Genomic DNA, 72,089 nt, shown 5'->3' on the forward strand with positions numbered 1-72,089 from the left:
ATTATAAAAAAATTATTATAATCAATTCTTTTATTAATTTCCTTGCATCCCTAAGAATTTAACTTACAAATTGAACATAAACATCAAAATTATTACCAATATAATATTCCATAAAAAAGTCTTAATATAATTCGTACAGTAACTTATAGAATTTATGTTAAAAAATAGTGATTACTTGGTATGATACTTAAAAAAAACTTGTCTTTGTAAAATAAAGAATTAATAATAAAATGTATAATTTAAAAATGTTCTATAATTTCATGGAAAATTAAAACTACACAAATTTTGATACTAATAAAAATTTAATTTAATAACATAACTATCAAAAATAATAATTTCAATCATCACTTGAAATTAAACTAAAAATGATTGAGGTAATAAATATAATAAAAATATACTATAATATATACATATATAATAATAAATAAATAAATATATATAATAAAATAAATAAAAATAACTATAATAAAAACTTCTATATTTAAAATTACGTTGATTGTATAAATATAACTTCAGAAAAATTATAGAATTTAACTTCTACGTTAAAATTGAACTAATCACAACATATAAATATATATTTTACTATTTGTCCTGTAATAATACAAATTTTTAAATAAAATTAAACTAAAAACAGATAAAAAATTCATGGAGTTAACATTAATTTGATCGTAAAATAATAACTTTCCTATCGCCGTTACCAAAACCACTGATGATACGCCGAAAAAGAAACTATGATGATTAATACCAAATATGAATAACTAAAGTGTTTAATATATTGCAAAGTGTCAACTTCTAATTCAATATAAACATACTGAATATAGTAGAGAGTTTCATTCCTTTGTATTTTTCTTTATAAATTTTACAGTATGAGAAATATGTGGTAATTATGTCATAATGAAGATGAAATGATATGATTAATTAGGAACCTCAAAGTATGTAGCGAAAAGAGGAGATTTATATATTGACTATATTACGGTATAGTAAAGTAGCTCTCTCGATTGTACCTTGTATCAAAGAATAAAAGATAAAAGAGGAAACTTATAGGAAACTGTAAAGAATCTTGGTTCGAACTGACAATTCGAATAAATATTAAAGTATAATTTAGATAAATAAAAATCATCATTAAACGCTAAATTTTTTAATTTATTGACAGCATTTACTTTATTTATTATGTTATAGTTCATTTAGAAAAATTTGTATTTTTTTGTAAGTTTTATGAAAAAAAAACATTGGAAGATAAGATATTTATTAAGTTCATTCATTTTTTTCTTGACAGTAATTATATAAAAATTAATGTCATTTTAGTCAATATTAAATAAGGTTAATATTTCTAGATTGGAATTTGTAGATTTTACTTAATATACTTAAAAAATATTACCATAACTTAAGTACTAATCTAAGTAATTTAAGGCTTAATACACTTAAAAGGTGCTTGAATAGTGGCCATAATATTTCATGTAATGCGTAGTAACAATTCATTGTTAATTTAACTAAATTTTCGTTATAAAATGCGTTTGTGTTAGCTATACTAAAAAAAAACTAATCGTTATTATATGAAAAGAGTTAGCAAAAATAATGTCTATGTTTCCACCAGTATTTTGATTTATGTACTGATTCACTATATAGTTCATTCATTCAAATAAACATAAAATTCATTAAAAATATAAAAATTTTAAATATGAATGTTTAAATTTACAATAATAACTTTCATATTTAATACAAAATATAAATGTAATTTTATACTTTATTAAAATTATATAAAAAGACCATAGTATAAATAAGTATTTTTCAAAGTAGTAATAGAAATAATATTAATATTTATAGTAATAAGCTTATCTGTAATAATAAAAACACTATGTTAATATCTTGTATAAACTTGTAATATGTTAACGCTTAGTTTGGATAGTTATTCATTTTAATTACTCTTATCAAATTTTGAAATATGCATAGCCTATTTTTAATTAATTCAGAGATTTTTTTGATAATACCTTTCTACTAATATTTACCTTTTTCATTTAAGTATTTAAATTAGCGGCTATATGAACTACTAAATTAAAATTAGCTTCTCTTATTAGGTAACTTTTGAGAAGACTACGATTTCTAAATTCGGGAAATGAAGCTGAATTAGTTGATTAAACATAGTGTGAATTAAGATAAATAAAATATAATATTATACAATATAAAATATAATAATATACAATAGAATATATCGTTACAAAAATAATAGAATGTATTTATAATTTAATATAACAACATATTAAATTTCAAAGAAAATACATGATATGAAATTATGAAATTTGAATGTAAGCCGATTAATTTACGCTGTATGAAATACATATAAATTGTTTATATATCATAGAAAACTTTATTCTAAAAATTAATGTCTCTAAGTAGTAATTGGATAATACTAATTAAATAGATAATAGATATAACTTTTATAAAATGTAGCATATATCTTATTTAATTAACAAAATTATATTACTACATTTTATATGATCATCTTTAATAAGTATTTTTTACTTATTGATATAAACAATTCGAAATAAATGTAATAATCTTTTAAACTTGATATATAAAAATAAATATATGAATAATACCAAAACCTCATAAGAATCAATATAAATAATAAATCATGCATATAATAGAGGAAAATAAAATAAAGTGTAGAATTATATAATCTAATATAAATTTCAAACAAAAAAATATAAGGAAGCAAGTTATTTCAAACAATATATCATATGTTAGACCATTCATTAATAAATTAAACTATAAATAAATTAATAATTTATAAATTAACATGGCCCTCTAATCGGCATAATCTAAATTTTTCAATTATATAATTGGACAAGCCAACAAGTTAGATGTAATTGAGAATTCTGTTAAAAATGTTGTAAAATTAATTATATTTTACTAATATTATAAAATCTTCCATAAAGGAACATAAATGTTGTTTCTTTATTAATGGATTTTATTTATATATTTTTATTTCACATAGATACGTTTTAGTAAAAGAATATTACTTATTAATTATTAATTTCTGTTTTCCTTTTAATAATATATTTATCCAAACTTTTTACGTGGATATCTTCAATATCTTCATTAATAACTTTAAAATTGTTAGATATAAAAATACTTGACAATGTTCTATCAACTATTGAAACTGTAAATTCTTTTAAAAATATATATTATATATATATTTATATAACATATTGAACAAAAAATAAAAACTAACTGTCGATGTATAGTATGACAATTTAATGCTAAAAAACTGCTAAGCCTTTTTATTTTCTCTTCACCGCTGATTTTATATATTTTTCATAACTTCATGGAATTTATGTATTTCTTCCATGACTCCTACATAATCTTTTATCAGATATTTTATTACTAATTGAATTACTTCTGCAATCATAATTAGAATTATTGTACGAGTTAATCTATGATGATAGTTTAAATTTAATCAAATGCCTTAATTTCTTAGATGTATTCTTCTATTATTTCTTAGATGAAATAAATTTAATGTATACGGCAAGTATTCGTACCACTTATTTTCAAAAATTCAATGTTTTAGATATGTTTATTATACATAATTTTAAATTTATATCCTCTTTATATTGCAATGTAGAACTAAATTTTAACTATAATAGCTTATTTGTTGATAATAAATTCATGCAGGCTAGTTTATATTATTTTTCTTTTTAAATACATTTTCGTGCATACTATATACTTTATGAAAGTACATACAATTATAAATTTAAAATTAGCGCCGTTTGACATACTATTATAGTATTTATAAAATTGGTTGTTTTATTTATATAAACAAATTTTATAAAAATGAAAGCAATTTATAAGTTTTCTATTACGAATAAAAATCTTGACTACAAATTTTTATTCTATATTTATAATAGACCAAATGATACAAGATTCAAATGTAAATTTGAGGAACGAACGAAATATATTTTTAAATTTGAACCAGAAGGCATTTTAGATCCTACTAGAAATTTCATGTCCAAAATCTGAACATATATAATACAGATTAAATTTTGAATAAATAAAGAGATAATATTTTATTCATTAATAATGTCGGATGCCAAAAACTCTCTTATATGTTATAATCGAGGTTGTGGTCAAACATTTAATGAAAATAATAACAAAGAAGGTATTTTTAAATTAATTTTACAATATATTATTTTATTTTTCTATATTTACTTAATTTATTATATTTTGCTATTGAATAGATTACTTTAAATTTAATATTAGTCATTATTTTAAAAATATATTTGGAATTTTAGATAGTTGTCAACATCATCCTGGTCATCCAGTTTTTCATGATGCCTATAAAGGATGGTCTTGTTGTAAAAAAAAATCTACAGATTTTAGTGAATTTCTAAACATTAAAGGATGTACAAAATCACAGCATTCTAATGTCAAACCTCCAGAGGTACCAAAATCAATAAATAATACATTGAAAACTAATGAAGTTGTACAATATAGTTGTAAACCTTTAAATAATTCAATACAACGACCTTCATTTGATTCTCCACAACTTACATTAAAACCAACTGTTACCCCAATACTTCTGGAACAGATAAAAAATTTAACAGTTTCCAATGATATTAAAAAAGATGAAGATCTAATAATTATAGGTCAAAGCTGTAAACATAACTGTTGTAAAGGTATTTATGAAGGTTCAAAGTCTAATGATGAAGTTTGTATATATCATCCTGGTGTGCCAGTTTTTCATGAAGGTATAAAGTATTGGTCGTGTTGCAAAAAAAAAACAACAGATTTTACTGTCTTTTTGGAACAACCTGGCTGTCTGAATGGTAATCATATGTGGATTCAAAAGGTAAGATAAATCATTGTTTATAAATAAATGTATTGTCAGTATTTTATAATTTTATATTATAATTATTATTTAGGATGAGGAAAAAACAGCAAAATGTAGAATTGATTGGTACCAGACATCAAGTGATGTAATTGTTTCCATTTTTGCAAAAAAATATGATCCAAATACATCTTGTGTAAAATTAAATCCTATACATTTGACGGTAGACATACATTTCCCAGAAAATAATTCAATGTACAACTTGGACATAGAGTTAAAAGAGGTATATAAAATTGATTATAAATGATTTATTAAATCTGTTATATTTCTATTTTCAATATTTTATAGATTGTCAATATAGAAGGTAGTAGTGTAAATATGTTACCTACAAAAGTAGAAATCAAATTGAAAAAAGAAGAACCTGGTTTTTGGCATACATTAGAAATTAATAAAAAAACTATGACAGAGAAATCAGATGAATTAGATTCTGAATATAATAATGTGTCTCAAATAGATGCTGACATTGGTGATATTTAAATGTCTATTAATATTAATAATGCTATAGATACAATAATAAAATATGAAATATTTTATAAAAGATATAATTTACTTTGCTTATTATTATAACATTAATATAATGTAATATATATTTCAAAGTAAATATAAATGGTAAATAATAGTAAAAATTTTGTTTTGTGAAATTAGTTTTTTACTGATTTAGCACTAATACATTTTAGTTCATAATACAATTCACAATTCGATTGATCATTACGTATATAATAATTGAAAGAATGTTCTTATAAAAAATTTAATTTCTTTTAAAGATAATATTTATGAAATGAAATTTGAAACTAAATTTCGACTGTTTACAATACTACACTTGTATAGTAGATTGAATTTTTTCATATCTAAGTTTTAAATTTTTCATTTAAGTTGTATTTTCTATTTTCTGTTCAACTTGTCTCTCATTTATTAATTATGTACAGAAATTTAAAAAGAAAAATAAATATGTATATGACATTATTTAATAGTGAATAAAGTCTGTAAACTGATAAAAATGTTGGAAATAGTTGTATAATTTGAAACTAATGTTAACTAAAAGTTCTTAGTTATTACAGTAAGGAAGAAACTTAAAACCAGCTGTAATGGATTTTGCTGAACAATGCAAGCATTAAGAAATTTTATATATATAGAAAAAAGAATTCACTTTTCTATATAATTTTCAAACTGAATATAAATGTAAATATCTATCACCAAAGATTACCTCATAAATAATATTCTTTATGTCATGTCACTACGATATTTTCCATCACTTAAAATGGTCATATGAGAGTTCTAAGTAGTATTATTATAGAAATTATTATTATTATATATATATATATTAAATATATAAGGAAACAATTAAAACAGAAAAATAGTTGAACAAATTGCAACAAAGACACCAAAAAACTGACTGCAACTAAAAATAGAATTCAGTTGAAAGAGAATGTAATAAAAAATTGTGTATATAATAAATAACTAAAAAAATTAAATATAATAAAACAAGTTCTAGTAGCTGGTATACTTTATTCGGAAAAACCTGTCGTGCATGCAATGTATCTGAACTATGTAATTAGTAATTGTGGATAGATTTTATTAATTTTATTTAGATTATTTTGACAAGCTATAAACAATTAAAAATGTAATATAGAATTTTTAAAAGTAAATTAGATTCAAAAGCACCAAAAAAGTAGTAATCATGAATTACTTTTTCTTATTTTAAAGATGTAAACATGAAGATGAAGTCTATTTGTATTATTTCTTAATGTATACATAAAGTTTTCAAAGTATCCTTTATCCAGTATTCAAAGTATGATTTATAAATTGATACATAAGGAAATAATAGATTTAAGAAAAATAAAACAAAACATTAGTATAGACCTAAAGAAAGAAAACAGTAATAAAAACGATACAAGATGTGACAAATAAATAAAGTACACCTGAAAATAAAATACATAACAAATTATGCCATAAAGAAAGCTTCAAAAGCCAACTACGATTGTGCAGAGAGACAAGGAAGACAAATAAGCTTGAAAAAATAATTAAAAAATATTAAATTAGTAAATAAAATGAAAAATGTATTATAAGATAATAAAAGTTAAACTTATTATCAGTAATAAAATAAATAAAAATATATATTGTGAGAAATTTCTAATACAAAATAACTATTATTACTATTGTAAATGGTTACATATTATGTCTGATTAACTTGAAAAAAAACTGTAAGCAATAGAAACAAAGTAAAGATAACAAAATATTTATAAATAAATAAATGTGATTGTTAAAAAAGATGCACATGAGAAAGGATGAATAAGGTGAAACAAAAAACTATTTTAACTTCCATAGCAAACAAATGAAAAATATGAAATTGTAATTGAATTAGAATGTTGTTTTTATAAATATCTTGTAAAAAATACTGATACCACAATTTCTTGTTAACATTTTTGTTATAAATTGTAATTTTTTACATTAAATTTGAACACACCAATATTTACTACGTAAAATGATATCATTAACTGGGAACATTCTGATAATGCGATAGTAACTTATAATATATATATATATATATATAATCTAACAGTAGTAAATCTTATTACAAAAAAGAATATATAATACAATTATAAAATTAGTTTATCTCGTTAAGAAGTCGCTTATATACAACATAATGTTAAACTAAAATAACCTGAAATTACTTAAATACATATTGTTTGACTTCTATAAATATGTTAATTTGTATTAAAAAAAAATAATGTATTCTATAAATAAATAAATAATTGTTAAATAAATAATGAGTTCTGAACTAAAATTAAAGGTATTTAAATTAGATAATAAATTTGATTGAATATTAAATATTAAATTTGATTAATATTAAATATTAATTATATTAAAAATATTTATATAAATATCTAATTGCATGTAGGTTTTAGCAATACACGGCTACCGTCAATCAGATAAAATATTTAGCGCTAAAATAGGATCTATGAGAAAAAATTTTAAAAAAGAACTAGATTTCACATTTATAAGAGCACCACATAAAATTTCATACACAGAAAAATATAGTAATGAACAAACAGAAGTTAATTTGAAATTTGAAGATACCAATGGTAATAATTATTACAATTTAAAATTATAGTATCAATTTAAATTTGTTTTATTTTAGAGTACGGATGGTGGTTCAATACACAAAATAAAACATTTAAAGCTGTAAATTCAAGTGATTTATGTGTCGGTTTTGATGAAAGCTTACAATTAATTGAGCAGATATTTAAGGAACAAGGTCCATTTGATGGATTAATTGGTTTTTCACAAGGAGGATCATTTGTGTCCATACTTTGTGCAATGCAACAACTCAAAAGTAAAAAATTCAAATTATTTAAAATTATGCCCACTTTTAAAAATCATAATTCTTTTTAGTTATTCCAATTGAATTTCAATTTGCTATAATTATTTCTGGTTTTATATCTCTTTGTAAACCACATGAAGTATTTTATAAGCAGAAAATAAACTTACCTACACTTCATGTATATGGTAATAGTGACCAAGTTATTCCAACATGTTAGTGATTTTTATATTTTTAATATTTTTATGAAATAATATTGTAAATGAATTATTGACAGTTTTTCTTTTCAGACAAAGCTAAAGAATTATGCGATCTATTTATTGATAAAGAAGTTGTATTACATGAAGGAGGACATTATGTACCAGGAAGTAAACATATTTATAATAACTTTATTAAAAAAATGATTACAAAAAAATTAAACTCACTACAATGTAATTAAATTAAATTAATTATACAAATTATCTTTTATATTTGTAGTAAATAAAAAATTAATTCTCATATAAAAAAAAAAAAAAAATTATACAAGACAATAACCGAAATGTTAGAAAAATATTTTATTTGATAATAATTCTTTAATCTATAAAAATATTAATCAAATTGATCAACAATGTTACTTTATTTTTAGTCAGATGTAAAAATTAAAAATTTTTTATGAATCTTACTTTGTATAAATTGTTTTACTACATACAAATTAAAAGTTATAATTGAATAATTATATACTTAATGGAAGTATTAATGGTAGCAGTTTATTTAGATTTACAATAAGAAAGTAAATATTTAAAAATAAGTATAAATAAATATTATTTGATAAAAAATATGCTCACATTTTTTTTCATTGTATAATTAAAAAAGTTGTAGAAAGTATAAAAATATATCATATTATTTAAAATTAAATTTTAAATAATCGCTCATTAGGACAATAGATACAATTAAAAAATACAAGTGCAAGAAAAATCTTTAATTACATAAAAGGCACCATTTATTGTTTATTTATAAAATTTAAATATATTTTAATCTAATTGTTTTCATAAAATGTTTTATTTGGTGCCTAATAATACATTACATGTTTCTTTATGAAAATGCTTCTAAAATTATACAATTTTCACAACTTTGAAAATTTTTATAATTTAGGTATGAAATACTATAGTACATTCATTAAATGGCATAATTTAATATTAAAAATATACCATTTAAGACTTCGGGTAACTTATACAATTCTAAATTTCTTATTTATGCCATGTACAATACATTTTAATAAAGATAAATAGTTATAATTATTAATTGCTTACCTAAATTTACAATATCACATGAAGCTTGAAATGTTTTATGAAATATCATTGCAAATTAATTAAAAATGAATATTACAAAAATTAATTTCAAGCTTAAATAAGCAGTTAATGAGAAAATTTAAATTTCTCCAATTCTATCAGTGTAACAGTTATTAATTATATAAGATTCTTATTTCAAATTATGAAATCTAATGTTAGTTTAGACACTTTTCAAGAAGTGTAATGTACAATTCTTGTATATTAATGTAAGTTTTTATGTATTTGTAAACAAAAATCTATATAAAATCTTTATTTATACTCTAACAATTTATAGAGCAAAGTGGGTTATTTTGCACCAAAAATGTTTTTAAAGTTTACTTTTTTCTGTAAAAATTCATGGTATTTGTTCTTGTCCATTAGTTTCTTGAGTTTTCATTACTTCAGGAAGATCTGGAGGTAACGAAAATGGTGTCATTTCTAATTGTTCAAATTGACCACTTTCTAGACGAACGGCTAAACCAATTAATGCTGGACATTGAGCCTTAGCTGTTGTCGACGATAGTCCATAATCTGATAGAAATTTATTATCTGACATAAGGATATTATCCTTATTAAATAACTGTTGATTTAAAGGAGGGATCTTTAATATTCCTTAAAAATTAAATATAATATTATTAAATTTATTAATTATTGTATTATTGAATTTATGATTACATTTTCCGTTCTTAAAAAGAAACTACATGATTAAATTACCTTCAATAATTTTTTTTAATTCTAAAACTGTTGTATTTTCTTTAGCATCTGTAAAAATCGTCATTTTCTTCCGCCGGATCATTAAAAAAACATCCTGAAAAGACTTAGAAAAGTAAAGGTTAGGTTCTCATTAAGATCCTCCTAATAATAAGGAGTATTAATAAAAAATCATTGAAAATTTACAAAAAAAACTCACCATGATTATTAAATAAAAATAATTCTAAAATTACAGTAAGCTCAATTATAATATTCTATTTTGAAAACAGTAGATTCAGGTTATACAAAAAAGCTGAAAAGCATAAATTTTATAAATCACGTTCATAGAATATAAAACGATAATAGCTTTCGAAACGAGTGCCAAATTAAAAATAAATATATCTTCATATCTAAAAAATTCGATTATTATAATATAAACAATTTTCATCAGTTTAATGCAATCAAATTTATTGTGCACTTTTCGAATATAATATTTTACTTCAATATTCGAATTATAAAAAGAAAAATGTAACAGAATGCAATATATTATTCATTTTTATAAATACAATTATAAATTTAGTTAATCATTATATAAATTAAAGTTTATCTTATTTTTATAACATTGAATGTGTACGACATAAATATATAAATAAATTAGAATCGATTATTCCTATAATATAATTGATTTTGTAAAAATCTTAACATTTAATTTTTATATCAAATATACATTATTAATCAGATGTATATATAAAGCGTACTGGGATTTACAGTTTACCAAACAGAACGTTAAATACTAGGAAACACGTGAGCTAGTGCCACGATACGGAGGTTGAATAAATCAGTCTCTTTTCCATAATTGATGAATATGATTCGTGATTCACTCTTCAATACAAGCATTCAAAGAAAAATAAATTATTTCATTATTATTCTTACAAAATTTAGAATATTATTTATGAAAGTTTATGCATTTATATATGTTTTCATAATTATATTTTATATTTTATAATATTTATATATAAATTTATATATAATATTTATAATATAATATTTTATATTTTATATATATATGTTTTTATATGCCTATAATTCAATGTAGATACAATTACACAAAAGTCAGGACATAAATTAAACGTCGATATGTAATTGAAAATGTAGTATAAATTATTAAAGTAAATAATGGAAAATATTATGAGATCACGTTTTCATTTTTCATTCGTAATTCTTAAAATATATTAAAATAAAAATGTAAAGAACATTATTCAAAATTTACATACAGTTAAAATACAAATTACAATACAGTTAAAAATTAAATTAATCGATGGGGATCATTTGGAAAGATTCATAAATAAGAAATCAATTTTTTTGATACTTTAAATTTTATAATTTTCATATATTTAAAAAATTTACAAGTTTGGTTATTTCGCATTACGCGTTGAGTCGGATTGTACATGTAGATATAATTTATTGGGCAGCGTATATACTTACAAAAGAGGGTAGAATTAGAAAATAAATAATGTCGACGGATAAAAAATAATAATTATATCTGTTCTTTATAATATCTATGGTGCAATTGTTAATAAATTAACAAATTTAATAAAACATAATAAATTGATTGTATAAAAAATATATAAATTAAAAAATATAGTATGTGTATTATTGTGGTCAAAATATTAATAATAAATATAAATAAATACACAAGTTATTTAATTAAATATTCCTTGATATTATCCAAAAATATAAATAAATGAATTATGGGGTTCGACTGTTATTTTATTTTTTAGAACACAAGTCAATCTCTATGTAACTTCTAATGAATTATAAAAATTATATTTTGTTTCATCGTTATATATATATATATATATTTACAATATTTAATATATATGAATTATATATATATATATATATATATATATATATATATATATATATATATTAAATATTGTTTATAATAATATTGTAATAAATATTTAGTAAATATGGACAAATTCAGGTAAGGAACCAAACTTTGATTTAGCTCTGATTGCACTAAACAGCGATATCAAGAAGATTGAAATGTTACGCAGCCATTGACTAAGTTTTGCAGATAGATACAAAATGTGTAATAGATACAAAAAATGTAATAGCTCAAAATATCAATAAATTCTTCAAAAACATAGTTAGTAACTACCAATATACGTAAAGCATTCGTGGCAATTGTATATCGGCAAACCTATTAATATTTAAATCTTAATTTAAAATGATAAGATTTCATATGATTTGCTAAGGGACAAATTAATTTATAATTTTTTAGACATCACATTGATATTAATGTGTCGAGTCAATATTTCATTTGTATTTAAAATATTTAGATTTATTAGATCTTTTTATTATACGCACTATATAATTTATTTATTTATTATAATTTTTTTAATGGATTTTTTATTATTTACTCTGAAACAACTTTTAAAAAATGTGAATTAATTAGATTCATTCTTGAATTATTAAATGAAAGTTTGTAGCTTCAATTAAAAAATGTTTAAACTAAAAACTACAATATTTTATAAAGTCATTTGCTAAATTTGTACACTCCCGTTTCTACTTTAATAATAGAAGGTCATATCATTATACAGAATTAAAAATTTTTTGTTGTCTTTATGTTAATTTCAATCATTGAAAATAAAAGAATTTATTTCAACAATAATTGCATACTTATTATTAGCTGAATTTTTTTTATTATTTATAACCGTGAAATGACAAAAATAAAAAATGGAGTCAAATAACCAAATCACAATACTTAATATATAATATAGTACAATTCCAAAAAAAAAAAAAAAAAAAAAATATATATATATATATATTGACGTATACAATCTTGTTCAGTAAACATAAACGTAAGTTATAAAAATCCATTTATCTTTCACTTTAATACAATTTGATATAATATAGCATACATATTAAAGTATTTTCGTATAGAGTACAATAAGCTTAGAAATAAATTAGTTATTCTATTAAACTGTGATTGTCGATTAAGTTGCAAATAAAATATAAGCGCAATATTAAATAATTCTATATAATGTCATAATACTTATTATTGTATCATATATTATTATTCTTTTTTTTCTAATTTCTCGATTCAACTAATTATTACTATGAAGGGGCATATGTTTTACTATTAACAAATATTCGACCGCTGGTAGCTATTATCATATATTTTATTTTGATTAAGTAAAACTCAAATAATAGTGCTGTGGCAATATAGCATATAGGGTTTGCCGTCTTATATTTCTTGAATGCGATTATTCGGTTGATTTTTTTTATTTGTTTCTATTTTTACGTATATTAATACTGTTTTAAGCAATTCAATATTATCAATATATTATTCGTGTGTCATTGAGCCCATAAAAATATATTGGCAATAAATTTCATTTGTTTAATCGTATTTTTTATTTAAAAAAATAATATAATCAATATTTTTATATGGAAAGAAATCGATTTTAATCATAGTTTGTTATATAGTAATAAATTTTTCAAACAAAATATCAAATTGTTTGCATAGCTATTTATGGAATTTATTGAATACGTTTATGGAAATAGCTCGGATTTCATATTGAGAACAAATAAGGTAAACTTTAATTGCGCATGCTTCAAGTAGATACGCTCTAATTTAGTTCAGACGAAACTTGTGATGTACAAGTGTTGCATTTGAATTATTAGATATTTAGCATTGTGTTTGAAAAAATTTTAAATATTAAAAAAAAATTGATTAATACACTTATAAAATAAACAATAAATAAAAAATGTATTGGTTATTTTATTCTTGAACTAATTTCTTATGTATAATTATATTTGAATTCATCTAAAAAAATGACAGAATGTCGACCAATTTGAGTACTGGACTTGAGTAAAGATCAGTTCATTACTTTTCAATATATGCTGAATCTGATTGATTTGAACTGTCAATTAATTAATTAAAGAATATTAACTGTAAAAACAGATTAAAAATAAAATACAAAAATTATAATAAAACATAATATTTCAGTAAAAATACAGTCTTGGCAGGAATTGATTTCTTAATTGAAATTAAGTAATCACAGAATACAAATTTAAGATTTACATTGTACAGATACTGTCAAGAAATTATTCAATATTTATTATTATTCAACAATACAGGTCTATTAATAACAATAAGAAATCACTCAACAATATGTTCAGTAATAATATACTTTCTTAATTAAAACTAAATTAAAAATAATCAAGAATAAATTCAAAGTTATTTTTAGGTTGCTGTTGGTGTTGTTCTGCATTACGACCAAGATATAAACGATTGGTAGATAATATTTTTCCTGTGAATCCTCAGGTTGTAATATATTATCTTTTCTTTATTTTTTATTTAAAAATACTTGTTATTAAATATATAAATTTTTTATTTATATACAGGTAATATGCAGAAGTACATTGATTAAATTATTTTTTATCTTATGATAAACAAAAATAGTATGATATTTATTTATATAAAACGTGGCAACATATAATTTATATATTTTTGTGCAAATGATGTTCAGTTACATGCTTATTTTTAAGTAATTAAAAAATATATAGAATAATTATGGGAATATTTAGTTACTAAAGCTTGTACAAATTTAATAATACTTTTAAATTAATTGGCATTATTATATTATTAATTTTTGTATATTTTTAGGATGGATTAATTAAAAATAATATGGAAAAATTGATGTTTTACTCCTTAAGTAGCCCAGAAAAGCTTGATCGAATAGGAGAATATTTATTTCAACGAGCATCTCGAGATATATCTAGGTAAATTTAAAAACTTACTTATTCATTTATTTGATATATAATTTTCAATATAAAAAACAATATAATTACAGACGTAGAAATGGTTTTGTAATTATTGCTATGGAAGCTATGGATCAATTATTAGCTGCTTGTCATGCTCAAACATTAAATTTATTTGTAGAAAGTTTTTTAAAAATGGTACAAAAATTATTGGAATCAACAGATCCTCAGTTACAGATTTTAGCAACTCAGTCTGTAGGTATAATTTTATTTAAGCAAATAATTACACATAATTTATGACACGATTATTTCTGTATCATTACAAATTTTTTTCGATTTAATACAAACATACTTTTTACTAATATTTTTAAATGCGAAATTGCTTAATAAGTTTTGCTATGTAGCAATTTGTTTTCGTCAAGAAACATTTTTCAAACACTTATGTAGTTGAACAAATTGCTTGTGTCTTCCAGTTTGTTAGGTTTGCCAACATCGAGGAGGATACGCCTTCTTATCACACACGTTATGATTTCTTTGTATCAAAATATTCTTCAATGTGCCACTCCAACAATGATAACATCACAGTTAGAAAACAGATTCGCCTTGCAGGAATTCAAGGATTGCAAGTAATACTAAATTTTATTATAGATTATTATATAATTTAAAGGAAAAAACAAAATTTCATATCTTATATTAATGTAGGGTGTTGTAAGAAAAACTGTATCTGATGATTTAGTAGAAAACATTTGGAATATGGTGCATATGGATAAAATTGTTCCATCTTTATTGTATAATATGCAAAATGCTAGGTATAGTATAGACAGATTTTAGATTTCTTATTTTATTGGTAGGTAAAAATTGGTTAATTTCTTTATTAGATACTCTAATAAAGAAAATGCTACACCTGAAAGCCCTACTGAAGAAAGATCAGATCCACCACAGTTTGCAGAAACTTGTATGAGAGAATTAGTAGGTCGAGCATCATTTGGTCATATTCGATGTGTGATTAAACCGGTTCTCAAACATCTTGATAATCATTTATTATGGGTTCCAAACTATTTTGCTATTCATTCATTTAGAATAATTATGTTTTCTATTCAGGTAATTTTTTTTACATTATTTTTAAAATATTTTCTATATATTAAATTAATATTATTTATATATTGAATAGTCTCAGTATTTATATACTGTTGTCGAAGCTTTAATGACACATTTGGATGAGCATTCACAATCACCTCTAAAGATTCGTACTAGCATAGCAGATACTTTATCAAAAATTATTTCTATTGCAGCTGGTGAAAGTGTAGGCATGTATAATATTATTTACTAATTGTTAAAATAATAATATTATAATTTAATTGTTCAAGGGTTGCATAATATACTAATACAAATATTCAGTACAAAAAGATTTATATAAAATTTTGTTTTATAGGACCTTCCGTTTTAGAAATTATAAGTTCTTTATTAACTCATTTAAGAGTTAGTGTATCCAGAAATTTATCCTCTACTAATGATGAACAGTTGTATCAAGAAGCTCTTATAAATGCACTTGGTGAATTTGCAAATCATCTTCCTGATTATCAAAAAATTGAAATAATGAAATTCATCATGAGTAAAGTTCCCTATAGTAAATTGGATTCCATTACAACTGCTGGTAAAGGAGATGTTTTACTTCAAAGTATTTTACTAAAATCACTCTTAAAGGTATTATTTTATAATATTATTTTATAATATAAAGATATTATTTTATAATATGTTTTAATCGCTTATAGGTTGGAACAAAATATCAAACAATTCATTTAAATACAACATTTCGACCAAGTTTTCTACAACCATTGTTGAGAATGTCTTTAGCTTCAGATGCTGAAATGAGACTTCTAGTGCAACAAATTTTTCATACTTTAATAGATAGACATAAGAATATTAATAAGTTAACCAAACCAACGTAAGAAACACACATTACCAAATATTTTAATAATTTGTTTTAATGTTTTTTAATTAAAAAATATTGTTTTAGAGTCAACATTATAGATTTAAATCTTGAAATTGAAAAAGCATCTAGACCTGATATTATATTTATCAAGAAACATGGCCCTGAAATATACATGGCTCTTTATGAATCGTTAGAACTGACAAGTAATAATGTTGATAATGTTCAGTCCATTTATACAACACTGGCTTTGCTTACAGTGGAATTGGGTTCTGAAGAAACAGTTCTTGAATTATTGCAGTTAATTATGAGCTTGCAAGATCTTGCTCTAACTAGTATTGAAATTAATACAGCAATTAAGTTTAATTTACATGCCATAGTTATTAGTTTATTAGTTTTAATTGCTAATGTTTGTAACATATCTAATCTTATGGATTATGGAAATAAAGTAAAATTTTATTTTATCAAATATATTTAATTTCATCTTTACAAATTATTTAATTACTAACAGTTTGAATAATTTTTACAAGATTGTGAGAAATAGATATAAAGAAGCACCACATTTATTACCTGATCTTTGCTCGGAATATGGACACTTATCATCTGGAATATCATCCTCACTCTTAGTAGATCAAGCTATTGTTTCAGAATGTCTTAAAGAAGTTGGTTTAGAAACTAATGAATTGCAAGGAACTAATTACAGTAATAATTCCTTACAACACAGGTAACTAATTAAATAAATAAATAAATCTTATTTAATTATAGAATTATTATCAACATTATAATTAAATTTATAATAGAAACTGAATTTTGTATGTATTATAAGACTGAATTAAATCATTTAGTTACCAATTTATACACACTTATTAAAAAACTTTTTTAACAATTTTACTTATTAGATTTTATTTTTTTGAATATTACATATTATTGAATAAACTATTTTACTAGATATTCATGGGTTGACAATACAGGATGTAATTCTTCAGGTGATATTAATGATGGAACAATTGAATTAGATAGTGCAGGATCATCTCCTAGTGTGCAAAAGGTACAATATTTTAATTTAATCTTTCAAATTTAATCTTTAGTATCATTTAATGCCAAAACTTATTTACAATAGTATATTTTGACTACGTAATTATTATACTATTGGATAGAATTAAAAAAACTTTTTTTTACTATTTTTAACAGAAATTACCTGGAGAAGAATTAACATTTGATAGTATAAAACGAATTTTAACAGAAAATAGTAACGTTCAAATGATGGAAGAAGAAAAAAGAATGCAATTTTCTCATTTATTTCGAAATACGCCATTTCCTGATCTTATTAAAAAAACACAACCAAAAGTAAACTATTAATTAAATAATATATTTTGAGAAATATTTATATTTATTAAATATATACTTTTTATAGCATGATGTTCTACAAAGTAAATTATCTGAAATTTTTAATGTTTTAAATATTGAACCTCGAAGTCAATCAATACAAGGAAGTACTCCATCAGATATCAAACCAAGTCAAACGCCAGCATATGAAATACATTTTCCCGAATTATTTGTATACTAATATATTTATATACTATAAATTAATTCTTAATATTACACTTCACATTAAAAACAATTTGTGAATTGTAAATAATAATTATACATAAAAAGGTAATTAGGAATTGAATTGTAAATCAATGTTGTATTTGTTATTTAATTTTTAAATTATAATTTAAAAAGAAGTTATGCTTTTATAAATGCATTGTTTAAGCAGTATATATTATATGAAGATTTGTATAGAAATTGAATATAAATTATTCATTGTATTAGTTATCTATTAATTGTTAACTGACCTTTTGTAAATAAATATTAATTACATATATAAAAATATAAATATACAAAATATAAGTATATAGTGAGTTTTTCAAAGTATGTAGATTTAACAGTAGTTTTGTAGTGCTTTTGAATGCACGTAATTTTGATGCGAAGTCAATTATGAAGTTTTCAAGTAATTGGCGTATTTTTTGCAGAAAAATCAGGGATCATATAGGGTTTCTACTATATCAAATGAAGTATCAGAATGATAATTATATCAATTAATAGTCTAATGTTTTTTTCACTTCAATGCATTTCCATTAATATATATAACGATTTTACTTAAAATTATGTATGAATATTATATATTCAACCAAATATAAAAATCAGTTGTGATTTAGAAAAGTCTAAAAATTGGCTCTAACAATTTCAAAACCTACTGAATACTTCAAAAATAGACTTCCATCATTTTAAATTATAAAACAAGTGAAATTCTGGGTCGGACTTATAGAGTAATTAAACAAAATTTTTCCTTGGTTAAAGAAAAAATATGGTTCCAGATTTCAAAGAATATGTAAAATCAAAACAACAGTATTTAAATTGATTCTGAGTTTCCATATATTTATGCACCATTCTCAAGATTACTTCAAAAGAATGGCTAGACTAAATTTCATAGCATAAAGTTACAAAATCGTCTGTATATTTATTGTAGAATGTAAGAAGCATCAGAATCTTTGTAAACAGAACAAACTGAAGCTCAGTAGCAGTAAAAATGAGTGTCCAACAACGTGGGTACCGATGTACTAAATCGAATTAGTGTAAAAATTTTGTTTTTTATGTGATAAAGTTAGAACACCGACAAAGAGTGACTACATTTTGATGAAAGGAACAAAAATAAATTTTTTCTAGATGAATGAGTTACGTAGAAACACTATATATTTTAATTCGTTGCTTTTAATATAGTAGTTACATGATTTTAATGCAAAAAATGGTCATTACACATTTAAAATTTCTAATTCTGAGGTTTTAAGCAATTGTATGAATTATTGTGAAGATACAAAAACGCTTCAAAATGATTAAAAATTTTGGTTACCTCTAATATGAGTTCAAATAATTTCAAAAATTAAGCGCCAGTCAAATAGCTTTCTAAATTCATATTATATCGATTATTTGTGATAAATCAAATATCTTTCCACTGTAGATTTTAAGAGTGGATATTAGAATTTTCAGTTAATTGAGAAGAAACAATCATTTAGAGCATTCATGTTATGAACTGAAATTTAATAGTTGTTCATCTCAGTTCTAGGCTCTGTTTGTAGAAATTGACATAAAAAACGTTCAGACGACAGTAATTTATATATCTAAGATATGAAATTATAATGAACGAAATATTGACTCTAAAAAAATCATGACCATTCTGATCCTAACTTTATATTAAAATTTTAAAGAACTACAATGGCTTGAAACCATCATATCTATACATAAATGTTTTGTCTGCAATGTTATGATTAGTATTCTTGTAAATGAAATTATATATAAATATATGAAGTATAAATTGAGAAATTATGTATAATACTTTTGTTAATCGAATTGGATCAATGACATGGATAGTTATAAATAGAAGACTAAAAATTGTGTAGTTGGGCATTGTATGTCCACTGAACATGTCAAATGGAATCCACAAATCTGTACTGAATTAAATAAAGTATGTCGGAATTAATTCAATTATTTATAATTGTATTCAATGCTTTTACAAGTAATTATAATTTCCGATTTCTTTGCATATATGGCTAGAATATAAAACCATTTAAGCGACTATAAGTTTTCATTATATGGGTCATTAAATAAATTCTCGGGCCAATGAAAAGGTAGTTTTATATGTATTGTACAGCAATTGAAAGTCAGGCCAAAGAATTACTTGAACTAGAATCTCCATATCTACATCATTTTCATCTTCCTTCTATACTCTAAAAAAATATGTCTATACTGACCTATACAATCAGCATTTTTCTCTTTTGTTATACAATCAAATTTCTATTAGATTATTTGAAAGGAAAGTCAAACACATGGTATTATTGAAACCATGTGGATTTCTTATTGTCTCCTCTGATATCTTTGTATTGGCATCAGACTGTGATCTCTATTGATCTCTCAAAAGTTCATGATATGCCATGATACTGATTGTTGATTAGAAACGTTGAAAGGATTTCTTGTAATATGTATTCAATATTTGAGTCAATTAATGGGGTAAATTTGATGTTTATCAAAAATTTGAATGTTCAAAGAAAAGATAGAAGCTGATAATATTTATGACTTGTATATGAAAGTTTCTCTTTCAAGTTTTCGATATTTTGAAGTAATTGTCTCATTTTGGGAATATTGATACTATCATTAGTTTCATATACGTATGGTCCAGATACCTCATAAAATAAATACAAGGAATTTAATTCTAAAATGATGTATCATAAATGAGCTATTAAAGTTTATAGTTATATATAAAAATAACTGTATTTAATGAAAGCTGAATTAACTCCTAATTTTGGTATGATTACTGGGTTATTCTATTTAACTGATATGCAAAATACTATTTAAATAATATTATTGTATACTATTAATTTCTGTACATGTATAAGTGTTATAAGTGTTCTGTACATGCATAAGTATTATACATGTTATGTTATAAGGGCGTAGCTTCATTAACATAAAAGTAATGTTTTATAAAAAAATAAAAACTATAATTGACAGATAAAGTATTTATTAATTTTTTTACACAAGTATTAATGATTACATTAATATATAATTATAAATTATAATGTATTTGAAATTGTATAAAATGTTGAGAAAACTGTATTATGTGAAACTAAATAAATGAATGAAGAAAAAACTAAAATATCAAAATCCTAATTTATTCAAATTCAATCACTTTAATAAACATTTTTTAAATTATTTATTTTTATAAAAAAAAACGATAAAAAATATTTAAATAGTACTAACTATACAAATAACAGAATATTTTTTGCAAAATTAAAAATATTCTATAGTTAGATCATTCATTTTACAAATTGTTATAAATAAAGTAATTGAACAAATTTCTAGTATATTAATTGGTTATTTAGACTGCTTCATAGTCACTTAATAAAATTTTAACTTTTTTAAATTATCAGGTGCCAAGATGAAATAATTTAATCAGTTCTGTGCATTGTAATTATTGCTTCAAGGCTCCACTTTCAGCAATTCAACATCAAAGATAAGAGTAGCATTTGATGGAATAGTGCACTGCTGTCAAGGATAAATAATTGTAAAAATATGAATGCATTAAATAAAATTAATTTTATATTTAACTAATAGAAACTTAAAAGAGTTGAATTTATAGTTTTATTAAATAAAAAAAAAACAAATCTAGGCAGAATTTTATAAAAGTAAAAAATAGTTATGTTCTTCACTTTTATAAATTGATTTAAGGATTTCATTACAAAAAAATATTGTAATAAGTTATAATTTAAAGTTGCTAAAAAATCTTAATGTAATAGTAAGCTATTTATATTCAATATAAAAAAAACAGCAAAATCATATAGAAATGTATTTTAATCAGGATTTTTTTTAATAGCTTGTATTAATTAAATTAAAAATTGTATAAAAAAAATATATAATCTGAGCATTATTCCAAGCATACTAAATATCTATAATAAAATTAATTGAAATGACAAATAAATATTGATAGTAAAGGATATACGCCAGGATGTCCTCTCTCTCCATATGCTACTTCAGGCGAGCATGTTAATCGAGCCCGTTCTCCTACACACATTTGAGCAACTCCTTGATCCCAACCTTTAATTACCTCACCTCTACCAATTTTGAATTTAAAAGGCACTCCACGATCTCTACTTGAATCAAACTTCTTTCCATTTTTAAGAGTACCTTTTGACAAATTTTTAATAAAAAACACAAGAAACTTATATCGTTAAAAATTAAAAATGAACCTACCTATGTAATGAACAACCACAGTTTGTCCAGTTTTAGGATAAGTTTGCCCTATAAAAATACATATCAATAAATATTTACTTGGGATACTTCTATACAAATTTAAATAATGAAACTATTCGGAAAAAATGTGCATTTCAACGTTCAAATATCAAATATTAAATTAATTTGAATTTTAAATAAAAGATTAAGTTTTTTTTTTAACATATAATTCGCTTAAAAATCTTAAAAATTGAGGACTCAATGTAATTATTTTGATATTAAATATGTATGCATTAGAATTTAAGTAAATTAATAAAATAGAAATAATCGGCATTGGATGTAATAAATAAAAATAACACGCTACTACAAATAGACTTATCTATCTGCAATAATATATAATATTTAAAATTATTGAAAAGAATGGATAATTACCATCTCCAGGGGACAGAACTTCAACACTTACGCCCATGACTGTGATTTACTAAAAAAAGAAAAGTATATCTCAATTTCGATACTCACTTATACACATAGAATATAGCATTTACAGCTGATTATAAAATTGCTATAAAATTTAAGAAAAATATAAGATTACACTTTATTTTATAAGTATTCTTTATAATATAAATCTCACCAAAAGGCACGTGTTTCTAAATAGAATAATTCTTTCTCTAAAGAATAGAAGTATATTAAATACGAATGAAAAAGCTACCACTAGGATCGCTGCTCACTTAGTTCCTCCCAATAGATAGAAAGCTATAGGCCATTTCAACATGATTGGCTTCCGCTTGGAAAATCCGCTCAATACATCCATTTCCGATTTATTTGAAGCGGTTAATTTAAAGAATTTAATAATTTTTTCAAATAAATCAAATTTAAATTTAAATTCAACGAATTTATAAAATCAAAACTAAATCAGTGTCGCTTTTTATCTATCATTTCATTCATAACTATATTTGTACAATATTCAAATAATAAATCGATTGGTAATTATTTGAGTTTTTAAAAATCAATCAATTTATTACTTAATACTTATTACACAAGTCTAATAAAAAATATTAATCAAATTTTGTTGAAACAAAAATAACACTTAAAATTGGAACTATAGTTCAATTTATATGTTCATATAATATATAACAAACACTTAACTTATAAAATAATATACTTCATAATTAATATATTTATTCATAAAATGTTTATTAATCATATTAATACAAAAAATTCTAACCTAACAAATATTAGTTAAGTACATAGTTTGTATGCATAACATGGAATACAAAATATCTTTAATGTTATAAATATAAATAAAAATATACGAGCAGTTTTTAAGAAATGCACCTAAATGTATAACAAACTCGATAAATGCCATTTTAAACTCTATATTAAAATATCATTTTATTCTATTCCTGTTTTAAAAGTAACATTTTTTAAATTGCATGAGGTCTTGTTTATGTCATAAAATCTATTAACTAACGCACATAAAATACTTCCTGGTATTTTTTGATGTTGAATTATTAAATCGTCAAGTGCTGCAGCTATCTATAATGTAAAAATTTTAAGAAACAAGTAATAAAATTTAAATAATTAATCATTTTTTATGCAAATACCTTTATTTGAAGTTGTTCTGGTGTAAGATTTTCATCATATGGTATTGGTTTACCAATAAAAGTTTTCAGCTTCACTGGAAAACCTCCATAAATTGGAACAAAAGGAAATCTAGTTGCAGCATATAACTTTAACCACCATCTTCTTCCCCAATTTATTGTTCGAAATGCTTCTCTAACATTTCTGGTAAATAGTGGAATTATTGACTATACAAATAAGAAAATAATAAGTATTTTAATATAGAATTTAAATAAATCTGCATATTTCTACTTACTACTTTTGCATCTAAAGCTACTTTTGCAAATCCTAATCTTTTTTTCCACATAAGTTGGTAATATGAATCTCCGAATTGAGCTTCGTATACACCACCCGGTGATATAGCTAACATATTACCTTCTTTCAAAATTGTTGAACATGTTTGAATTGTACCAGGTACAACTTTCAAGACATCAGAAATAATAGACCAACCAGGACATTTAAAGAGAAATCTATCGGCCACAGTATGGATAAGTTTTGAATTAAATAAGAATACTTTGGATATGAAATAGTAAAGATCAATTGGAATTGCTCCATGATAGTAGATGAATAAAACTGGTTCATTTGTTGGGATATTCTCTAGACCCACAACTTCATAACCTAGTGAAAAAAATTATATTATTAAATGATATCATAAATATAATAAAAATAAAATATTAAAATAATAAAGACCGACAAATAAGAAGAAATACAAAAAGAAAACTAACGGAATTAGAAAAACTTCTTGATACATTTTGGAGTTCTTCCTACCATGCCAAATCCATCCATGTGCGTCCCAAACAGCGGCAACTACATTACGTGATGCATTTCTCCAGTCAGTTCCATAGGCACTTCTCAATCGATGTCTTAAACATAATGATAAATGTGATAGTTATCTACACAGATTTTATTGTCTTATAATTTATTATAATATTAAAGCATCACTTACCTATGTAATCGATAAACATATAAAATTAAAGCCGTTATATATAAAAGTAGGACAATCACCAATGGAAGTAAAAATGTTATTAATAATGGCATTAATAACCATAAAGTGATATCAATGTCAAGATAATCATCTAAAAATTAAAATATTTTATTGCAATAAAAATTTACTTAGTTTCAAGCAGTTCTGTCTTAAATATACACTAAAATAATTTTGTAAATTAAAATTGAATAAAATAATGTTACCTATCATATCTTCTATAAAATTCCAAATGCCAGATAGTGCAGAATACATATTGATATTAAAAAAATTAAAGATTGTAAAAACTTAAAAGAATAACGGTAAATAAAATCGAAAATAATTTGAAGTCTATGTTTATCACATTATTAACCTCAAACACGGATGGAATTTAACACGTATTAAAATATTTAAATAGAATTATAAATTGTATAAGATGTATCTCATTCAATCTGTTTAATTTTTTATTTTTATGCATTTAAATTAAAAATATATTTATATACTTTGTATAAGTTATAAATTTTCCAAACTAGTAAAATCATGGTTTGAACGCCCTCAAGTAAAAAATTTATGAAGCCTCGTTAAACTTTTATATTAGGATGTATACTTATATACAAGATTTGTTACAAATATACATAGTTACGTTTTCGATTTATAATTAAATTCCTTTTATAAATTAATAGTATTTAACTATTCTAATTTTCCAAAAAATTTAATCGGTACTGTATAATTGCTTAATATAGTATTTTATAGTTATCTTATAACTGTGGTGGAATACATTGCATATATATATTACTAAAAAATTAACATATGCAGTAAATTCTATGCATTTAATAATAAGAGTATTTTATATAATCATAAAATCAAGAATGATTTTGTAAATATTTTAAATGGAATCTGCAAATATATGTAAAAGATATAGAAAATTAAAAAAATAATATATATTGTTTAATTCTTCTTCAAATATGATGTAAAGGCATGAAAATGTAAATATGACATAAAAGGTATCTTTTACAAGATTATGATTATAACCTGCGTCTAAAAAAAATTGCTAACGAGGTCATTTAAAACATGCGCAAAATAGATCAAAGCTCATTGGCTGTTGTTATATGTCAAGTAAAATATTTACTAAAATACTTTAGTTATATTCATATATGAATAATAAAGATAATAAATTTTTTTAAAAATCAACACAATAGAATCATTTTATTTTCCTGTTTTTATTTGTTTGAATTTATTACAATATGAAAGATAATTAAAATTTATTTAATCACAAGTAAAATAGTCACAAATATTGATTATTTTAATTTTAAGTGAAAGACAAAATGAAATATCGAAACATATACTAATTATGTAGCCATATTATAAATAAATAAATTAACAAATAATTAAACTAATAAATAGACTTTTCGATAAAATAATATATAAAATATATAATTTCAAAATGTGCGTTTTATATATTATTTAAATTAATCTAATATATATTATAAAATTATATTTTTTTAAATATTAATTCAAATGTAAAACTTACGATAACAAATTAATTACTTACAAATAAATACATATTTTACAATTTTTCTTTGACCAACACACCGCTATTATTAGTATTTGTTTGAACATCATATAGAAATGCCATATTAAAATTACATGCGTTGGTAAAAGCCAATAAGCTTATTTCTTCGCGCATGTTTAAAATGAATATACTCTACTTTTTTTTATTTATAATGCTGAACAGACTTGATTGTAGATGCATTATACACACCGTGCCTAAACCGAGTTGTAGTATAGGTTAGGGTAATCGAAAGTCAGCTATTCTTGCATTGCTTGCATTCCAAGCTGCAAGTTGCCATTGACGAGTGACTAGAAAATTATTTATGCAGTTTTAGTATGTGGGTTGCAACTGCTAGAGTTGGTGGGTCAGCGCGCGTGCGACAACCGTTTACCATAAAAGTAAGGCAGGAACGAAAATTAAGTGTAAATCAGTAGAAGTTTTGTGTTTGTCGCGTCTTTGTAAGTTTAGAATGGTAGTTACTCATCTATATACATATATGCATATATATATACATATATCTATGCATATGCATATATAAAGAAAGTGTAAGTGGGAAAAAGTTCTAAATCTGCATAATATAGAGGCTTAAAGAGGGCTCTAGTCGATATTGTGTTAATCTAAAAAGGTGTTTAGTTTAGATTCTAAAAATCTGGGAGGTTGTAGGTCAAATGCATCGAACCGTGTAAAAGGGTAGTACAATCGATAAAGAAAATAATATAACGGTAAGATTTAGAACGCACGAAGATTTGAGTTATAATCAACACTCGATAGTCGTACAGAAGTTATTTGAGTGCTGCATTGTATGCGCTTTGTGGGCGCGTATGACAGGAGACGAGTGTATTGTTCGAGTTACATTTACTAAACTTAAGTGGACAAAACAGACAAACAGATGAAGGTAAAAGGTCATAATTACAATACAAATTGTGGATTAACAATTTTTAAAAATTTATGTTGACCGTATATTTTAATATCGATTCGATTGAAAATCGATTACTTTGAATTAAAATGGATTGATGGGTGCTTGCATTTAAATGTTTACTTTATATTTTTCTATACTACAATAATGTAGCTGTTAATAATCTAGATAATATGATCGTAATAATAAATTCATAATAAAATTCTTATATAAAAGTTTTCTAATTATTAAATATTTGCGTCTATGCAGGTTATTAGCAAAACTAGTTTTAAAATTTATTTCAAACTGGTTTCTGTTTTAAATCTTCTAATAATTATGTTATATATCTCTTCAATAAGTTATTCTTATCCAATGATAAACATATATTTTCAATAACATCAATGATTTTACTTACCTTGATAAGATGATAATTTATATACTTTATATCTAAGCTATACCATGTAATTCCTTTAATTTAAAATGTAAGTTTGTTTTTCTAAAACCCTAAAAATTTTTTTTCTATATTTTAAATATAAGACTTATTTATGTATACGTAAATCTTTGTAATATGTATAATAATAGTACAAATTTAATTACAATTGATTACAATATGTTAATATTTTATAAAATGTTTATAAATTTATTTTGTTATAAAAATTTGGTTGATTTTAAAAAAGAAATGGTTATATAATTTAATATTTACTAGATAAGTATATCCTTACATCAAAACTTAATTTTTCATTTGGAAATAAAATATATAATAATTTTTTACTTAACTAAAATAAAAAGTAGGTTATCTACCGTAATTGAGTAATTGAATATATTATTGTATTTTATTTAAAAATTTAAATTAAAATATCAATGCAGAATGTATACTTAAGACATTTATAGATCTTTTAAAAATTAGAAAAACAATTAATATATATAATTTCAATTACTTTTGAATACATATTTATACACATTTTTACACAAATCGATTAAAAATAATTTATTGTTTCAAATTGTATTTATAGATCATGTCGGATGACGATGCTTTGGATTCTGTGGACACAGAGGACACAGAAGAAGACATTTTTAATCCTCACAGTTTAAAAGGTCTAAGAACATTAAGATCTCAAACTAATTCCAACCAGGACTTGGATCAAAATAGTTCAATTGTTCGTCGTAGTACAAGAAATAAATCACAAACATATGATAATCTTAATACTAGTTGGATTTTTGGTAATATTTAAAAATTTTATTTTTATCATCTAAAAGATTTGAGAAAAGACGTATATTTGATGTATGGGTCTGTGTGATTAATATATATATATATAGATAGATACCTATAATTAAAACTTTGTAATAGTATTACAAATTTTATTTAACATTATATTCAATAATAATATCAATAAGAAGGTTATTTTTACATCTTTAATAAAAGTTTCAATCATTTGAAATAATAAGTGTTTATTTAGTTCTTAAAAATTATATTTGAATAATTAAAATATATTAATATATTTTATTAAAGTTTTACTTATAGTATTAGAAACAATTTTATATTTAATATCATGTTTTTTGTTTCCAGGCACACAAACTTTGAAGGGATATCCAATGTATAAACAAAATGGTTCTTCCTCGGATAAAGAGATGGTTGATGATACACCTCCTCGGTCAAGTAGACTTAGAAGACGAATGCCAATAAGGTCTCGAGAAAATCATCCTCCAAACAAAACACCTTCAATACATATGAGAGATCGTAATAATCATAGTTCAAGTCGAGAGCTTAGGGTAAAACCACGACGACTTCGGGAACGTTCTAATCGTAATCGAGAAATACATGAAAGATCTGATCGAGACCGAGGACTTCGTGAACGGCCAGATCAAGATCGTGAACGTCGTGAAAAACCAGAACGACACAGAGAACTTAGAAATAAACCACAAATGAGTGAAAAATCTGATTATGACCTTAGAGACAGAAATGATCATGATATTGATTTACGAGCTTTAAAAGAGAGGCAAGACAGAGATAGATTGGATAGAGATTTAAAAGACAATAAATCTGATGTAAAAAATAACTCTGATGTAAAGACAGGAAATGAAGAAAAGGAACCAAGGTACATTCATATATATATATATATATGTATATATATATACAGTTCTTGTCTTTTTTATAACATATATTTTTATAAATTTACCTTGCATCTATATATTTTTTTGCATAGATCTAGAAAGTCAGATAGTCCTTGTAGATTACGGGAAGGACCTGTTACCAGATTAAGTAACAGCTATGCAGAAAAAGATGAAAAAATAAAGTCTGAACCAAATAGAGATGATGATGATAATTCTCAAGAAAGTGAGAAAGTTGAAAATAATGATAATTCAGAAAATGATGAAAATGATGTTAGTACTTTAAATTTAATATGTAACTGCATGCATTAAATAAATTAATAATTTATTTTTCCATCTTTAGGGATATGAAGATATGTATACAAGAATTAAAAGGACCAGAAGAGCTTCACAAAGGCAATTACAACAACGACAAATTGCTGGTAAGTTTTATATTTAATTAGGCAGGTGCAGGATATTGATTCAGAATATTATTGTTTTTTTGGAATATTTTATTTGATATATAGATTATAACTCAAAAAGATAATGTTGATTATTATTCAAAAAGAATATACGTTTCAATAATAATTATATATTACTAGCAACTGTTTTTTTTTATAGAATAAGTAATAAGTGATAAATACAAACTTTGTAATTAATATCAGTTCATTTCTGATTATTTTTTAGTTCTTATCACAGATATATGAAACATATACATATTTTTAATGTATTGGATAAAAATTTAATCAAATCTATTATTTCCATTTTTTTTATTCATATTTAAAAAATTTTCTATATTGTAAACTCATAAATTATAGTCTGTATTTATACAGTTACTGAGAATTAGCATAATTCTCATCACATTAATATGCATTTAGTTTCAAATTCATTAAATTTATTGCATAAAAGTCAATTAAAAAAATTTAGTCGGATATTTTGAAAGTGAAATAGTATCAATCTTAAATACTTGAATATATCCATTAAATAATTAAAAGTTAAAATCGTTTAATGAAAATAAAAAAAGTATAGTTATACTTGAATCTTTTTAAATGTTATCTTTCAAGAAAAATTTAAATTATGGAATTAATAAAATACACATTAATAAAATATTGATATTCATTTTTTTTCTCATTACAATATATTTATAAAATTCATAAAATTTATAAATTAGATTTAAAAAATATAAATATAGAATTCACTTCTATATCTTCTTTCTATTTGATCAAAATATATTGATTTATGTTTAAATATGATCAATATATTACTTCGTAAGTATGTACCTATTAAAGTATTTAATTATGAAATTTTATTATATCTACTGATAACAGAAAACAAAAAAAATTATTCATAAAATTATTTTTTTTTAGATCAGATAATTTGATTAAAAATCAGAAACTACTGTTCATTTTTTTAGTATTTTTTATAACATTTTAAACACAAAATACAATTAGTATTTTTTATAACATTTTAAAAAATCACAATTTATCTACTTTGTACTCCAACTTCAATAATAATTATTTAATATTAAAATTTTCAAAGTTGTTCTGGGTACTTGCTAAAAAAATTTATTCTTTGCAATAATTAAATTAATAAATTAATTAATAAATTAATTAATATTTTTTGATAGAATTCGTATGCTTGTACTATTTTATGCTCATTATACTCTATGAAAGTTTCCAGTTTTCATTCATTTTTTTAAATTTATTCAAAATATAATTATGAAAAGAATCATAAAATAATACATGGATCAAGGAATGTACATTTTTATACATTAAAAGTACAAAAATTTCAGAAATATGTACAAGGAACATTTAAAACATTATTATTTATAGTTTGATGTATTGATCAAAGGTATTAAAAATAAGACTATTAAAATTTTTAACAAATTGACCTTTAGTATTAATAACAAAACACAACAGTGGTTCGAATAATTTTAATTATTAATTGTTTACAATATATTTAATCATTAGTTGTATAAATTGAAAAAGAAAAAGAGATAAATTAGTATTGCCTTACGTATATTAAAATATTCTATATTTAAATATACAATTCCATAATGATTATTATTTAGATTGTTCGAAAATAATTTTACATTTTTTTTAATATACATTGCATATAATATAAAAATAAAAATTCAACATATTTACAATATTCTTATATTGTTTAACTATAAATAATGCAGCAGAGAAAACATACTTATTGAATTTAGTGATACAAACGTATAATTCTGTAAATTATTCAATCAATTAGATTTAAAACAAATAAAAATTTATTTGATGAACTATTTATGTCATTTGAACGTTTTTATCAGAAATATATTTAACAAATAATATTTGTGTTTAAAAGTCTTTTATTTAATAAAAACACATTATTTCAATTTTTTATTTTAAATCCGAATTAGACAAGGATATAATTATACCGAATATGGATCATCTTTAAAAAAGACTGACTAAATAATGTTATTATGTATAGTAATATTTTTAATAATATAAACAAAAATAATTTACAATATTTATAATATTGTATAAACAAAATTTGTTCTCATTTTCTTTAGGAGATTCTTTATTAAATCTTTAAATATATTTTAATATATTAAATCAATGAAGTTCCTAAACATTTTTTTTTGCCTTCTTTATTAACGTGATTAATCATATATATATATATATATATATTATTATTTTCATATTTAAGTTAGATGTTTGCCTGTTGATACCAAAATATATTTGTATTATCAAGACTTGTATTTTTAATACAGTCAATTTATATTATATTTGCTAAATCTTCTTGCTAATACTTTTTACAAATTATGCTAAATGAGTCGATTTTATAAGTTCTCTGCTCTATACATACTTTATGGTATTAATTTTTTCTTTGATGAAACTAATCCGTTGCTCTAATTGGATCGGTAATATCAGAGCAACACCAGTAATGGTGATCTGACCAATGCTGAACATTATAAAAATTTTTGTCTTTTACTCAAGTATTTTGAATCAAATAATTTTTTTCATTAAGATATTTTTTATTCAATTTTTAATTATATTTCATTTATGTTTTAGCATTTTTATTAAGCATAAAAAAAAGTTTATTATTAAAAATAATTGAATATAATAAAATATTATATTTTTTTTAAAATTGGATTTTTAAAATAAAATTTTTAAATCTATTAAAAATGGACCATTTCAATAAGTTACACGAGCTAATATTTTCAATGATTCACATAATTATTTATTTGCAACTCTAAATTATAGTTTTAGTGTATGATGTATTGGTAAAAATTTGTAATAATTTTCTTAAATTTTAGTAATCATTTTTTATTTATATATCAACTTGAAGTAGCATTCATTTTTAGATACATTTTGAGTATTTTTTTTATATTTTATTCAATTTGTCTAATAGTTATTTTTAATTAGATTGAAAGAACAAATATAATTATTTTCATTTAATTTTTTTTTAATTGGTTTGCCTTACTTTCAAAATTAGTTAGTTTCAATTTAGTTTCTGATACATGTTTTGTTTTCGACGAATCATTTTCATAAAATAATTACTTATGAGTTCCAGAATTTGATATTTAAAGTATTATTTTATTGCTTTGTAATTTTGTCCGTATTATTTATTAAAATTGAATATATTATATCCAGAATACATTAAATTTTTAGACATATTACTAGATTATGTATATTTGTATAACAATTATAATATTTTTAATACACATAGGAAAAGTACTATTTTTTTTTCTTAAAATCTGACATTTTTTATAATTAAATGCATTATTTCATCTCAATAGAAGTTATTACAAAAGAAATATTGGTATTTTTTTCATATAAAATTTTGTACTTACTCATTCTATCAAATAATATTTGATTTAAAAATAGATTTCTTCATTAACATTTGACTATTTAACATTTGTTAGGAATCTAAAAATAGCTCGGTTTAAAAATAATATATGAGTATTTAATATTCTAATTAAATTTCATATTCATATTAAATATACAAATATGTATTAATAAATTAAATGTCAAAATCTTGGATTTTGATTAAAAATATGAATAAGCAAATTTTTTTGCAATATTGTAGTTATTAAATAAACTTATGAAGAAACTTAGTGAATTTACTATTTATTATTTTTGCATGTTAGAGGATAGTGATATGAGCGAATCATCTGATACACCTAGTCCACGTAAATATAGTTTACGTCAAAAGAAACCTACTGTAGACAGATTTCAAGCGAATGTAGAACCAGTTCGAAGATCAATAAGAGCTTTTAGAAGTGTTCTTAGCAATTCTATGAGAAGGCGTAAACATAGAAGTAAAAGTTCTAGTAGTAGTGATTCAACTGACTCTGAACCACAACGCTACGATAAAAAGAAAAGTAAAAAATCTAGGTACATCTTTTTATTTGATTAGAAAAATTAATTTACATTAAATAAATAACTATATTATTTTTTTAAATGGCCCTAACATTCAGGCAATCATCAATACCTCAAGGAGGTCCAACTGATAATAAGGCAGATATTAATCCAATTTCAGTAGACACAAATATAACTTTCAGCGATGTTGGTGGTTTGGAATCACATATACATTGTCTAAAAGAAATGGTTGTTTTTCCAATGATGTATCCAGATGTTTTTGATCGATTTCACATAACACCCCCAAAAGGTGTACTATTTCATGGACCACCAGGTATGATTATTTAAAATATTAACTCAAGTTCATTTTAATTTTGTTTACATTAATATAATAATTGATTATTTAGGTACTGGCAAAACTTTAATAGCTAGAGCATTAGCTAATGAATGTAGTCAAGGTAGTAAAAAGGTAGCATTTTTTATGCGAAAAGGAGCAGATTGTTTATCTAAATGGGTTGGTGAATCTGAACGACAATTAAGATTATTATTTGAACAAGCACAACAAATGAAACCTTCAATAATATTTTTTGATGAAATTGATGGCTTGGCCCCTGTACGCAGTACGAAACAAGATCAAATTCATGCTAGTATTGTATCAACACTTTTGGCATTAATGGATGGTCTGAGTGATAGAGGAGAGGTATTTTTAAATCAAATTATCCTTTAAATATTAACAGTCATATACTTAATTTTGTTTTATATTTAATATATTTAATATTTTTAATGTAAGGTGATTATAATTGGAGCAACAAATCGAATAGATGCTATAGATCCTGCATTAAGAAGGCCAGGTCGTTTTGATCGCGAGCTGTTTTTTCCTCTGCCTGCTAAGAAGGAGAGATTAGAAATTTTTAAAATTCATGTTAAAAAATGGAGTAATCCACCTGATGATCATTTATTACAATTGTTAGCTGATAAAGCTACTGGTTATTGTGGATCAGATTTAAAGGCACTTTGCACAGAAGCTGTAATTCAAGGTTTAAAACGAACGTATCCACAAATTTATTTGACTACTAATCGTTTATTGTTAAATCCTGCACGCGTTGAAGTAAAAAAGACAGATTTTATAAGAGCGAGTTCTCTTTTGGTCCCTTCATCCCATAGAGTAACTCCATGTGTTGGCAGAAGATTAACACCATTTATAGAACCTCTTCTCGAATCGTCATTGCAGAAATTACTTATTACAATAAAAAAAATATTTCCGCAGGGCACTAATCATGCACTTGCAAAGTACGTAATTACGAAATATTTTATTGCTTTTATAATTTATTTATTTTTTAATATAATTTTATTATTTAGATCAAAAGTATCAAAAGGTATCTATCGTCCACGACTTTTAATTGCTGGCGGTAGTATGGCTCGGAATCAAGGACCGCAATTAGCAAAAGCTATTATTTATCATATGGAGCATCTTCCAGTACATACTTTAAATGTTAGTACACTTTTTGCAGAAAGTGCAAGATCTCCGGAAGAAACATGTGTGCAGGTCTGAACGACTTATTTTTATGTGATTATTTAGTTTATTTGCTATATTTTATAAAATTATAAGAATGGAGATTTTGTTTAAACATTGTTATTAGATACAAAAAATTATAAATAATTTTTGACATTTTAGATATTTTTAATTTAATTCATATTTTCTTATTCATTATTTGCCGATTAATTAATTAGAAATTAGATTTCATAGATAACTGTTTTCATTATACTATTTCTTTGTATGTTTATTTATTTATCATTCACAGGTATTTAACGAAGCTACTAGAAATATACCGTCCATAATTTATATAGCAGCAGTTGATCAATGGTGGCCCTTAGTACCAGAAACAGTTAAAGCAGTTTTCCTTTGTTGTATTACATCATTGGTTCCATCTATACCTATTTTAATTCTCGCAACAAGTGAAGTCACTTATGAAGAATTACCAATTCAGTTAAAAAATCTATTTAGTAAACTTCGGGGAGAAGTACACTTGATTACTGGTACAATAGAAGAACAGAGAACAAAATTCTTTAGACCAGTTTTTACAGTACAAAGTTTACGACCACCTCAACTTCAGAAAAAGAATATTGAAATATTAGAAGAATTACCACTAGCTCCAGATCCTGAACCAAAGAAACTTACTACAGAAGAAAAAAAAGTTCTATTTGAAAAAGAAGAAATATCATTAAGAGAATTGAGAATATTTTTGAGAGAAATTTGTGCTAAACTAGCAAGGAATAGACAGTAAGTTATTACATTTCATGCTTATATTTAAAAAATATAATGCAATAAGGCATTATTTTGTTTGTAGGTTTTTTATGTTTACAAAACCTGTAGATACAGAAGAGGTTCCAGATTATAATGAAATTATTGCACAACCTATGGATCTTGAAACAATGATGACAAAAATCGATATGCATTGTTATTTATGCGCTCGAGATTTTTTAGATGATATTGATCTCATTTGTCGAAACGCTTTAGAATATAATCCAGATAGGTAAATATATTATAAATTTCAAAGTAAATGGATTTATTTATATAAAATGTAAATAATTGTTATGAATATATACATATAAAATTATTATTTTTTTAAATACTTAATTTAATTTATCAGTTATACTTTAATAGATTCAAATTCTAAACATACTTATACATATATCTTATCAAAAAAAAATTTAATAAATAATTGATAGAGTTTTAATCTACAATAGTATATTTTTATTTCATTTAAATACTATATTTATTTTAAAGAGCACTGTATTTATTTGTTCATTTATTTTCCTCCTTTTTAAAGTAGAATCACATTTTCAAGTAGAATCACAAAATTTAATTTTCAATTTATTATAACACTTTTAATATATTATAAATTTTTATAAAACTTCTGTGCTTCTACTTTCCTATTTATATTACATATAATATAGCTAAACATTTTATTTTCAAATTTAGTCACATTTATTTAAATTTTTTAAATTGTATAATAATTTATCAATATTTTGCTATTACAATATATTTACGAAAAAGGTAAAACACTTCATTTATGCAAATCACATCATAATATGTTCGTACTGACGTTCATGTTGTGTTTTCATGTCAGCTTGCGTGATAGGCCCTCCCTTGGATTAATGAAGAGGTAGTTGAGTCTTTCCTGTTTATCCGTTGTTATTGTTGCTCAGTAGATATGTAGTGGTTTTCAATTATATTTTACATTATAATAAACTTTATATTTAATATTACATTTATTTATAAAATCTATAAATTAGGTAAATTTAAATAACTAATATAAATTTATTGAAGACCACTTTCATTAGTGTCAACTGCTTGTCGATAGTGTATTGTTTTTTAATTCTAGAAATTTGTGCTTATGGGAATCTTGTTTTTGCAGGGATCCAGCAGATAAACTAATCAGACATCGAGCTTGTTCACTTCGTGACAATGCTTATGCTTTAATTAAAGCTGAATTGGATTCAGATTTTGAAGATAAATGTAGAGAAATATCGAAAAATCGTAAAATTCAACTTAACCTTATACATAAAAAAAAAGAGAGTCCCAAAAGTGATTATGGACATCCTGGAGAAAAAGGGGATAAGAGAGAAAGTAATACAGGTAGTACTATAATGATAAATGGAAAGAAATTTTCTAGTTCAAGAAAACGCAAAATTCCAGCTTGGGCACGTGGATATGTTAAAAAAGTTCATAAGAAGAAGAAAATTTCCTTTGGAGATAGTACAAATAATGAAATCTGTGAAAACAAAACAGTCATTACCTCTGAAACATCTGGTCAAGGGATTGATCTAGAAAAGTTCCAAGAATTTGAATCAGAAGCCCATAGTGTTCTCAATGGTCATGTACCTATATTTGATAATACCGATACTGATAATGAATCACAAAATGAGTCGACAAAAAATGCACATACAAATGTCATTGATGTTAACATTGATAAACACACGTTTGAAAAGAGAAACTATACTAAATTGGAAAACATTGATACATTACTTGGAAATAGTGATAAAATACCACAAAACAACAGCTCATATACACTATCGAGAAATGAAAGCCTCAATGTTGATGATCTTTCGTTTGCTTTTGATAGTGATTCTAGTCTAATAAATGATCCTGAAGAAAGTGACAAAGTATTAATTGATAAAACCGAACTGGAGAATATATTCATGTACACAGTCAAAGCCACCAGCAAATTTCCCATTGAATTGCTCTGCGATACTTATGTTCAATTAAGCAGACGTGTTAGTCAGTATAGTCAAACTTATGATAGAAAAGAGCTGCCAAAGGTAAATAAAACCTTAATATAATAAGCTTATAGATTGTAATTTTGTATATATTCCGCCCCTTCCTTTTTTTTATAAATTGTATTTAGTAAAAATAATGATTTATTTATTTTTTGCAGGATTTGTTGCAAGATGTAAAACGATTTGAACAATATAATACTGTAGAAAATGAAAGGTTCATCAACGATTAACAAAATGAGTGCTTCATAGTTCATTTTTATGAATCCTTAGGAAAATGAAACAAATTTATTCTGTCATACTTAATCACTGACATTATTTACTTGCATTCATGGAAAAATCTGACAATTATTGCGACTGCCGAATTTTCTATGAAAATTTAAAGTCGTTTGAAATGCGAGGATCATTATTTAACGAAGTTTGTTGCATCAATTTTAGACGTGATACGTATATTTAAGAAATAGGTGAAGGGTTTTCGTCTATGAGTTATTAACAGAAGTCAAGTAAAGTGAGAACTTACTGTGTTACATGCAAAAGCTTATTATATGAGAATTAATTTGCATTTGTGGTCCTATTAGATAAAATTGTTTGATATATGTGTGATGAAATTATATTTTTCATTTTTTCATTTACAATTATTAATAAATTTGTAAAAAAGGGCCTTTTATAAGTTACCTTGTTGCAACATTAAAATTAAACTACCAACATTAAAAAAAATAATTGCCTCTACAAAGAGTATACCAATGAAAGTTAATTAACATATTATATTTTCAAGATAGTTAAGAATAGCGTTAATATTGTTAAATGAATATTGATAATCAAGCAGCTGCATCTTAGTTTCACTGTGTACTTAAAGTTAATTCGACATATAACTAGCAATCTATGTCTTATATTACCAACATTAATCTTGTAATAGTAATTTTAATTACATATTTTTATTTTAATGTTCATGAACTTTCATATTTAAAAAATTAAATATTTAAAAAAATTTTCAATTAACATTCCTTTTTTAAATTAAAATAGTAATTTATTTTATTCAAACATTATTTTTTTTAAAGATTTATATTTATGCAATTTGTTATGATAAAAAGTATAATGCTCATTCATGTTAACTGTTATTAATTAACATTTGTCAAAAAAACATTAATAACAGTGGTAAACACATCAGGTATGTGGTGAAAATAAAAATACCTATGAATTGTTCATTAATAATTTTTGTTAGAAAAAAAAATTTGACACTTTGTATTTACCAAAGTAATTTATATCATAAGTAAAAAAAAATTGGTATAGATAATATTATAAATTTGATTAATCTAGATCATGAATATTTTAATTTATATAATTATTAATAATCAATATTATTTTACTATTGATGTAGCAAGTTTCTTCTTTCATTTTTACAGTAATAAAAAACGTAATTTTCTCACTGTAAATGAATTTATAATTAGTTCAAGCAGGCTTTTGAAAATTATAGCAAAAACTATTTAGTAAGATAAGGTAGAGCAGTGACATTGAAAGTTGTGTACATAGATTTTATACTCGATAATTGAAAAAAAATACAGATCTATTATTTAAATTTGTTTTGCGACTTCGTTAATGTCGATTATATATTATACACTACCTCGTTACGCACGTTTATTATCTTCGTATGAAGGTGCCGAGATAGAAAAATTAAAGAAAATTATAATAGGCCGTTATAATTTGTCAGTTAAAGAAAAATAAATGCCGTATTTTTTAAAATCTTTTTATTGCATAAGTTAATTGTAAAGAATAGCTAAAAATGTCAAACAAAAGTACCATATTCGCCTGCCAAAGAGATTATAAAACGATATTTTTTGTATCGTAAATTTTTTCTACTGAATTATAATCGGATTAGTTAATAACAGTTGTAAATTATGTAGTTAGTTTGGGAGAAATGAATTTACAAGATTTGGTCGATTTTGAAAAAATTTATTTCTTCTGTTAGACATTTATAGAAGGTTTATTTTTTAATATTAGCCCTTGAATTATTGTTATAAAATGTTAATAAGACGAAAAATTAATTTTTTATAATAAAATAGCATTCCTACTCAAGGGTTTATTTATATTTTGAATTTTAGTAAATTACTAAAACCAATTAATACTTAACACTATCGAATCATTTGTATTAGTTATAACGTACAAGCAATAAACCTTCATGCTTTTTAATACAATATTAATTCTATCATGTTATATTTTAATTAAAAACTAATTTTATAATGCTTTAGAAATAGAATTAAGGAAGCAAACACCGTAACATTCCACAGCTTATAAGGTAATTGATGAGAACATAATTGAAATATTGAAAAAAATTGGAATTTGGTAATTCCTGAATATTGTATCCACTGCCCAGTCTTATTAAGAGTAAATAATTGTCAATATAAATTCGAAAACAGTATATTTATTCGTGACATTAAATATATTTTTCATTTTTTATCTATTTTTCAATAAAAATTCAGTATTAATTATGTATAAATAAATAAATCAACATTAATTAAAAAAATTTTAATTGGAATGATCAATGGTTTCATATTTGTTTGTTGTATTAAGTTAGTAATTAAAAAATGTTTAGAGTATAACTAAACGATAACAAATTTACTTAATTCAAGAATTAAAAAATTTTTTTTCATAAATGATAGTTTCAATTATTTACATAACTCAGAATGATCAGATAAGATATAAACTATATGAAAATGAAAGAGGAAAAATATATAACATCTTATTTAATTTAACATGTACTTATATTTTATTGTTATGAATTGTCACATAATAAATTGAAATTTCAGAAATATTGTTGAATATTTTCTATTGATCTATTTTCAAAAGATAAATGAAATTATAATTTAACAATACCCCATGTATTAAGTCTTAACATATATATTCGTTTTAAGACATAAATTTTAATATTAGAAATAAATTGTAGGAAAGTTATTTATAATTTACGAAGTTTTAAAATTAAAGTTTTTTTAAATAACAAATATACTTTTTATCAAAAATTATCTAAATGTTGAAACATCAAAAAGAAATTAAAAAAATTTTAAATATCAATATAACAAATGAATATTATTTTTTTTATTTTACATAATCTTTGCTTTTTGGTTTCTAATAATTGCTAGATTTTCTGACAAGACTTATATATTACAATGGGTATTTTAATTTACATTTTCTATATTTGTATAATATTCTCACTTTTATTTCCTTATATCCATATTTAGTTATTAATTTTCATTCTTTAATTTTATAGATGTTGATCTTACATTACAAACTTAGTTTTTTGTATATACTTTGTACGTTTTGTTTCATTATATTTAGTTTTTATATTTTATTTATTCTCTTTCTTTTTCAATAATTTGGATTAATATTATAGTAATATTTTTTGTGCTTTTTTTAACTCTAATGTATTTTAATAATCTTCCTTTATATTTTTCCCATATTCTCCTGTTTCTAATACAATCATTGACAAAAAATGTTGATCTTGCTATTTCTTCATATAATACTTTTATTTACTTTCTGTTTTATTTACTAATTATATTATTCAATCCTAATGTCCGCTTCATGTATTTTCTTCTGTTTAAATGTCTTCCTTTTAGTTAAATATTTATACAAAAAATAGCTTTAGTTTTTCTCAATTCTTATCCGTTTTAAATACATTTAATATATATATATATATATATATATATATATATATAATGCAGAATATTATATATTATTTTTATTTTTATATTAGTTTTCCATTTTTTAAGTGTAATCGGGGTTTCTATTTTTTCATTTATAACCTATATTTTTATCTCTTCAAATACTAAGAACGTTTCTTTATCATTAAAGTATTTAAAAAGAATTAAAACAATTGTTTGATGATACACACAAATACGCATGGATTATCATTCCTTTAATAAAGGAAAAAAAAATAAATTGTTATATTTTTTCAATTATACGTACCATTTTAAATACTATTCATATTTACATTTTTTTGTTAATTTTAGGAAATACAATGAAATCATTTTTAATATATTTTATGTTGGTTTGTTTCTATAATTATATAAGTAGAAATGTATGCTAAAATGTAAGTGTTTTCAACAATAATATTAATAAGTTTACATTATTTTTATACATAACAAATATTGCCGGTATAACGGCCAGTAATAACCATAATAATATAATATATTCTTCGAAATGATTTGGTTTTATTTTCCAAACTGAATCCAATATGTGATTTCTGTAGTTTACCGCAAGAGGTAGTAATGTTTCATTACTAAGAATTTGATTATTAAAAAAATATTTTCTACGTAATAAGTATGCCTACATTTTATAAATATTATTAATAACACTACGTGTTTTGCACTATTTCTCAGTCCTTTCATTTATATAATAGGATTACACGAAAAACCAAAAAATATAAAATTGCAACTATATTTAATTAAGGAATATTATCAACAATATTTCATTCAAAATTATAAATATAAATATTTTATTCAAAATTATAAATATATTTATATTGTATTAAGAATGATTAGCAAATAAACATTATTTAGATATTTGATTTTTTTATATGATGGTATCATCTATAACTACTACAAAATAATTTAATATTGTAATTTCGATTCTAATATTTTTCGTCATAATATAATATTTTATAGCTAAAATATAGTAAATAAATATAATTTGAGATTCTAATAAAATATTAAGAAAGAAATATATATAAACAAATTATTTGCTTTTTAGGGTATTCATTGGTCTTTCAAAAAACATATAATTTAATTTTAGTTATTTAGCCAGAATATATTTATAATAAAATATATGTATACTAAAAATTTTACCTTGGATCTATGTTCTCGAATAGCATATATCATATTTTTCATACTTTAAACTATTCGAGTGTCATTGACCTTCATGAGTGACATTGCTGTAAGAATTAAGTTAAATCTACAAAAGAGCCTAAATACTAAAACGAAAAAACTAATACTAAAAAAATTCTAGAACCGTTGTCTAATTATATCAATGAGTAATAAACGTTTTCAATTATCTTTGAAAATTTTGCATATGCTTATCTTTGATGCACTTGTGAGACGAGAATTCTAACTCCATCTTATGTTACAAATGCGTAAGGTTACAAATTGATATTAATGAATATTAAAATAATACAAACACATGAAATTTTAAATTATTATAGTAATAATATTTTAGTTTATTAAGATTTTCTGAATTACTATAAATCAAATAGTAGAATAAAGATATATATAATATATGCAATAAGAATTGAAACTATATTTTAAACCTAAAAGTAACAGCTGATGAAATCAGATGAATCTAAAAGTTTACAGTTTGTAGATAATTTGACTAATTGTATTTTATAGTTTCTACATTTGAAATTAATAAGTAATCGTCTATGTTATCGCTTAATATAAAATTATATGTAAATACTTTCCCTAGTAATTAGATTATTAGTTTCATGTATTTTACTTTTTACGCTTATTCAGATTCTTACACAGATATAATTTTCTTTATAAAGAAACGTTAACTTTCACCAGTATTTATTATTTTTATTTTCATTTAATTAATTCATTATTGTTTGCCACTGACTTTAAAATCATTTTATATTTATTACTTCTACTATAATTATATGTAATGTTTATGAATGCATATCTGACATCAATTTTTCAAATGAAATTTTAAATATTGAACTTCTGTCTCGTAAATCATATACTTTTAAAAACAATCTTCATTTATTTATACTTATAAATGTTTTTCACATTTAAAGAAACTTCATATATATATATATATATATACAAAGTACACATAGTAAGAAATCTTTGTGTATATATATATATAAATATATATTTTAAATATATTTTATTTAAATGAATTATTTATAAAATTTTAATATTTAATTTAGTACAATTCTATTAACTAAATTGTTATCAAAATTATATTATATTTACATTTTGATTATGATTTTAACAAACAAAGCATGTTAATATATTTTATGTTCATTTTATAAAAAGTAATAATAAGCATATTCCGATATTTCTTTTGAAAATAATATATATTTATTTCAATTATAGATGCATGAAATAAAATTATTATTTTAAAAAAGAATAAATCACCTTTTACTTATATGAATAACGGTTTAAAATTTAATTAGCTAACTTTTCAAATATTCATTTCTATAATATATTTAATATAAAAATTATATGTAGGAGTAATCTTTATGTTATTAAAAAATTTGTTTTATTTAAGTTTACAAGATATATAGAAATATACAGAGATATAGAAGTTTGAATTTATTCATAATTTATATAAGTTTATTCAGGTTATATTTGGATATATGTTGTATATAGTAATTTAAATTTTTAATAGCTGATAAATTCAAAATTTAAATAGGAATTCCATAATTTATAATATTATTCTGGTTCAATTAGTCTCATTATTATAATTATTATTATTTTTATTACTTAAAATTAAGATATTATTTGTAGAATAAATTATAGATATACATTTTCGGAAATCCAGTTACTTGTATATAATATTTCATTATTACTTAATGGAGTGTTAATATGTATTGATTTAAATTCAATGATAAACAAAATTATAAAATTGAAAATATTCGAATTAAATAAGTGATTTAGCGTTTGACTTGAAATTAACTTTTATTCGTGATTTTTAAAAATCTTACTTCGCGTGTTTTTTAACGTTTACTTTTCTAAAGGCGAAATGTTGGGATTATGAAATTCTTTCGTACGACTTTCTTCACGTAAATTCCAGTACATCTTTCTAACCAGTTAACAATGCAAGTAATTTAAGTTATAAATGTGAAATGTTATTATTTAATATACTTATTTTTGCTTTATATAGGTATAATAATTACTTTCTTGAATGGAACATTTTCATGGATTAACTGAATATTGGTACTTAATTTTACGTTAAAGTGATTTTTTCACTTTGAACATACGTGAAAAGTTAAGTAGAATGGCTGGTATAAAAGATTTTTCCTGCGTTGGTGGTCTTGAAAAGCATATACGAATCGTCAAAGAAATGGTTCTATTTCCTCTTATATATGGAGATATTTATGCAAAATTTAACCTTCGACCACCACGAGGACTTTTATTTTATGGACCACCAGGTGAACTTTCAATATATTTATTAAGTTAATTACTTAATTCATTAGAATGAATGCATTTATACTTGACTATTCAAATTTTTGTTCTACACATATATATTTTTTCTATTATTTTTTCTGTTTGAAATGGAAATAAATTTTCAATTTTCTGTTGAAATTTAAAAAAATTTCATATGAGTATTTAACTAGAATTAATAAGAAAATTCATTTTAACTTATACATAAATATAAAAAATTCTAGTATAAATGCATTATTTGAAACTAAATGAAGAAAAATTAATATAATAGCATAATTGTGTTTTGAGATTTATTATTAATAAAATGCATTTGTATAATACTTATATATATATTTAATGTTGAATTTAGTAAATCATAAATTCTATTAATTATAATAAATTATAATAAAAATTGTAGCTTATTAATGCTGAAGTATCAAAAAATGCGTGCACAAATACACACAGGCAGAACAGATAGAAAAAGCAAATAGACATTTCCAAGTTTTCATTTGTATATAAATTATACGATCAAATTTAAGGGAAAACATTTTGATTATCTCATTATTCATCGATTTATAATTAAGATATATGGTATTATAATAAATACACTTATATTTATTTTACTAATACATTAACTTAAAAACTTGGTGACATATTTTATCATAATATACTAAGAAATTTTTAAAAGTGAATTTAACTGATAGTCATTTTATTTAGTGAATTTTCATTTTTTAATTATAAATATAAATATTTGACAGTTAGAGAAGAAGAAATAGGTAACAATTAGAGGAACTATAATTTATTACAGTTTATATAATGTATATGATTTTTTATAAATAAGATCAATATTTATTATCTATATTTATATATATTAATCATCTTATAATTTTGTTATCGTCGCAAGTGGTATTTAAGTATATACTACTATATATTTGAATTTTTTTAAATAAATAAATCGTAACAGAACAATCAATAGTTTTAAAAACAATTTTAAAAAATCGCTTACAACATTCAATATAAACTAGTTATAATTTACTAATAACGAGTTGTTGCATGTTTTATATTTTTATATAAAATTTTGAGTTTAAAACATATTAAATTAACAACATTATCACGTAATACTTATTAAGTCGAGTAATTGTATTGGAGAAGTCTTTCCATTTTTGTTATTAAAAAGATATCATTATAGCCATAACGAGCTTTATAAACTGCATGTAATGAATGGATTGTTGTTTTTCAGCCGATTATACGCGCTCGCGCGCGTGTATGTGTGTACCATTGTAGTCAGATTCTTAGAAAATGGTCTTATTAAATTTCTTAAGAGACACATTGCAAAATCTTGTAAAGTTGTAAATTGAGCTGTGATAAAATTTCCGTTCCAATTTATCGAAACTGAATTATAGTTAAATCTGTAATATGAAATATCAAGAATTGTCATAATTGCTATTGTTTTGTATAACGCATTTATGCACTATTAAAAATTACGATTACACAATATATGAAGTGAAGCCATTAAAAGCAATTTTATATTATAAAATTTGGTTTACATATAATACAGTGGCATATTATATGAGCCATGTCTAAATATATTTTTATACGAAGAGTAAATTTTATAGAAAGTTTTCCTAATGAACTCAAGATTCAAGCAAAAATACCTATTATCCATAGTTTTGTAGTAATACAAAAATTTAGTTATTATCAGAAATTTATTAGAATACTACCTTTCTCTTTTGACTATTTTTCTCCTTTTATTTTTATTCTTTATATATTAAAAATTTGTCATTGCTTAAATTTTTTATCGCTTAGAAACTGACACACATCGCCACAGTAGTATGTTCTAGTTTATAATATAATTTTATGCATCTTTTTTAATTAAAGTAGATTTTGTATTTATCATTATATTCTTGTATGCTCGTTTACATTTTAATTATACTTAACTTATGTTACTTTCATGGTTTATATTATTTTTACCTTTCTTCTATCACAGATAAATAATTTTTATCGAGCATTTATAATATTTAGGAAAATTATAATAACCATACATAACGGTCTTGAAAAAAATAAGTGATGAATTGAAATTGAAATAATGAATTTTATTTAGATTTTAAAGTTAATAAAATTTATCTACAAAATTCATTTAGAAATTCTTGTAATAACGTAAACAAAATCTATATGCATAATATAAAAATTAATAATAAATATGTAAAATAATATGTAAATAAATACTATATAATAATCAATGAGGCGTATTCATTAATTAATAAGTTCAATTTGATATATATATATATATATATATATATATACTATATTTAAACGCATATTTATATTCATATATACATATAAATTTTGCAAATTAGACACAATTAAAAAACAATTATACAGTGATTTTTTTGGAAAAGGTTACATGTAAGAATATTATTGAGGCTTTAAAGAGTAGAATTTTTCAGGTGAACATCTGTAGTAATGGACATTCATCTGCTACACCATTCACCAACCTCCTTATATAGAAATAAAAAGTGTTTTAGTATATTCGGAATGGCTGATTGCATCGTTATTATATACTTTGAACAGTTCACACATCCACATACTTATCATATACTTAAATACAAAACTAATTATTAATATACGCCAGGTTTACTTAAATTTTAGCTTATAATTTAATATTTAAAGCCAGAAACAAGCTTACATGAAAAAAATTGTATTTTTTATATTGTCTGATTGTATATTTACGATTATATTTTTATATAATTAAATATTAATCAGTCTCTTTTCTTTAATATCTTGCTAGTGTATTTAAATACATTAATACTTTTATTTCTTGGATATATTTGAAGATTAAAAGTTTTAGTTATTCATGAACAAATACATAATATATATTATATTAATTCTTATATTTACCTACAAACAAGACCAAAGTTTAAGTAATTTACAAACTATTTAAATTTTTTTATTAAAATCAAATTATACTTCATGTTATAAAAAATCGGAATCGGTTATAAGAATCTCCAATTATTTGAAGGTTCCGCGTTAAAAATAAGATAAAGTTCATTTGGGGATTTTCTTTAATCCTCGTGTAAACTTACTTACATATAAAATATATAAATTAAGCACAACTTCTTTCTTAAAAACTTCTTTTTAAGCTTGTGAAAGTACTTTTGGCCATTATTAAATATCTTATAAAGAACCGATTATCTTGTACCATTTTTTATGAAAATATTTATTAATATGTAAACTAATGTATATTTTTCATATGATTATACATATGACCATGAATATCATAGGGTTGATAATTTAGTATTTCTACATACAATATATTTATCAACATAATTTTTAGATCTGCTTTAAAATTATCATTTAATGGCCGATTGATAACATCTTTGTCTAAGTAAATCAAATTTATAAAAGTATATATCTGCAAAAAAATTTTGTTATAACTTTAATAGTTACAAAATATTTTGTATTCACAAGTTTAAATAAGTCTTTATCTTGCTTCTAGTTTATATTTTTATTAAATAGGAGTATAGTATAGATCGATTTACTTATAAATAATAAGTATTATTATTAGTATTATTATTATTTATTACTTTTATCATAATTTTTCAGAGTTATGTATATTAATTGTTTTCTACATTAATCTTCACGTTAATAGAAATATATTTAATAATTTTAATTATATTTTTTGCTATTACATTCATATATTTTATTTTATTTTTTATTAAATTATAATCATTTTTCGTATGTATTAAAATTTAAAATATTTCCTCATTCAGCGCTAAATGAATTATTGAATTTATTAATTTGTACATTGGCTTAAATGTTGATAATAATAAGTTTGTCTAATACAGCTAAGGGTTATTCATGGAATACTTTTTCTTTCATAAATCTTTTTTCTAAATACGTTTTGAATATTATTACTAGTTTTCTTGGTGCAAAATAAAAATAATTTAATCAAATGTTATTTAACTAACACAAACTTTAGCTTTGTAAATATTACTCTGCAAAGTTATTATTATTATTATATATTGCCAAACGGATTAACACTTATTGAAAATATTTCATATTATTTTACATTATTTTAGTACTCAAATATTGAATGTTACTATAAGAATAATTATAATTGAATAGGAAATTGCTAATAATTAGTTATAATGGTGGCGCTGTTGCCATAAATATAAAATGGAAAAATGTTTAAATTTTACTTTAATGTTTAAAATTGTGCTTCATAATTTTTACGTTTTGTCATTATTTCCAAACTTTTCCATTTCTTCTCATATTCTTTCTAATATACAAATCTAATGTACAAAAGAGATATTAATAGTTGTTATATTAAATGATATTAACTTGATTTATTAAATCTATGAATTGCAATTAGATTATACAAACTGAAAAATATTTATCCATTTTTATTTTATTGTTCATTTTATAATAATTTGGTAAAAGGTTTATTTGATCTGTGTCAAAATATTAACTGTGTTTATTAAGTATATGTCTTCGATACAAAAATTTGTTAAGTGACGTTTTAATAGTTATTTTTTAAAGCTTATCGATCCTAATCAGGTCGTTGTTAGATTTAATTTATTTAATTTGTTTTTGATATTGCTTTTTGGTTAGTTCGAATATACTTTTTAAACAGAATAAAATTTTGTTTATTTTTTTTATCTACCCTTACTTATTACGTAAGATTTCTTTAATCATAACTAATTATTATACGAACTAAGTACATGCAACTGCTCTAGAATTTTCAATTTGTTATCCTTTTGTATCTTATGGAATTATTCTAATAATAATAGTAGTTAAAGGAAGTATATAGTGTGTTTTTAGTTTTATATATCAATATAGATATACAATTTTAATTTTTGTAGTAAATTTTATGTAGCAAGTATTACTATTGATAGATATTTATGCTCATCAGCAAATACTTATTGTATACGGAAATAAAAGCACAAAAAGGAAATTGAATTTTAATATCGAGTATTCTTTTATTCATATTCATTATGTTCACAAGAAATTCAGAACAAAGAAAAATGTTGGAAATCCAAAAGATAATATATTATACTCATTTATATAAATTATATTATAACTATACTACGTGAGCCTCGGCTATCACTTTTAAATTCTAATATGTCAAAATTAATTAGCTTTACTATATAAAAAAGTATTAACGAAATAAATAATTAATATATTGCATTAATATAAATTTCAATTACTGTATTTTTTGTATTTTTAATTATTGTAATGAATTTGAATTTTTTCTGTTTATTAGGTACAGGGAAAACATTAGTTGCAAGTGCACTTGCAGTAGAATGTAGTAATTCTGAACGAAAGGTTTCATTCATTTCACGAAAGGGATCTGATTGCTTAAGCAAATGGGTTGGTGAAAGTGAAAAGAAACTTCAAAAAATTTTTCAAATGGTTAGTATTGTCTAGTTGATATATATTTTTCTCTTTATATTTTTCTATAAATATATTGTAAAATTATTATCTAGGCACAGCAAAGTAGACCATGTATCATTTTTTTTGACGAGGTCGATGGACTAGCACCAGTAAGATCGAGTCGTCAAGATTTTGTTCATGCAAGTATAGTATCAACTCTACTAGCTTTAATGGATGGCTTAGACAATAATTCAGAAATTATTGTAATTGGAGCTACTAACAGGCTTGATGCTATTGATCCAGCTCTGAGAAGACCTGGAAGATTCGATAGAGAACTCTACTTTCCTTTGCCTTGTTTTACTGCCAGAAAAGACATACTTTTGGTATATTATCTTTACGTATCAAATTTATATCTGATAAAAAAATTTAAAAAGAAGAAAAACACGTGTCATTGATGAGTTCTAAAAAAACTTATCTTGTTAATCTAAAAAATATGATAAAAAAATTTAATTAAAACAATTTTTTGTTAATTAATTTTTTTTTAATCTATTAATTATTGAATGTTTTTATTAAATAATATATATATATATATATATATATAACTATTATACAGTTTATATAATATGCGTATTATATATTTACCCAATATATGTTATTATATACTCGATTTTATAAAGTTCATACTTTTATTTAGTAAAACGTGTATACCCGAATCTTATACTTTACATCAAAATGCACACAAAGTTAATCTTATTATTTAACAAACATTATAATAAATATTATTCTAATGAAAAAATTATTTAAATTTAAATTGTAATAATTATATATAAAATTTATTATTCATTAAATATATTACTAATGATTGATAAACCTCATAAATTAATATCATAAACTGTGAAAGAAAAATCTGACATAGTTAAATATATATAAAGTTATTAAGAATTAATATACATCTATGAAATTATCACAAATTTAATTATTTTATATTTTTTAATTATTACAAATATAAGTATATTTTGAAAATTAGAGAAAACTATTCCATAAAATAGTTTTAATAAACGATTGATGTTATTTTTTTGCTATTTTTGGAAATTATAGAACGTATAAATTTTTTATTAAATTTTATAATAGGAAACTTATGTTTTAAATATTATTGAAACTTTAAATAAATTTCAATATTAACATTATTCCTATGCATTTTTAGTTAGTTACAATTATTTATATAACACTGCCACATAATAATGTATGAATAATGTACTCGAAGTGTTATAGGTAGAACGCGAGTTTTATTCCAGAACAAAACACGGTTTAATTTATTTAAAATTTGTTTAAATAATAGTAAACATTGTAAATTGAAGAATACTAGTATATTCTTTTATTTCGGCATATAATTTATAAGTTTATATACAACAATATAATTTACTATTTATTAATGATAAAAGTATTTACTATTTCAAATGAATAAATCAATGCATTTAATAAATGGAACTTAACAATTCTATAAATTTTGATGTAATAATAAACATAATACTTATATAAACTATTTTATAATATTGAATTTAGAAAATAGAATTTATTCAAATTATAATCTCTTTGTGTCAACTAAAGAATCTTTGCAATATATCGTATGTAAAAAAAATCCTAATTCTAAGGTTTTGTCTAAAATTTTTTAAATTATGATAAATTCTGGTATACTTAAGTAAATCAAAACAAAATGCTTTGTGGAAATAAAAAATTTATAATCTCTTTATGAGATTCGCAAAGCAATAAACAAGAGTTAATCTAAGCTAATTCAGTTTTTATAATAATTTAGACATATATCTTATTACATATAGTTTATATTGCTCATTATTGTGATATCATGCACTTTTTATTACATCTTATAACATTAATGCTTAATACATACTATTAGATTTCATTAATCTATTGTTACAAAAAAATTAATTTCTATACAAAATGCAATATATTACAAAATAAAAATAGAATATATCATGTCATTAAAATATGAAATTATAAATATTCTGAAACTTTCAAATATTTAATTTCAATATCTTTCAATTATGATTAGCTAGTAAAGCTTGAATTTCATAATGTTGTTCAAAATAATTTATTATATTTTTATATAGGATTTTATATTGTACTTGAAAGAAAAGCATTGTTTTTAAGTGAAGATATCTAAATTTAATAAATATATAAATATATAATATGTGCATATTTTATCTATATATAAATATATTATATATATCTTTAATAAAATCGTTGTTTTTAGTCTTTTTCTTAGAAATTATTAATTTATATGTTGAATTAAATGTTTAGATAAAAATGTAGAAATTTTAAATTATATAGTATAAAAATTCACTAGTTTAAAATTGTATAGGAAAATCATTTTATTTGTTAACTAATAAAAAATCCAAAAATAATGTATTTAAATAAAGAAATAAAACCAATTACAAAGGTATTTTATATGCACATAATGAGATCATGCAAAAATGTGTAAATAAAATAATTTCATCGTAAATTTTTTAATTTAAAAATAATTCAATATCCATCATAAATTCTGTTATTTAAGGTATAACAATAATATCTTAAATATTATTTTTTTTTTTATTATAAAATTTAATATTTATGATTAGTTTTTAATTATTTGTTACATTATTACAATTGCATTTTTTTGTTTCTTTAATAGATACATGTAAAAAATTGGAAACAGAAGCCACCACAAAAATTCCTTGCTTATCTGGCATCAATAACCGTTGGCTTTTGTGGTAGTGATTTGCAGGCTCTTTGTACCGAGGCTGTAATGTGTTGTGTTAGGAGAAATTATCCTCAAATATATACTACCAAATCAAAGCATCATATAAACGAAAGATCATTAAAGGTAAACTTTGAATATTTATTGTATAATACAATAAAATTACCATAATATAATTATAATTTCAATTTTTATTAAAATTCAATAAGAAAATATGAATACTTTTTGTAAAAAACATTTAAATAAGATATGATATTATAAAAATTCGTAATAGAAAGATTATTTTGTAGATTTATAATTTATTTTAAATATAATTTATACGAATTTTCGAAATAATCTATCCTATTTTTTCAATTGGTTCGATTTTATTATAGAAGACAATACTGCAAGACACTTTATTAACTGTGTGAGAATTACAAAGTTCTAAAATTATAGTATGAAACTAGTTTAAAAAAGACTGCAGCATGCAGTTATACTAATAATTTGATTCAATGCTAATATGAGATAATATAGCCTATAACGAAACATTTCGTGTAAATTTGGTAATTTTACATATACATGCATGAATGAAATCTCTTTTTTACTATAATATATATATATATATATATATATATATATAATATTTAAGACATGTAATTAGTTATGTCATAAATTAGACATATATGTCATAGATTATTATAAAATATTAAACATTTTTATTAAAATCAATCCTTAATGAGGAAGTTAAAAAAACACAAATAAGCCTTCCATACGTAATCTTTAATATTTAGTAACTATTGTGACATAAGCTTCACTCTTCGCTATCAACTTTTTCGTGATACAGATGTAAATGGCGAAGTACGAATGTTTTACAAAATACATGTATAGTATTATCAATCCATTATGTGAATGAATAATAAATAAACACTAATAAAATAAAATATATTTTAATCTAAAAAAATTGAATACAAACATTTGACGAACCCTGCTTCAATTTTAATTTAATATTGAATAATAATTAATATATAAGTATTCACTTAGTCGCTTATATCTCCTTTATTCTCTCTTATTCTATCGCTAAATTAAAATTCTAACATTCCTTCTAAAATGTTCCTCTTCTGACTTTAAAAGGCGTGGCATCGTATAATAACCACGAGCCTATTCTATAAAAATACTACAATACTGAAACAATATTTTATGTAATTTAAATAAAAACTAAAGTAAGAAGTATATTTAAGACCTATAGAGTAAATTGATGAAGCAATGAATGGAACGATTGAATATAGGGAATGAATAAGTACATGCAACCAAGAATTTCCATCACAGAAAATTGAAAAATACCTAATTGGTATAAGATATAATGAATACAGCAATGCATCTTCAAAGCTCTGACTCGATTTTAATCTATATAATGATATAATTAAGGATCTTATTCAATATCGAACGACAGCTGTTAGACATAGAGATGTAATTATAACTACATGGTGGGTTAGAAGTAAGATTGCTACGGTTTACGTGTTGATGGGTGAAATGCTATTTTAAGTGAAGTAGTTGCTTGTTTAATTACTGCGAATTTTTATCTAGTACAACATTGCAACAAATTATAATGTCTATGAAAATCGCGTGAGTTAACACGTGTTATAATCACTGGACATTAAAATACTATTTTAGTAATAGTTCTCCATATTTTCCATACAGGTCCTGTATTTTATACATAACTAATCCCAAACTTACATACATTAAACTCAATATATTTATAATTGTGAATATTATAATTATTATAATATCCATTTATAAATATGTGGCAATAAATTATAGATAGTACATTTTTATAATATATAAATAAAATGAAATAAAATATATTTTAAAAAACAATATGTTTTCATTCAAATACAATATTAAAAAAAATTTATTCTAGGTTGAAAAACTAGATTTTATTAAAGCCCAGCAGAACATAGTGCCGGCCTCACATCGTGTTTGCATTGCACCGGTAAAAACATTATCGACGGAAATTCGACCACTTCTTGAAAATATATTGAATCATATTATGACAAATTTGTATAATATTTGTCCAACAGAAATGATAACATCAGAAGATTCGTAAGAAAAAGTGTTTAAATTTGTTATAGTATTTGAATATATAATTAATTATTTAATTTATATATTTAGTAAAAGATTTATTGAATACAAAATGTTGAAAAATTATCGCAGGTACAAAAAATATGTTGTATATTTTTTCTCATAACAGTGAATTAGATTTATTAGTTTTTTCTAAATATTTGATATGAAAAGGTTATTAAAAAAATTAACACTAACACTAATTACATTTTTTGAATATCTTACAAGAATATAGTATTTGTAAAGCATAATTAAACATTTTTTAATCTTGGTTAATTTTACAATACCTCATATACTTTTATGCTTAAAAATAGTAATATAAGTAACGATATATATTATTAAAAAGCGTGTTATTAATTAATCTAAGACATCTATTGGATAGACATTTATGGAAGATAGTACCTTCGTAAATAATTATGATATAAATCTGATCAATATTATTTAGTATTTCAACCAATTTATAATACTTCGATATCGATACAGTATCTTCTTTATCATTTAGATAAATAAATTAACAGATAATAAATATTTTTATATTTCATAGCTATATTTTATAGTATAAATTTTTATTTTATATATATTTTTTTAATTAAAATTGTCTTTTGAAAAACTATATAAATTTCATATATATAATTCATCAAAAATATTTGTCTAGCTACATTGTTAAGTTTATTGATTAAAATTTATAACTGTTTTATAGCAGTTACTATAAGTAATAGCCATGCAAGAAAATTGAGTCAAAGTCATGGTGGTTATTACTGATGGCTATTGGTTGGCTGGTGGTTATTACTAATTTGATTGCTTCATATATAATATTATGAGTAATTTCGAATTTGATAAATAATAATGTTCTTTAAATGGCATAGTAAACATTGTGCATACCTATAATTACGATATCAAATAATTATATTGAAGCTTAGAACTACATAAATGCGTCAATATTATATATTATTTTGTGAGAAATAAATTAATATTTAGGTATAATAATAATTACACATGACATAAAATTATATACAGATGAATAATCAGATTTCTGCAATAATTAAGTAAACAATAATTAATAACAAAACATTAATTAATAAATTAGACATCTGTTATTAATTATATCTTTTAGTCATTTAGCATGAATGCACGCGCATATACACACTATCATACCTAAATAAACAAGAATTGCAGGAGATGAGTGATTATAAATAGTATTTCTGATATAAACTAAACGTATGTGTAATTTGACATTAATAATTATTAGAATTATATTTTCAAACATTTTAATTCTGTATTTATACCTTTATCAATTCATATTCTACTTCTTCTTTTTTTGTCATATTACAATTGTTTTTTTAGTTACTCACTTTCTTTTATACGTTTATAGTTTTATTTTCGTCAAATATTAAATGAGCGAATAGGTGTTACCAATTATTTTAACAGGTCTATTTATTTCTGTGTTTGCGATTGGTGAAAACAAATATATCCATATGCATTATCATAGGTAAATTCTAACCTTTATTCGGCATTGACTGCATACTAGTATCTTTTTTTCATACCTATCTTAATAAAGAAAATATTTATCATTCTAACAATGCATTGCTACTATTATATTATCTTTATACTATTGCTATTTATATACCATTCCCAGAAGATAATGTATGTACAAATGTCATACTTAACTCACTATAAACTTTCAGTTTCCTAATAGATATCAGAATCTTGGTTACGAGTTCAACTTGACTCCTTTTTTTCTTCCTAGTGTCAACTTGTTTACTTTTTAGTGAAATTCAAAATATTAGTTTTATTACTGGAAATGTGTTGTTAAACACGAAGACCGCAACTTATACCTTCTTTTTTTTAAGTAAAATCTATTGGAAGCTAGCAATCAGTTCTTGAATGTTCTGTTACTCTTTTAAACTCTGACGATTTCAAATATATCTTATGAACAAATTATGTATAATATAAATGATCTATATATAATCATAACCATTTATATAATTTTACATATTGAAAATGACTTGTTCATCATATATTTTCATATGAAGTTCATTATAAATGTACCATATTTGCCAGTGATTCGAAGCGTACAACTTGTGTAACAATTACTATTAACAAAATTCTTAGCTCCCACTAATGTATTTCAATTCACCAGACTTATAGATTTACTGTAGATTTTATTTTTGAAAGGGAGACTTGATCTGGGCGAGACATTAATGTCGAGATATAATTTTATTAAATTAACACAACGGTCTTACTTTATATGGAGGAATCAAAACAAAACAATTTCTTTTTACTTCTTAGTATTTATTATACTAATATGATATAATAGGGTATGCATACCAGAATATGTGCTTTGCAATGATTGGAGAGATTTTACAATGTCCCGAGCATTGATGGGGACAATAAATAATTCGAAAAGAAGAACAATAAACTATATCATACATTTTTTGTTAATGAGGTTTGTTACTACCCATTTCCCATTACAAATTTGTATGTATGTATATATTAGTTAGATTTTATAATTTATAAAAATTTCTGCATAATATAAGTATGTAGTAAAAATGTATGAAGAAAGTACAATAAGTATATTATTAAATAATATTTAGTATGGATATAAATAGTCGGATACATACTGAAATTGAATCTTGGAATATCAATGAATAATATAATAATAGCAGTTACTAAAATTTTATTTCACAAAAATTTCCATTGAAATTGGGAAAGTATTTCGGATTAATAAAAAGCTCATCTTTATTACATGATAATTATAAATTTATTACTTTATAAATTTATTGAGATAATTTGCGGTACATAAATAATGAAGATATGCGTACTTAATAATGATTATGATTATAACCGTGATTAACATTATTATGAATGTTTAAATGATAAATGTTAATATCTAATAGTTTCAGTCTATAACAAGATTTTACTAATTAAGTTACATATACATTGAAATACTCAACTTAAAAGCTTTAAATATATATTCTAAGCCTTGATATATAACAATAATTTGCTGGTTATTTTAAATCAAGTAGTCAACTTAAATTTAAAGTATATAGTCTATTACTACTTTAGAGTTAAAATCCTGTAAAAATTGCAGACGTAATTTATAGTTCCATTTTGTATATAAATTGAAAAATAAAATTTCAATTGCGATATTATTAAATAAAATATACTTTTTCCTTATATATTTATATTGAGTATATGTAATTATATCGTCATGCTCAGAGGATAATAAATAAAAGATCTTATTTAGAAATATATTTATAAATAATGCTATAAATATATCGAAGTCAAAATTAGTGTAGAAAATAATTAATATGATCCCAATCTTGGAAGCAAGTATTAAAAATATAACATGTAAGTTTAAAAGTAAAAATACATTTAAAAAATGTTCAATGTATACCAATAGATAATACTAATGAATTAGTTAATAATAATTATTACTAGTAATTATTAGCCATTTGATTAGTATTATCTACAAGTATGTATTGAAAATCTTATAAAAAATATTATCAATATTATCATCATTATGTCAATATAGATGATCTACAATAATCAAAGTAATAATCTTTTCTCGCCGTGACAGATTAATTTTTTTCATCTTTTTAAGTTCTCTTTATACTCTAAATGTTAAAATTAATTATTACTAAAATCCTACATTTTATATACTAATTAATCATCAAATTCTCTTTTATACTTAATAATTTTTAGTATAAAATGTTAGTGAGTAGCTATTTATTAACAATATTTAACTATATATTGTATGAAACTATATTAAGTATAAAATATAATCTGTATTTATAAAGTAAATAAAAATATTACATATATTTAGAGTTATTAAAACATCACATTCAACCAATTGTCCCAGGATTTTATTATGCGGAATTGATGATTGTCATACTCGACATATAGGACCGGCTATTTTACATACATTGGAACATTTACCTTGCCATATTTTAGATGTGACAACACTTTTTGAAGAAACTGGTAGAGCTGCAGAAGAATCTATTATTCAAGTAATAATTGTTTTAATTGAATTTTATTATTTTCCAAAAATTTCTCAAAGCCTGTTAATAATTGTATTCAATATATGATAATTTTCATACCAACAAATTTTTTAAAATTATTTTATATGCAAATAATTATGGTATAATAACATTACAGATAAAATACAATTGTGATACTATTTTTTTACACATGCACAAAAGTAAAATCATAAATAAAAAAAAATTAAATACACATAAAGCAAATATATTACTTTTAAAAAAAGAAAAATACTAAAAATTAAAATATAAACTGAATATTAAATTTATAATTAAATTTCATATTGAAAAAATATTTAAACCTTTTATATATTTAAAATAATGCATGAATCGATGAAGTATATTGTATATTTCAATCATATGTATATATTAAAATTGTTTAAATAGAACTCCACGCATTATAATAATACGTTAAATTATATGCCAATACTGAATTTTAGTGACTATAATTTTGACTATTTTATTTCTTATTAAAATTCAAATTATATATAATTTTTTCGAAATTCCTACGGATTTGTTAAAGGTTTCTTCAAATCGAATTCAGACACTTTAATATGTTTTGTAAATCTAAAAATTCTTGCGTAAAGCTATAGATATCTTTTACACTGCTAAACATCAACTGTTTTATACGAGTATACTAGTATACTATTATACTATATACTAGTATAAGATACATGTATTTTTTGGTGGGATTGTAATGTTTGCAATTTTTGTTATATCAGAAGTGAAACATAATATTCCTTTATCCTTTACTTTAATTATAGATCTTTTCTTCATTTATAAATTAAATTCTTCATAAAAAATTTTTAATATAATTTCAATTTTTATTTTTGAATTAAAAAATTTGGAAATATGAAAATTTCATTTCATAAAAGAAAATTCAAAAAGAAAATTTTTAACTTTTTGTGCAGGCTAATTCCATTTTTTTTTTTTATAAAGAAAACCAAAGTTCCTAAAATATTCAATATAAATTTTGTGACCGTACAACCAGAAGTTAAAATTAAAGAAGTTAAAAACAAAATTTATTGGTAGTCCTGTCCGATATTCACTTATATATATATATTTACATCAAATAATATATTATAATAATTATAAAGTCAGTATACAAAGTAATTGAACGTACTCATTGAATTTAATTGGTATATTTAAATATACGATAGACTTTAAAAAAATATATAATATTTTTTTATGTTAAAGTATTTAAGAATGAAATAACTTTTTGTATGGCAATTGCGATTCATACTTATGAAATAGTTACTATTTTCACAAGAGGAATACGTTATAATATATTAGAAATAATTGTAAAACAATTTAAAACTTGTTATAAATAAAACAATACATTTGAATATTCTTTTTATAAGATTTTAAACTATAAATAATATGTATTATATTAGTAAAATTATATATGACACTCTACAAAGATTTAATTTTAATTTTAATTTAATTTAATTTTAGTTTTACTGATATGTTAAAATTATTTTACATATACAAAAGTCTGTAATTTTTTAAACTTTAGTTTTTAATTTTATAATAATTAATATAAATATTTTACTATTTTACTTTTACATTACAAATTTCTTTAAATATCAAAATCTAAAATTAAAAAAATTTTTAATTATTTTTAAAAATAATTGCCATTGATACGTGCGTTTTTCCATTACTTTTTTATTACTTAAGTATTAATATTTTATATAGCAAATAAACACATTCAAATAAATTGTTATATTGTATTTACTTTTTATTTATTTTCTTATTAAATAATGTTTTATTATTTTTTCACTTTAATTTTCTGCAGAAAGTGAAGGCTGCACGCCATACACTGCCGTCTCTGTTATATGTACCTGATATTCTGTCCTGGTGGGATTTAGTGGATGAGGCCGCGCGTGTGATATTTACATCATTATTACGAGGCTTAGATCAATCTGTCCATATTCTTATATTGATTACCGCCAAATGTGATCTTGAAAATATACCATTAGAGGTTATCAAATCTAATTTATGATTTTATATTTTTTATAAACATTTTTTAATTACAAATATTTATGTCACAATACAATTATATACAAATTATATATGTATGTAAATATTTAGAAATATGTACATAATTATAAAATTAAACACATTTTTAATTTTATTATAATTATATACTTAATTAAACTTAGTTTAGTTTTTTTTTACTATTTATTTCTTAAATATTCTAGGTGAATTCTTTTTATAGTAAATATACGAAAAAAAAAATTATAAATATCTTCTATACAGTTACTAAGGTGATAGTGTTATTTATAAAAAAAGAAATATGAATTTTCGAATAAAATAATTTATTTACAACCAATTTAAAATATACTAATTGATGTTTTTAAAATGAAAAAAAAATCAATTCTTGTCATAATATAAAGAAATAAAATTACACCAAGGCAAATCAAATAATAAATTTTTTATTTTTTAATAATTAGCTGAATGTGATATACTTTTCTTATTGTACGTATTTGATCTTAAATTAATTTTAATATGTATCAAACATTTAAAGTTGAGAATCGAATATTCAAAGCGTAAAAATAGAGTACTCGTTATTCTTTTTCGATCCATAAAATGATAAGAAGTAATAAAATTATAATATTTATTATAATAATAATAAACAAAGTAGTCTTTCATAAGCAAAATAGTATAGTTCAGATCGGTGTAATTTTCTTAATCATTAAAAATAATTTCTTTCAAGTTTTGAACTTAATACAAGCCATAAATATGAATATTGTTTTAATCCTGATATTTACAATTACAACTATAATTATAAAGTTATTAAAACAAATATATTTAAATATTACGTTTAAGAAATAATATTAATTATTTAATTTTTATTTGCTGTACAAATAGAAAAATCTACTTGACTCATAAAAGCGGAATTTATTTAAGTTAATCTATTTTGTATATAGATTGGTAAATCTCTTCAGAGAACAAAAACAGATGGCAATATAATATGTACTATTCAAGAAATTTACTAAAATGAAAATGTACCAAATACGCGGAACATATAGAACATAATTTAAATGTTCAAGTAACAAAAAATTAGATAATAAATCGATCTGTGATAGATTGATTATAAAATGAATTCTGCAGAAGTGCAATAATTTAAATATATATGTTAAATATATTTTTTGGTTAATATGGGAAGTTACGAATATGAAAGACGTCTTACTTTGTAAAAGGGTAGACGATGGGAGATTTAAAATTATATTTTCCAAGAATAATAATAGAATACATGAACAGCATTTTATATATCGATAAGCTGTATAGTTAGTCATACTTAATACCAACGATAAATAGCAGAAAAAATAAAAAAAACAGAATACGAATAAAAAAATAATCGACTATAAAGTACACAAGTCTATTTTTAAAGTAAAATTATAAATTAATTATTAATTTATTTAGCTGAGTTTTCCACGTCAAAGCATGCTATCAGAATTTTTATTAATAATTTATTAATTACAGTACATGATACTCCTTTTAAAAATATTGCTAATATGTCATATTTATGTCTCATATGGAAAATGATTTATTTTTTATAAAAAATAATATTTTAAGTTCCATATAAGACCTTTTTACTATAGAAACCAAGTAATGTATGTATAGCAATAATAAGAAGACATTTGTAGTTAAATGGTAATATTATAGATCTTTACAAGACAGCTAATTGATATTTAAGTATCTTGAAAGTAGCTAATTTGCTAAATTAGCTAAAAAATAGCTAATATCCACTAAGCTAATAGTAAATAGGATTCTAATTTATCTTATAAAAAACTAAAAGAGAACATATTAAAAAAATAACGATGACTATAGAACATAATCCTCTATAGTTAAATAAAGTATAAACTGTACATTTGTATGGCCTAATTATGCAAGAAAGTGGAAAATAAGATAATTTTGATCAGATAAATTTGAATTTCAATTTGTTTAACATGATAAAATCTCTTTCTAAATGGTACCCAACTGAACATAAATTTTTCACTTAATTTTGTATAATTTAACATATCAAGAATCGGAATTATTCATCAATACAGATATATAATTATTAAAAAATGATGATGAGTAGGTATTATAGATTATAGTTACCATCGTCGTCATCGTCGTTTTAATTATCGACAAAATACAATAATAACTAATAATAATCATCGTCGTCGTCGTCGTCATCATCATCATCATCATCATCATCATCATCATCATCATCATCATCATCATCATCATCATCATCATCATCATCATCATCATCATCATCATCATCATCATCATCATCATCATCATCATCATCCACATCCAAGAAAATTAGTACAATTTAACAGAAATTTTTTTTTATCTGGACGATATAATCATTAACATAAAAATATTTAAGAATTTTTGGAGTAAAACACAAATGACCTTTTCAAATTGTTGCATGTACTATTGAGGACAAACATTTTTTGTAACAAATGAAATTGTTTTACCTCAGAGTTTTAGCTCTACTTCAGTATAATTACCGAACTGCTGTCTTCAAGGATCTCGATAATTTATAAGATTTATAGTAATAGTACAAAAAGTTCATTATAAATTTGGCAATCTTATTAAACTCTAAGAACAAATATTATATTCTGAACAGAAAATTGGTCAAATGTATAAGATAAAAAGAAGGATTGAGGAACTTGATAAAATGCTTAAATGAAATTAACAAAATGAGTTGAAAAAAAAATATATAAAATATGAACATTTTAAGAATGAAATTAGCAAATTAGAAATTATAAGAGTACAAGAAATAAAAAATGTTCTTTCCTATGAAAAAACTTAACCGAGATTTAATAGTAAATATTGAAGTCTTCTTTAAGAATCTTATTAAAAATTATATCCTTGTTATTTAAGTATTCCAACTAATATAAATTATACGAATTTTGTAATATTTTTTATAAGTAGTTATTTTAATCTATTCTCTTATTTATTAGATTATTATATATTATATATATAGTATATTAATTACATATTACATAAAATAATGCTATACATAAAAACATAAAATCTATACTTGTGAATAGAGAAAAAGTTTTATTTAAATCTAATAATTACTTTAACATATTTTCTTTTTTTGTAACATAAAAAAATAAAGTATATATTTATAAAAATTATACATTTTGGACGATATGTCATCTTTCTAAAAATTTTTTCGATTGTATTTTTTTCTTTACTTTTGTAATACTTTGAATACATTTATCGCCATTTCGTTTAAATATTTTTGATAAATTTTTATCTTTCATTTTTATTGTATAAAGACTTTGGAAATATTTTTACAATATTATGTACATATCGTATCATTTCTTTTTTATTTGTATTTTTTATTTAATATAAATTTGTAATAAAAGATCTATGTAATTATTATTTTACTTTCATTATTATTTACTTTTATTATATTATTTTCATAATAGCAATTTTTCTTGAGTTCTTATTTCAGTTCAGATACGATTTCAGATACGATATCATTCAGAAGCGATTTCTTATTTCACTTATTACTATGTATCGATAAATTTAATGATAATCTTGTGTTTAACCACCTAATATGATATATTACAAGATTAAATTATAGATGCAACTTATGTAAGCATAAAAATATGCATGCTTTGTGCACGCATAGCATTTTACACATACCAACTATGCTATGATAAATATATTGTAGTAATATTTGAATAAATGAATTGTTAACTTTTCTCTAAATACATTCGTCAAGATTTTTTTTTCGACTATAAGAAATTCGTTTTTTGAATATATATTACACAAAAAATATGCTGTAACATATTATTAAAAGTTTTATGTAAAAAGTTTAACTATACATCAAATAATTATAATTCTTAATATAATTTATTTTGATAATGTGATTGTTCAATGTAACGTACATATTAAATAGAATGTTTCAATTTTGGATAATATGTATTTATAATGTATTATTTATAAATTTTTTTAATTTATTTCCAGATTTCAGTATTATTTAATAAACATCAAGGGGAAATCCAACAAATTCCAGTACCTAATGCAACCGAACGAGAAAATTATTTTTACGAACTTTTTCTCAAAGCAAATTTTACCTCAAATAACGTCTCCAATAAATCATGCAATGGTATATCTATCTATCTATATATATATATATATATATAAATACATAAACATTACATCTAACTCGTAAATCGTCTTTCAAATTTCTTTCATTAATATACATTAACATCAAATATATCTGACGGTATTTTGAATGATTATTTATGTATTGGGTATTTTTTAGACATTAAACAATTTCATATTATTCGTAGTAATAACTTTTGAAGTTTTTTAAACATTACGGTCTAGCATATTTATTAGTAATACGATGCATTTGTTTTATAATTAAAAACATTAAAAAGCAAGCCCTTTCATTTAATGACTTGTCAAGTAAGAGCACGTGTAAATATGATAAATTTGTAAAATATATAAAATACAATTATAAATAGGAGTTTCAGATAGATTATTAAGTACAATATTTGTAATTAAATAAATAAATACAAGTAGTTCTTAAATAAATCTCAAAAATAAATCTTAAAACAAACATACAATCCACATTACTTTTTTTTTATTTTAATTTGTTATAACCTTTTTTATTTTCATTCCAATTTTTTTTCTTTTTCATTGTGACATATTTCATCGTAAATTATTTGTTATAGTTTGAAAAAAGAAGAAATTGTAGAAATTTTGAAAAACACATTTTTTGGTATTTACAATTACTTATGAAATTAATTATAAATTAATTAATCATAAAATGTTCAATTTTAATCATTTTAATTTTAATTTTGTTACCATTTTCTTTTTATTGGTTTGACTTTGCCATCATCTGTTCTAAAGATATTAATTTTTTTAATGAATTTGTGGATTACAAGGATTTCTTAAATAATTAGTTCTATTTGATGATGCAGTAAAATGTGTTCAACCTAATTTAGCTTTAACTTTCATGCTTGTTTTAGAAAAACATAATTATCTATTTTAAATGTTTTATATCCAAACGCATTATGGTTAGAAAGATTAACAATAAAAAACAACAAATTATAACGATAAAATATTGTAAGTTTATACTATGAATAACAAGTATTAAATGATAAAATTATAAATATAATTTGAAAGTTTTAAAGGCTAGTTCAATATTAATATCTTCGAGATAATTTATGAAAAATATATAATATTGACTAACAAATTATATTAAAAGTATAAGTACAGTAATACAATTGAATACAGTAATTTCAATATTTCAGTACAGTAAATTCAATACTTACTCATTGTTTAATTATATTAATGTCATTTATTAGTTCTAATAAGTAAAAACGTTGTATAACCAAATAAAAAGTATAATATTGCATAAAATAGTATTTTAATAAATAAATAATTATATTTACATTCAGATTATAAAATTATTTATATAAATTATAACTTACAAAAACACATCGATCCTATTTCATTAAGTGATTTCATAACTTACTGAATCAATGTCTGATAAGAAGTACGTAGTAAAAACAAAAGAGATGTTTAGTATGATTATGAGGATGAAATAACGGGAGCATAGGTGGAAATAAGCGACAGCAGAATTAAACAAAAAAAGAATAAGACAAAAGCAAATGCAAACAAAGAATTATAAAAAAATAAATAATAAAAATATTTAAGAATATGCTTTAATATAAAATATTCACTTTGCGGAGAATTAATAATTTTACCTACTAAAATAGAAAACATTACATAATTTTTAAATTTATGTTTATATTATATATTACAATTTATATATTGAAAAATTATTAACGTTGTAGTATCTATATACTTTCATATTTAATTAAAAAATACATATTAAAAAATACAATTTTCTTAATTTATTTTTAATAATAATTAACTTTTAAGATTTATAAATTATTTAGTATTATGTACAGAAACTGGAAATAAATTCATATTCTTCAGTTTAAATTGATTACAAAATGAATAATCATATATATTTTTTTTATTAAATTATTAGTCTGTTTAATTTAATTGTCTAATATTAATAGTACTTTATAATATTTAAATAAAAATATCGAATTGAGAAAAATATATTCGTACTATTTTTAATTTTTTAATATAAATTTTAATTTTGATTATTACTCAATAGGAATTTTTATTTAAAAATATTATCCAAATGCAGATTACATCTTATTAAATTTTAATAATTTTGTATAAATACATATAATTTCATAGGAGAAATAATAGAATCCACGCCGGTGAAAAAAATTAAAATGGAAAGTAAAATACGAACAAAAAGGAATACTGCTTCCGAGACTTTAAAAAAATCCAGATCGGGTAAGTTTACAAATTAATGTTTATTTTATATTTCAATAAATATGTACTTTTTTTTAATTTTATTAAAAGTCATAGCAATTTTACTAGAGGTATTTCGAATTGTAACATAATTATTAATATAATTCTAAATAAAATTTAAAATCATAAAATCAAGTTTTATTTTATTATTACACAGAAACTAAGTATTTTTTAAGTATATATAATTTATAAGATATTCTTAGTCACATCAAAAAAAAACTAAAATCTCAATTTGTTGACTATTGAATTGTTTTTACATGAATATATTCAATCTTAAGTAATCAATCGATCTATATAATGCTAATTAAATGTAAATAAAATCTTTAAAATTATACATATATACTATATTGATGTAGATAATTTAATAAATATAAATATTAATGAAATATAGCTTTAAATATAATAAATATGAAATTTCATTCTACTTATTATTTTTAAATTATTATTATAAGATACATGTATCTCATGCAAAAATGATGTATCTACATGTAAGAACTTCATTGCAGCTGTTGAATATGTAAAGTATTAATCGAATCAAAGTAGCATCAATCTTACTAATTCCATTAGATTTCCTAATTTAAATACTGACCATTTTATGCAATGATTTAACTTGATTACAGTGAACTCGAATAGGGATTATATCTAAGATTTTGAATATACTAAGCTTGATTCTTTTTCATTTTTCAAAGCCATTGATCTTTAATTATCGTGAATTAGAATAGCTGAGATATTCTATGCATGCGAGCTCTAATTACATCTGAGCACCGTCTATCCTAACGTAAAAATGTGGATTAATGATTAAATGAAGCTCGTTTTTACTTTCTGGCGTATATGGACTTATCAATATCATACCATTGTTATTTTTTAAATAGAATAATGCCAGTAGGCATAGTACTGGATTTGATCATGTCAACGTAAAAATACCTTATAATGTATTTTTTTTTCAGTAGCAGTTTTATTTTCGTAGTAAAAAACTAAATATATATGACCAATATATATGTAACGAGTAAATTTTTTTTGTTTTACCTATTTTACCTATTGTTTTGTAACAACTTTACAGCAATAACATTGATTAAATGCTCTATCTCTGATCTGTTAACTTTAGTGACACATTGTATCACCTTTTTTCTTTTTTCTTTATAATTTTAGTCGTTATTAACTCTACACTCTTACACACTATACATTACCTTATTATGTAAGTATTCTCGGATACATTACAGATGAAAATTATTATAGAAAACTCCTAAGACTTATGAAAATACATGTACTGAATCTTCAATGGTCAATCATATCCAATCATCAGTTAATTGACTATTTTAAATTTTAAATATTCATTGAATTGCATTATAGTTTTTTTCCAAGTTGCGGGTATCAATTCGAATTTCGCTGCCTCTTTTTAGCGACGCTTACCTGTAATTTTTATTAGTACAAGGACATCTAATATTAACAATGCAAAAATCTTATAAAATATTTGAGATGATTATTATTGTCCTAATTTTATCTATTTACTGTAGATCAACTATTTTTCTAAGTTTCAAACTCTTGGTTATAACGGTACTTTTCAGAATTAATAATTCATTTATTCATAGAATGTTTTATAAACATATATTTAGATTATAAATTATTTTTAATAGTAACTTGCTAAGTTAACCTACGATTAAGTTAATTTGATCACTAGTCATTCAATTATTAGTAATGGCATTATTGAGTTCACCAGTCTGAACGTGGACTTGCTTTACATACAACGACAATAATAATTTCTAAAATTATATTATATTTGACTACCCTGTACTATATTTTATCATATAAATATAAAGTTATAATATATGAATGTAATATAATTTTATCACTATTTTTTATTAGAATATTCGATTATTTGAATGCTCGATTTATTTGAATTTAAATATTTTAATCCAGTAACTCTACTTCCTTTAATTATATAAGATTTAAAAAGAATCCTGACACGATTTAATATTATAAGCTATATTATGCTAATTAAAACTGAAGATACTATGGTTGCATCTATTATTGTTACTCAAAATGATTACTTTATTCATAACATTTTGTTATTTCAATAGTCTATATTTATATGTTTTTTTTTATATTGTTTTTTTATTGTTTTATACTATTAAATATTATTTATGTATAAATAACCGAAACAATTATTAGAAGTACTGCATATATTAATATATTTATACTACTAAAGATATTTTTATACTTTATGTTTGAATATGAACACTCTAAATGATAAATAATATAATAATACAAGCATAATTAATGCGAGCAAAAATTAATAAAGAATCAATCAATGAATTAAAAAATATTAAATAAAAATAATATAAAGAAAAATTTAATTGTTTTAGACACTCATATTATGAGATTGCATCATAATAGTTCTACACCACTACTCCGTCAAATAAATTGTGAGTATAATTAAAATAATACCATATATTAATAATATTTATTAAGAATACTATCTTGATTAAAATATCTTGGAACTATTTATATTGTCTATTTTTAATATTTATATGTATGCATTTTTAAAATAGTAACTGCTACATAACTTAAATTCAATAGAATTCTTTTAAAGATTTTTTTGATGACCTAATTTTACTCATATTGAAGCATACTACTCATCGTTTCTACATTTGAAATTTTAATTTAATTTTATGCATTACTATATATTTAAATTTTAATATTTCTAACCCGGCTGGTATTTGTAAAAATAAAATATTTAAAAATAATTATAATTAAAAAATTTTAATTGGTTGAATCAATGTATTTTAAAGTAATTATTAGTATTTACGATTACCATAAATTAATTATTAATTACATAAAATTGCATTCCAAATGAATTTGTTTATATGGCATTCTTTTATAATGTATCATAAATGCCATAAGTAATTTCTACTACGATGGTACAAATATGTACTTTTTGGAAGATTTATAATAATACAAATATAATAAATTAAACCTCATAAACAAACAAAAATAATAATACATTTTATTTAATACATAGAAATATATAGGTAATTTAAAAATAAAGTTTATTTTTATCTGTGATTTACCATTTAAGATACTGGATACATGCAATCCTTCCATTTTTATTATTAGTATTTGAATATGTGGTTGCAGGACCAAGATCATTGGATTAGACCATATCCACCATTTTATTGGTGGAACAATGTGAATAAGTGAGAGGTTAATGCTTCAATTCAGTAATCAACACAATTGCTTTTCGTGCTATTTATTGTGTTTTAATGTACATACAATGTAATGTATGTACAATACACGATTATGATTCTACGTTGATGGCGAAAATCATTGAGATTTTGCCGTTCCTTAGTGTTTTTACAAGTGGTGGTAGCATGCACTACACATCGAGGTCGGAGGTTGTAATTCTCCGGGTCCTCTTGGTGCAGTGCGCTTGGTGGAGGGTTACTTTGGAGACTCCTTGTATAGTGCCACGTGTCGGTGTTTTAATTCAGATGTAGCACAGAATGTAGTGACGTCTTGATGCAGAAGTAATACAAAATGTAGTGACGGCTTGATGCAGATGTAGCACAGAATTCGTGGCGTCTTGATGCAGAATGCAGTAATAATATGTAGCGATGTCTTGTAGTACAGTGTATTTTCTTGTAGGTAGCTGAAGTAAGTACTGAGGCATCCCCGGTAAGAGACAGCACATCTTGATCCACATGTAACGCACATGCAACGACAGATTGCAGTGACCGTAGTAGTAACAGTGTACTCTCTATTTAGCGGTTTAGATAATAGTAGCCCGTTAATAAGCACACTAAGCGGAAAGCGTGCTCACTCCGTGGCAGCTCTACTGAGACTATTCTATGGTGATCCTGCAAAGACAGACCGTGTTCCGTGCCATGGTGTCTTCCCTAAGAGAGAAAGCTTTCTCTTGTCGTGAGCTT

The 72,089-nt window shown here is 22.3% G+C and overlaps 8 protein-coding genes across 11 annotated transcripts in view; 5 read left to right on the forward strand and 3 right to left on the reverse strand.

Moving 5' to 3' along the window:
• Positions 1 to 4,077: 4,077 nt before the first annotated feature.
• mora (cysteine and histidine rich domain containing protein) lies at positions 4,078 to 5,420 on the forward strand. The gene is made up of 4 exons (XM_011507002.1): positions 4,078 to 4,156; positions 4,290 to 4,846; positions 4,920 to 5,108; positions 5,174 to 5,420. The coding sequence occupies exons 1-4, from the start codon at positions 4,078 to 4,080 to the stop codon at positions 5,360 to 5,362; spliced, it is 1,014 nt and encodes a 337-aa protein (XP_011505304.1). The 3' UTR covers positions 5,363 to 5,420.
• A 2,218-nt stretch (positions 5,421 to 7,638) lies between these two features.
• Positions 7,639 to 9,351, forward strand: LOC105368442 (ovarian cancer-associated gene 2 protein homolog). The gene is made up of 6 exons (XM_011507452.1): positions 7,639 to 7,676; positions 7,785 to 7,968; positions 8,025 to 8,219; positions 8,279 to 8,419; positions 8,495 to 8,636; positions 9,336 to 9,351. Exons 1-6 carry the CDS (start codon positions 7,653 to 7,655, stop codon positions 9,349 to 9,351), a joined length of 702 nt encoding a protein of 233 aa, XP_011505754.1. The 5' UTR covers positions 7,639 to 7,652.
• A 382-nt stretch (positions 9,352 to 9,733) lies between these two features.
• On the reverse strand, positions 9,734 to 10,582 carry EloB (transcription elongation factor elongin B). Of its 2 annotated transcripts, none has more exons than XM_011507003.1 (3): positions 10,422 to 10,582; positions 10,226 to 10,328; positions 9,734 to 10,123 (listed from the first exon to the last, which is right to left on the reverse strand). In XM_011507003.1, exons 1-3 carry the CDS (start codon positions 10,422 to 10,424, stop codon positions 9,867 to 9,869), a joined length of 363 nt encoding a protein of 120 aa, XP_011505305.1. In that variant the 5' UTR covers positions 10,425 to 10,582; the 3' UTR covers positions 9,734 to 9,866. The 2 variants fall into 2 exon arrangements, with proteins under 2 accessions (XP_011505305.1, XP_011505306.1); XM_011507004.1 differs by having other exon boundaries at positions 10,226 to 10,319; positions 10,422 to 10,581.
• A 3,780-nt stretch (positions 10,583 to 14,362) lies between these two features.
• On the forward strand, positions 14,363 to 18,471 carry stmA (Protein EFR3 homolog stmA). The gene is made up of 15 exons (XM_011507007.1): positions 14,363 to 14,391; positions 14,461 to 14,537; positions 14,880 to 14,995; positions 15,067 to 15,229; positions 15,448 to 15,600; positions 15,677 to 15,783; positions 15,853 to 16,075; positions 16,146 to 16,281; positions 16,407 to 16,678; positions 16,747 to 16,919; positions 16,992 to 17,352; positions 17,435 to 17,628; positions 17,853 to 17,952; positions 18,096 to 18,251; positions 18,319 to 18,471. Exons 1-15 carry the CDS (start codon positions 14,385 to 14,387, stop codon positions 18,469 to 18,471), a joined length of 2,391 nt encoding a protein of 796 aa, XP_011505309.1. The 5' UTR covers positions 14,363 to 14,384.
• Positions 18,472 to 21,861: 3,390 nt separating this feature from the next.
• Positions 21,862 to 23,352, reverse strand: Fkbp12 (peptidyl-prolyl cis-trans isomerase Fkbp12). The gene is made up of 5 exons (XM_011507008.1): positions 23,299 to 23,352; positions 23,100 to 23,148; positions 22,689 to 22,736; positions 22,436 to 22,622; positions 21,862 to 21,975 (listed from the first exon to the last, which is right to left on the reverse strand). The coding sequence occupies exons 2-5, from the start codon at positions 23,134 to 23,136 to the stop codon at positions 21,918 to 21,920; spliced, it is 330 nt and encodes a 109-aa protein (XP_011505310.1). The 5' UTR covers positions 23,137 to 23,148; positions 23,299 to 23,352; the 3' UTR covers positions 21,862 to 21,917.
• Positions 23,353 to 23,928: 576 nt separating this feature from the next.
• On the reverse strand, positions 23,929 to 25,623 carry LOC105368099 (transmembrane protein 68). 2 transcript variants are annotated; one of them, XM_011507009.1, is made up of 6 exons: positions 25,476 to 25,623; positions 25,234 to 25,363; positions 25,056 to 25,150; positions 24,544 to 24,905; positions 24,272 to 24,475; positions 23,929 to 24,203 (listed from the first exon to the last, which is right to left on the reverse strand). In XM_011507009.1, exons 1-6 carry the CDS (start codon positions 25,522 to 25,524, stop codon positions 24,060 to 24,062), a joined length of 984 nt encoding a protein of 327 aa, XP_011505311.1. In that variant the 5' UTR covers positions 25,525 to 25,623; the 3' UTR covers positions 23,929 to 24,059. The 2 variants fall into 2 exon arrangements, with proteins under 2 accessions (XP_011505311.1, XP_011505312.1); XM_011507010.1 differs by lacking the exon at positions 23,929 to 24,203 and having other exon boundaries at positions 24,227 to 24,475; positions 25,476 to 25,619.
• Positions 25,624 to 27,014: 1,391 nt separating this feature from the next.
• Positions 27,015 to 39,019, forward strand: LOC105368100 (ATPase family AAA domain-containing protein 2). Of its 2 annotated transcripts, XM_011507011.1 has the most exons (15): positions 27,015 to 27,695; positions 28,709 to 28,916; positions 29,263 to 29,791; positions 29,900 to 30,077; positions 30,148 to 30,226; positions 33,919 to 34,165; positions 34,249 to 34,463; positions 34,537 to 34,829; positions 34,920 to 35,419; positions 35,489 to 35,675; positions 35,932 to 36,410; positions 36,478 to 36,663; positions 37,261 to 37,296; positions 37,549 to 38,452; positions 38,569 to 39,019. In XM_011507011.1, the coding sequence occupies exons 1-15, from the start codon at positions 27,690 to 27,692 to the stop codon at positions 38,638 to 38,640; spliced, it is 4,119 nt and encodes a 1,372-aa protein (XP_011505313.1). In that variant the 5' UTR covers positions 27,015 to 27,689; the 3' UTR covers positions 38,641 to 39,019. The 2 variants fall into 2 exon arrangements, with proteins under 2 accessions (XP_011505313.1, XP_011505314.1); XM_011507012.1 differs by lacking the exon at positions 37,261 to 37,296.
• Positions 39,020 to 45,283: 6,264 nt separating this feature from the next.
• Positions 45,284 to 72,089, forward strand: part of LOC105368443 (ATPase family AAA domain-containing protein 2-like) — a 29,415-nt gene continuing 2,609 nt past the window's right edge. Inside the window, exons 1-9 of the mRNA XM_011507453.1 lie at positions 45,284 to 45,545; positions 50,801 to 50,949; positions 51,024 to 51,293; positions 53,597 to 53,788; positions 55,560 to 55,741; positions 59,586 to 59,769; positions 61,592 to 61,777; positions 65,782 to 65,923; positions 68,044 to 68,145. Of these exons, the coding sequence (XP_011505755.1) occupies positions 45,392 to 45,545; positions 50,801 to 50,949; positions 51,024 to 51,293; positions 53,597 to 53,788; positions 55,560 to 55,741; positions 59,586 to 59,769; positions 61,592 to 61,777; positions 65,782 to 65,923; positions 68,044 to 68,145 (1,561 nt within the window). The 5' untranslated portion in view covers positions 45,284 to 45,391. The remainder of the gene's footprint in view (positions 45,546 to 50,800; positions 50,950 to 51,023; positions 51,294 to 53,596; positions 53,789 to 55,559; positions 55,742 to 59,585; positions 59,770 to 61,591; positions 61,778 to 65,781; positions 65,924 to 68,043; positions 68,146 to 72,089) is intronic.

The sequence above is a fragment of the Ceratosolen solmsi genome, unplaced genomic scaffold (assembly GCF_000503995.2).
Source record: "Ceratosolen solmsi marchali unplaced genomic scaffold, CerSol_1.0 scaffold6, whole genome shotgun sequence".
Lineage (NCBI taxonomy): Eukaryota > Metazoa > Arthropoda > Insecta > Hymenoptera > Agaonidae > Ceratosolen > Ceratosolen solmsi.

Excerpts from the sequence above, each read along its gene's own strand:
- mora (XM_011507002.1), top strand. The coding sequence starts at position 4,078 with ATGTCGGATGCCAAAAACTCTCTTATATGTTATAATCGAGGTTGTGGT. Across the intron at positions 4,847-4,919 it reads ATCATATGTGGATTCAAAAG|GATGAGGAAAAAACAGCAAA; the intron begins GTAAGATAAATC and ends ATTATTATTTAG. Across the intron at positions 5,109-5,173 it reads TGGACATAGAGTTAAAAGAG|ATTGTCAATATAGAAGGTAG; the intron begins GTATATAAAATT and ends AATATTTTATAG.
- LOC105368442 (XM_011507452.1), top strand. The coding sequence starts at position 7,653 with ATGAGTTCTGAACTAAAATTAAAG. Across the intron at positions 7,677-7,784 it reads GTTCTGAACTAAAATTAAAG|GTTTTAGCAATACACGGCTA; the intron begins GTATTTAAATTA and ends AATTGCATGTAG. Across the intron at positions 8,420-8,494 it reads TGACCAAGTTATTCCAACAT|ACAAAGCTAAAGAATTATGC; the intron begins GTTAGTGATTTT and ends TTTTCTTTTCAG.
- EloB (XM_011507003.1), bottom strand. Across the intron at positions 10,124-10,225 it reads ATTAAAAAAAATTATTGAAG|GAATATTAAAGATCCCTCCT; the intron begins GTAATTTAATCA and ends TTAATTTTTAAG.
- stmA (XM_011507007.1), top strand. Across the intron at positions 15,601-15,676 it reads CAGGAATTCAAGGATTGCAA|GGTGTTGTAAGAAAAACTGT; the intron begins GTAATACTAAAT and ends ATATTAATGTAG. Across the intron at positions 17,353-17,434 it reads TTATGGATTATGGAAATAAA|ATTGTGAGAAATAGATATAA; the intron begins GTAAAATTTTAT and ends AATTTTTACAAG.
- Fkbp12 (XM_011507008.1), bottom strand. The coding sequence starts at position 23,136 with ATGGGCGTAAGTGTTGAAGTTCTGTCCCCTGGAGATG. Across the intron at positions 22,623-22,688 it reads TGTGGTTGTTCATTACATAG|GTACTCTTAAAAATGGAAAG; the intron begins GTAGGTTCATTT and ends ATTTGTCAAAAG. Across the intron at positions 21,976-22,435 it reads GAGAGAGGACATCCTGGCGT|TATTCCATCAAATGCTACTC; the intron begins ATATCCTTTACT and ends ACAGCAGTGCAC.
- LOC105368099 (XM_011507009.1), bottom strand. The coding sequence starts at position 25,524 with ATGTATTCTGCACTATCTGGCATTTGGAATTTTATAGAAGATATGATA. Across the intron at positions 25,151-25,233 it reads TATGTTTATCGATTACATAG|ACATCGATTGAGAAGTGCCT; the intron begins GTAAGTGATGCT and ends ATTATGTTTAAG. Across the intron at positions 24,906-25,055 it reads ACATGGATGGATTTGGCATG|GTTATGAAGTTGTGGGTCTA; the intron begins GTAGGAAGAACT and ends TTTTTTCACTAG.
- LOC105368100 (XM_011507011.1), top strand. Across the intron at positions 35,676-35,931 it reads CGGAAGAAACATGTGTGCAG|GTATTTAACGAAGCTACTAG; the intron begins GTCTGAACGACT and ends TATCATTCACAG. Across the intron at positions 36,664-37,260 it reads TTAGAATATAATCCAGATAG|CTTGCGTGATAGGCCCTCCC; the intron begins GTAAATATATTA and ends TTTTCATGTCAG.